The following is a 72,089-nucleotide window of genomic DNA, read 5'->3' as shown; positions in this document are numbered from 1 at the left end:
GATCTTTGGACTGGGTAAGAGTGGTCTGCTTAATTCAGACACTCTGTTCATCACCACCCCCTTTTCTGAATCGTTTTTGGCCACTATAGGTGTGGCAGGGTATACTCAGACATGAGTCCCTTGCTCACTGCTCCATCAGGATTCAAGCAAGCCGGGCCGACGAGGCTGAAATGCCAGAAACCGGTCCCCGGTAGCTTGTATCCTTTCTGGTGAAGAATTGGCTTGGTAGTTTGGTCTGCCCTGTTCCCATGATGCACTGGGCCAGGGACAGACTAATTTGCATATAGCCATGTTCTGAGCTGGGTTGGGGCAGTGATCTAAATAACAGTGATGGATCAAGCCCTGATCTTTGGACTGAGTAAGAGTGGTCTGCTTAATTCAGACACTCTGTTCATCACCACCCCCTTTTCTGAATCGTTTTTGGCCACTATAGGTGTGGCAGGGTATACTCAGACATGAGTCCCTTGCTCACTGCTCCATCAGGATTCAAGCAAGCCGGGCAGACGAGGCTGAAATGCCAGAAACAGGTCCCCGGTAGCTTGTATCCTTTCTGGTGAAGAATTGGCTTGGTAGTTTGGTCTGCCCTGTTCCCATGATGCACTGGGCCAGGGACAGACTAATTTGCATATAGCCATGTTCTGAGCTGGGATGGGGCAGTGAGCTAAATAACGGTGATGGATCAAGCCCTGATCTTTGGACTGGGTAAGAGTGGTCTGCTTAATTCAGACACTCTGTTCATCACCACCCCCTTTTCTGAATCGTTTTTGGCCACTATAGGTGTGGCAGGGTATACTCAGACATGAGTCCCTTGCTCACTGCTCCATCAGGATTCAAGCAAGCCGGGCCGACGAGGCTGAAATGCCAGAAACCGGTCCCCGGTAGCTTGTATCCTTTCTGGTGAAGAATTGGCTTGGTAGTTTGGTCTGCCCTGTTCCCATGATGCACTGGGCCAGGGACAGACTAATTTGCATATAGCCATGTTCTGAGCTGGGATGGGGCAGTGAGCTAAATAACGGTGATGGATCAAGCCCTGATCTTTGGACTGGGTAAGAGTGGTCTGCTTAATTCAGACACTCTGTTCATCACCACCCCCTTTTCTGAATCGTTTTTGGCCACTATAGGTGTGGCAGGGTATACTCAGACATGAGTCCCTTGCTCACTGCTCCATCAGGATTCAAGCAAGCCGGGCCGACGAGGCTGAAATGCCAGAAACCGGTCCCCGGTAGCTTGTATCCTTTCTGGTGAAGAATTGGCTTGGTAGTTTGGTCTGCCCTGTTCCCATGATGCACTGGGCCAGGGACAGACTAATTTGCATATAGCCATGTTCTGAGCTGGGATGGGGCAGTGAGCTAAATAACGGTGATGGATCAAGCCCTGATCTTTGGACTGGGTAAGAGTGGTCTGCTTAATTCAGACACTCTGTTCATCACCACCCCCTTTTCTGAATCGTTTTTGGCCACTATAGGTGTGGCAGGGTATACTCAGACATGAGTCCCTTGCTCACTGCTCCATCAGGATTCAAGCAAGCCGGGCCGACGAGGCTGAAATGCCAGAAACCGGTCCCCGGTAGCTTGTATCCTTTCTGGTGAAGAATTGGCTTGGTAGTTTGGTCTGCCCTGTTCCCATGATGCACTGGGCCAGGGACAGACTAATTTGCATATAGCCATGTTCTGAGCTGGGATGGGGCAGTGAGCTAAATAACGGTGATGGATCAAGCCCTGATCTTTGGATTGGGTAAGAGTGGTCTGCTTAATTCAGACACTCTGTTCATCACCACCCCCTTTTCTGAATCGTTTTTGGCCACTATAGGTGTGGCAGGGTATACTCAGACATGAGTCCCTTGCTCACTGCTCCATCAGGATTCAAGCAAGCCGGGCCGACGAGGCTGAAATGCCAGAAACCGGTCCCCGGTAGCTTGTATCCTTTCTGGTGAAGAATTGGCTTGGTAGTTTGGTCTGCCCTGTTCCCATGATGCACTGGGCCAGGGACAGACTAATTTGCATATAGCCATGTTCTGAGCTGGGATGGGGCAGTGAGCTAAATAACGGTGATGGATCAAGCCCTGATCTTTGGACTGGGTAAGAGTGGTCTGCTTAATTCAGACACTCTGTTCATCACCACCCCCTTTTCTGAATCGTTTTTGGCCACTATAGGTGTGGCAGGGTATACTCAGACATGAGTCCCTTGCTCACTGCTCCATCAGGATTCAAGCAACCCGGGCCGACGAGGCTGAAATGCCAGAAACCGGTCCCCGGTAGCTTGTATCCTTTCTGGTGAAGAATTGGCTTGGTAGTTTGGTCTGCCCTGTTCCCATGATGCACTGGGCCAGGGACAGACTAATTTGCATATAGCCATGTTCTGAGCTGGGTTGGGGCAGTGATCTAAATAACAGTGATGGATCAAGCCCTGATCTTTGGACTGAGTAAGAGTGGTCTGCTTAATTCAGACACTCTGTTCATCACCACCCCCTTTTCTGAATCGTTTTTGGCCACTATAGGTGTGGCAGGGTATACTCAGACATGAGTCCCTTGCTCACTGCTCCATCAGGATTCAAGCAAGCCGGGCAGACGAGGCTGAAATGCCAGAAACAGGTCCCCGGTAGCTTGTATCCTTTCTGGTGAAGAATTGGCTTGGTAGTTTGGTCTGCCCTGTTCCCATGATGCACTGGGCCAGGGACAGACTCATTTGCATATAGCCATGTTCTGAGCTGGGATGGGGCAGTGAGCTAAATAACGGTGATGGATCAAGCCCTGATCTTTGGACTGGGTAAGAGTGGTCTGCTTAATTCAGACACTCTGTTCATCACCACCCCCTTTTCTGAATCGTTTTTGGCCACTATAGGTGTGGCAGGGTATACTCAGACATGAGTCCCTTGCTCACTGCTCCATCAGGATTCAAGCAAGCCGGGCCGACGAGGCTGAAATGCCAGAAACCGGTCCCCGGTAGCTTGTATCCTTTCTGGTGAAGAATTGGCTTGGTAGTTTGGTCTGCCCTGTTCCCATGATGCACTGGGCCAGGGACAGACTAATTTGCATATAGCCATGTTCTGAGCTGGGATGGGGCAGTGAGCTAAATAACGGTGATGGATCAAGCCCTGATCTTTGGACTGGGTAAGAGTGGTCTGCTTAATTCAGACACTCTGTTCATCACCACCCCCTTTTCTGAATCATAATTCAGCCGAAGAGCCAGGTTTTGAGGATCTTCCTATAGGTGTTCAGAGAGGGATCGCTTTTGATGTTTGCCGGAAGCTCGTTTGAGGTTTTGGCTTCGATGCGCGAGAACGATCTCCCATCTGCTCTGGCTCTGTGGTCTATGGTGTTTCGGTCAGTGCAAGGTTGGATGATCGCAGGATTCTTTTGGGTACTTAAGTTTATTCTGTTGTTGAGGTATTTGGGTATATTAATATGCAGGCACTTGTAGGTGTGGGTGAGGATTTTGAAGGTGACTCTCTTCTCCACGGGGAGCCAGTGTTAGTTGTCACCGGTGTTGGCTGATGTGTTCGTGCTGGGGATGCCAAGGATGAGTCTGATCGTGGTGTTCAGTACCATTTGCAGTTTGTGGAGTAGGGACTTGTTGATGCCGGCATAGAGTCCGTTGCCATCACCAAGTTTACTGGTGATGAGTTATTGAGAGACTTTTTTCCTTTATTCAGGGTGGATTAATTTGAAGGTCTTTCAGAGAATGCAGAAGCAGCGGTGACGGTGTTGACCTGTCGGTTCATGGTGAGCGATGAGTAGAGTATGATGCAGAGGTTCTTTGCGTGTTCTAAAGGGGTAGGTGGGCTTCAAAGGGCTGTGGTTTACAAGGTGTTGTCCCAAGCTGATGGGGTGGTTCCAAGGATGACGACTTCTGTTTCCATTGCGTTGAGTTTTAGGCAGCTGTTGGTCATCCAGACTGCCACTTCTTGCATTCCTCTCTGGACATTGAGTTTAGGGGTGTGAGGGAGAGGATGAGCTGGGTGTCGTCGATGTAGGAAACAATGTTGAGGCTGTGTTGTCGGACGATGTCTGCAAGGGGGCCATGTAGAAATTGAAGAGGGTTGGGCTTAGAGATGACCCCTGTGGTACTCCGCAGGTGATGTAGGTGGGGGTGGAGGTGGAGAGGAAGGGTAGTAGTCTAATCCTTTGGTTTCTTCTGGTGAGGAACAAGCAGATCCAGTCAAGGGCAGTTCCTTGTATGCCGGCCTCACGTAGTATGGTGATTAGTGTGCAATAAGAGACGGTGTCAGAGGCTGCAGACAGGTCGAGGAAGATGAGGGCTGTGGAGTGGCCCTGGTCCAGGTAGGTGCAGATGTCATATATGGCTGCGAGTAGGGCAATCTCGGTGCTGTGAATCCGGATTGGGATGGGTCAAGGATGGCGTATTCTTCGATGAATCGTGTCAGTTCCCTATTGACTGCCTGCGTCAGGTATAATGTATGCAGAGGGGGCGTTCACCCGCAAAAAGCCTTGTAATAGTGACGCAGTGAAATCTATGAGATTTCACTGCGTCACTTTTAGGGTTCTGTTGCGTCAAAATCCTGCGCCTGCCTCACAGCAGGCGTAATACTGACGCAAGCCCTTTCACATGGGGCTTTCCCCATGTGAAAGGAAGCATTGCTGGAGTTGCGTCACTTTTGTGACACACTCCAGCAATGCGTCACTTTTGCACCTACAGATACGTCAGAAATACTGACGTATCTGCAACTCCTTGCGACATGATGCGTCATATTATAAATATGACGCATCAATCATGTCGCAGGGAGAGCGCAGTGAAAAGTGACGCATCGCTGTTTTCACGCAGCGATGCGTCACTTTTCATAAATGAGGCCCATGATATTTAAAGATGCCCCATAGATCAGTTCTTGAACTATTTATTTATTTTTCATCATTAGTTTTTTAGAGAAAAAAAGTAGTAGAAAAATTCATATTAATAAGTAAAATATCATGCAGGAGAAAAACATATATTCATAAAAGGATAACATAGATATTCATGTACCATGGAGTTCAGCCAACAAAATACATGAAAATGAGGAACACACTAAGAACAAAGCAGCATAATTATCACATAAAACATACATGAAAAAAATACAAAAAAATTAGAAACGATTACAAGAAAGACCAAACAAGACATAAAACACAATACATACAATGGGTAATAGGATCACAGTGTGTGCAGTCACAAATATAACAACAAAAACCAACAACAAAGAAAAGTGCTGACGCGCGTTTTGGAAAATATTACTGCTTGACAATTTCCTTCATCAGGGCATATTGTTCCTGCTTTTTATATAAAGAGTGGAGGCCTGAAAATGCCCATCAGTCAAAATGAAGCTGGTAATGGTGCAGAAATAGGGCAGGAAGAGCTGTCTCAGCAATCAAGATGGAGGGGCTGTCAGTTACATTGGAGAACAAACTCCGCTTGGAAGAACCCCAACATGTAAGGAGTTCTGAGAATAAGAGAGATATAAGCGTGGCCAGCAAAAGGCGATTGATAAAAGCAGTAAGGCAAATCCAAGTAGACTGTAACAAGCCCCACCGGAGATAATTCAAAAGCCATGTTGTTTAGACAGAAATAGGGCGGTTTCAAAGTAGAGCCTAGAGTACTCTATGGTTTAACAAGGGTATGAATCCCAAGGACCAATAGGGCCAGGGCGGGAGCACTCTGACCAGGTGCCGTGTATGGCGGCAAGTTTAATTCCCCCGAAGAATGAGGCTAGCTCGGAGAACTGATGAAGGAGCTTAGCATAGAAGTCCGAGAACACACACCGCCAGATCCATCCATCAGCTCCTGCGTAGCAGTCGAGTGACTGGTTGAGGTGCTTTGGGTTTCTCGACGTTGAAGTGGATGCAGTGGTGGTCGGTCCAAGGAGGTTGCGTTGTGTGGCTGAAATGGAAGCTGTTTCCTGCTGCGAAGATGGTGTCGAGGGTGTGCCCTGCTACGTATGTTGGTGTGTTGACCAGTTGGTTGAGTCCGATGTTGGCGAGGTTGTCACAGAGGATGGTGGAGTTGGGGTGGCTGGGGTTGTTGAGGTGGAAGTTGAGGTCTCCAATGAGTATGTAGTTTGTTGACGCGATGGCGTGGGGTACGATGAAGTCAGTGATGGCGGTGGCAAAGTATGTCCAGGGGCAGGGGGGTAGGTAGGTGAGTGTTCCACAGACTGTGGTCTTGGGGCTGTTCTTGATTTGTAAGTGCAGGTGTATGGCAGAGGGAAGGTTCTCAATGGAAGTGGTGAGATGGAGGGTGTTTTTATGGACTATGGCGAGGCCTCCTTGCAGGTGGTTGGGTGGTCCTTCCTCTGGATCTTGTAGCCATCCGGGATGGCGGTGTTGATGTCAGGGGCGGAGCCGGCATTGGTTCAGGTCTCTGTGAGAAATACGACTTCGGGTGATAGAGAGTTGTGTAGGTTCAAGATTTCCATGGCATGCTTGTGTTCGGAGTGCACGTTAAGGTGGCTGCGGTGTTTGCGTCAGATACCAAGGTGTGGTTGTCTCGGGAGAGGGTGGAGTTCAATTGCTCATCGGTGATCTTGCTCCAGTGCCTGCGTGGCAGTCGAGGGACTGGTTTAGGTTCTTTGGGCTTCTTGACGTTGAAGTGGACGCAGTGGTGGTCCGTCCAAGGAGGTTGCGTTGTGTGGCTGAAACAGACGCTGTTTCCTGCAGCAAAGATGGGGTTGAGGGTGTGCCCTGCCCTGTGTGTTGGTGTGTTGAACAGTTGGTTGAGTCCGATGTTGGCGAGGTTGTCACAGAGGATGGTGGAGTAGGGTTTGCTGGGGTTGTTGAGGTGGAAGTTGAGGTCTCCAATGAAGTTTGAAATTTGAAGTTTATTGATTTGTATAGTGCTGAATCACCCAGAGGGGTATCTCTGCGCTTAGGACGGAAGAAATCAGCCAAGGCAAAGAACAAAAAAAGGTGAGTTTTTAGGGAAACTGGGAAATATTCTGACAGTTACGAAGCTGGAGAGGTAGCTTATTCCAAAAGGCTGGGGCAAGGTAAGAGAAAGCTTTGCCTCCGCTGTGCACTATTTTAATTCTAGGGGTGCATAATAAAGGTTCAGAGCCTGATCTAAGCAAACGTGAAAGGGTGTACATCGCTAGTTTGTTAGAAAGATAGGAAGGGCCTCGACCATTAAGGGCTTTGAAGATAGTGCCGCCTATTTTGAATTTTACCCGCTTTCTCACGGGGAGCCAGTGGAGTTTCTTAAGGAAGGGAGCAGTGAGTGTTCTGAATGGGGCTTCAGCTACGAGATGGGCAGCCGTGTTCTGCACCACTTGTAGTTTATTAAGGGAGCATTTGTTTGCCGAGAATAGCAAAGCATTACAATAATCTAGTCTACTTAGTACCAAGGCTTGCATTAAAGTTTTTTTGGTGGAAGAGGGTAGAAGGGGGAAAATCCTTCTAAGTAGACTAAGGATGTAGAAGCAGGAGCCAGCATTAGTATTTGCATGTGCATCAAGGGTTAGGTTTTGATCAATTCTGATGCCTAGGTTCTTGACCACTTCCTTAGGGGCAGGGGCATCACCCAGCTCCTCAGGCCACTAGTTGGGCGAACAGCAACGTAGCTGCTCCTCCAAACACCATGATTTCTGATTTTTCAGCGTTTAGTTGAAAGAAATGAATCCGCATCCAGGTAGCGATAGCCTTCATGCCTTCGGAGAAAATGAGCTGTATAACTGGTCTGTTTTTATCAAATGGGAGGAGGAGCTGGGTATCATCTGCGTATGAAATGGGATTGAATCCTAAGGACATCATGAGTTTAGCCAGGGGGGTAACATAGATATTGAAAAGGGTGGGGCTCAGGCATGAGCCCTGTTGAACCCCCTTGGTCACTTTGGTGGGCGTATATTTATAGGTTCCTAGAATAACAGTCTGTGTTCTATCAGTTAGCAAGTCAGTCATCCACTTCAGGGCCAGCCCCTGAACACCTATGTCTCGAAGTCTCTCCAGTAGGATCGGATGTGAAATGGTATCGAATGCTGCTAACAGGTCAAGCAGCACCAAAAGTGCTGCCTGACCCTTGTCTAGTGCTATTCTGATGTTATCAGTTATCTCGATAAGAGCCGATTCGGTACTGTGTTTGGCCCGAAAACCTGACTGTGAGACGTCTAGGTGGTGAGAGGCTTTAATGAACTCAGACAAGTGTTTGTTAATATGTCTTTCAATGAGCTTGGTCTGCAGAGGGAGCAAGGATATAGGACGGTAGTTAGTCAGCTCGGCAGTCGGAATCCTGAGGTTTTTACATATGGGTACTACTTGTGCGTTTTTCCATTCAGAAGGGAGTCAACCTGAGCTCAGGGTGCTATTGAGGATAGAACAGATGGGTATGGCAAGCTGGTCAGCAAATCTGGAAGACATTTTAGCAGGGATGATGTCCAGGGGAGAGCCTGATTTAATTATGGCGAGAAGGGATATGACTTCTGCTGGACTAAGAGGAGGGAAACAATGTAATTGTGAGGAGGTGTTGTGGTGGTCGGTGTAAACTATTGTGGGAAGGGCAGAAACAGCATTAGCTGAAATGATGTTCTGGTATATGTTTTACATTTTTTGAGTAAGGAAGGAGCATATTATTGCACAGAGACTGTGATGGAGATTTCGCAGTATCACAGGCTCTGGGATTAGTGTAGGATTTAACAATTTGAAAGAGGGTGCTGGCATTGTTTCCAGCTTGCTCCAATTGATGTGTAATATGAAGTTTGCGTATGGTTTTAATATTCTTGTGGTAGGAAGTTAAGGCGGTTTTGTAACTCGTTTTATCATGTTCTCTGTGATAGAGTCGCCATATCCGCTCTAATTTTTTACACCGACTCCTTTTGGCATGTAAGGCAGGTGAATACCAATCGGAGGGAGTGAGATTGGGGGAGTGAGTTTGTGGTTTCAAGGGGGCTGCCTTATCAAGAGTGTTTAAAAAGAAGGAGTTAAAATGAGATAGTTGGCTGTTCTACACTGTGATTGAGAGTGTTGTTGTCCCAGGACAGAAAAGGGGACAGAAAGTGGTCAGGCCTAATTTTATGCCAAGGTCTATATCATCTGTTCGCGTGGATGTGGGAGTCGGGGGGTATAGGGCCTCATCAGACAAAAGTTTACCAGGGAGTGGTCAGACCAGATTAAAGGGTGTGCTTACCCACATAGGATATTCTGGGAGTTGGATAGGATGAAATCCAAGGTGTGGCCAGCTATATGAGTGGGTTCATTATTAATTTTTAAGAGACCTGAAGAGGCCAGGTCTTTTAGGCATACCATAGCGTCATGGTTGCAGGCATCCTCACTATGAATGTTAAGATCCCCTAGGAGCAGGAAATTATGGGTGGCAATTACATGAGGAGTAATAAATTCTAGCAAACGGCTACTAAAATCTTGTAACTGGCCCAGGGGTCTGTACACAAGAGCCCCTTTCCAGCTATAATAATAGTCTGATATCTGCAGGTTTTACACAAAAAAGGTCCTTCAGGTAGGAAGCCAGAATGTGCCATGAACCCACAGGGGTCTGGTCTAATCCTGAGCAGTTTATCTCTCGTATATAAGCACCAAGGATTGACTGTTATTAAAGTATCTGGGGGAAAACCACCAGGGGTACTGACTCCTGGCGACAAACAGGCGCAGACGGGCGCAAAAGGGGCTTGCCGTAGATGCATTTTCGGCGCCCCTGCTGCGTGTGTCCGCTGCACGTCTCGCTAGGCGTTGGTTTATCAAGGATTGGGCCACTAGACCATCACCCTCCCTTCTGGTCTCAGCCGGAAATGCCCCAGGTCGCTCCCGTCAGCACTAACTCCCTCCACTCAACGGGAAAGACCGAGTTGGACCAAGGAGAAGTGCTTTGAAGGCAGCGCAGGGTAAGGGAAGTATTAAGCAGTTATCAATAGCAGTAGTTACCCAGTGTTAAGCGCGTCCACCAATGAGTATGTAGTTTGTTGACGCGATGGCATGGGGTGCGATGAAGTCAGTTATGGTGGTGGCGAAGGATGTCCGGGGGCAGGGGGGTAGATAGATGAGTGTTCCACAGAGTGTGGTCTTAGGGCTGTTCTTGATTTGGAAGTGCGGGTGTTTGGCGGAGGGAAGGTTCTCAATGGAGGTGGTGATGTAGAGGGTGTTTTAGGGACTATGGTGATGCCTCCTTGCGGGTGGTTGGGTGGTCCTTCCTCTGGATCTTGTAGCCGTCCGGGATGGCGGTGTTGATGTCAGGGGCGGAGGCAGCATTGGTCCAGGTCTCTGTGAGGAAGACGACTTCAGGCGATAGAGAGTCGAGTAGGTTCCAGATTTCCATGGCATGCTTGCGTATGGAGCGCACGTTGGTGAGCAAGAAGGAATATTAGCTAAGATTACAGTATATGGATTAGCTGTGGGTGGTAAATTTAAAGTCTGCAGGCTACGTGTATCCTCTGGAAAGTTGCTATTTGCCAGATTTGATCTTAAGTTATTCTGGCCATCCCGTCCATCATCCGCCGAGTTATCCGTCCCTCCTATATCGTTTTTCCTATGTGCATCGATATCTCTTGGGATGCTATTTTTCTAGTTTATTGTTACACTTGGGTAAATACAGGACCCCGGCCCTTTCCTCTTTTTATTTCCTGTCCCTTTGTCCCTGAGGGGATAGTTTCATGTTTCCATTCTCACATTGTGTGGTAGTACTTAGGGACTTCTTTGATTATCTTTTCCCTTGTTCCGAGATGCAAAAGCTTTATCTAGTCCCGCTTCTATTTTATCTAGCCTACTACTTAGACTATTCAAGGACTTGTGACTAACTCAGTTAATTCTTTTAGCATCGTAGACAAGTTTACAGTCTCTGTTAAAGGTACGTTCCCTATGTTTTTTGCTGACGTTATATTTGTGTTCTCCGTTTTAGTCTGGCTTTTGTTTTTCGGGCTCTATGTTTTTCCTTGTCATTTTTTTGTGTGGGTCTTACTTGGACTAGGAATGGTTTGCCGCAGGCATGTACCATCCGGCTAAGAGTCCGGTATTTATCTACTTATCAATTTACAGGATTTTTTTGAAAGGGTGAATGTTGGACACATCTGTTTTTTGTTTGCTCAAGTAGTGTTTTACCCATAGTTCCAGTAACTTCAGTCCTTGATGCTGGCATACTAGTTGTATCCATTAATTTGGGCCCGGATGGATTTGTAGGGTCCATATTTAACGTTTCTTCAACAGAAATTATCTGGCGTTCTATATCTCCAACTGCCCCTGTCAGACAGTTGAGTAAAGTCATATTTGCTTTTTGGTGCTTGCTCTGTGATTTTGCTACCTGGCTTGATATTAGCTTCCTTTTCCCCATATTCAATAATCAGCTACCTAATGATATACTTATGTACTAAGGGATTTCTTTTTCGCTATCTAGTTCGCTAAGTTCCTCTCTATGAGTAAAATGCAATGTGCTTTCAGGTATAATTTACTGGTCCCACAGGCAAAGTGTAGCGTATTACACCTAATGTTTCTATTCAAAAAATACAAATGTGCTAAAAAGAACAGTACCAAACAATACTACTAGACACAAAAAAACACATATTAAAATGCTATAAGAAACCTTGCCCATAAAAAACGCAACGGATATATATACAGTTTTTAGCAAAAAGACGTTTGGTAAAATAGTATCACTAAAGTGCATCGCACAGTACAGTACCCTGGTTAGTGCAAAGCTGAACCTGCGAAGTCCCCTAAGTCCCAGTTCAAAATAGAAAGTTTAATCTCACGCAGTCCATTAATTCATATTATGTAATGATTTTGCTTCTGGAATTAGGAGCAGAAGCAAATAATGAGGGCTATGGAGAAAGGGGCTCACAGTACCTGTCAGTCAACTCCAACTCCTAGTACAGGCAATGGACCAGGACCCAGGGCGAAAGAGGGGTGACCCTGCCTTGCCTGTTCCTGGCAGTGACGGGCAAGGACGGGCCCGCCCTGGGCCTGGGCTTGGCCCAGGCACGTCCATGGCACGCCCCACGCCGCAAGGGTGAGGTTGCGCCTCCCCCTCACCTGTGGCAGTGGTGACGCGATGGAGATGGCGGGAGGGCATTGGGTTGCACCCTGGGACTGGAAGTCCCACCAGGGTGAGACTAGGCAAGGCTGGTGAACTTGTGATGAAAAGTTAACAGGACCCGCTGCAACAAGGCATCAAATTTGCAGCACCCAGATCTATGGGACTCCTGCAGAGGTATTTCGGGCAGTGATGCTGGTAAAATGTGGCCCATACTCAGAAGCGCGTACCGCGCCATGAGGGGTGAGGCTGTGCTTTGTAGCGTGCTGATACCAGCACCCCCTCACCTGTGGCAGCAGTGATGCGATGGAGAAGGCGGGAGAGCGTCGTGTTGCACCCTGGGACTGGAAGTCCTACCAGGGTGAGTCTAGGCAAGGCTAGTGAACTTGTGATCAAAAGTTAACATGACTTGCTGCAACAGCCATCAAATCTGCAGCCTCCTGATCTTTGGAACTCCTGCAGAGGTATTCCGGGCAGTGATGCTTGTAAAAAGTGTCCCGCACTCTGAAGCGCAAGATAGTACAAATGGCTTCAGAATTTGGAATAGACGCAGAAAAGTCAAAAATATTACAGAAACCATATTTGTCAGAATTTACTGAAAAGAATTTGGAGAGTTTGAATACATCAGGAAGGAGATTACAGATAAAAGAATTGATGTATATTTTGAAGAAATGGGGAGATGCAGACAAATGGAGAGGTAGACGGACTAGAAAGAGGAATGAGGCAGCTACGAAGGAAACATTTGCATTTCCATGAAAAGAACCAGATCTAGACAGGATATATTGTCTTTTACAAATGATTTCCCCAGCTTAAGAGAGAGACCAGTTGAATGGTATAAGCAGGTAGAAAGGTTTGTGAAAGTCTCAAAGGTTTTATTACAAGATTTGGGATGCCTGTTTGACATAGTGGTGCCAACTGATTTGTGGACAGAATGTAAGATTACTGTTGATTGGCCAGATGAAGAGTATTCCAGAGTTGGACAGGTGCACCTTCAGAAGAAGTGATGAAAAAGTATCATCAGGTGATTACTTTTTTTAAATGTCAAATTCCTCCAGAGGAAACAGATTCAGTTAAGATAGATAGAACAACTCAAGAGCCAAAAGATTCAGTGCATGCGTATTATGAAAGATTATTGCAGGTGTTCAAGCAGTATAGTGGATTTGGGAATACTGGTGATAAGGACATGGAACATTTCATGTATAGGTTTGTGTATAGATTAAGATCGCAAATTAGTCAGATGACTCAGCAGCATATGCTTTGCTGGCAGAGCAAGCCTATAGACAATATCTTGAAGTATGCAATTATTGTAGTGATGATATTTTTGCAAAGCAACAGAAGCTGAAAGAGAAGTGGATGTGGGCACAAGTGAAGTTGTAAGAAGGTGTAAGAACATCAAGAGGTGAATTCTGGTTCTCAAACTAATAACAAGTCGAATGATCAGAATCAGAATAGTCAAGTATTGAACGGAAATAAGGGAAAAGGACGAAAGAGTAGTGAGGAAGCAAGAAAGAAATATCCTTGTCAAGCGTGAGGAAAGCATGGACATTGGAAGAATGAGTGTAGAAATGTTCAACAGAGTAATGGGGTAAATCAACATTTAAATCCACAGATGCAGAATGAGGTGGTTGTGAACCAGCAGCAACAACAACAGATAGTTACTCCTCAATTGCAGGTACCACAAGCTCCTATGCAAACACACAGGTGCAGAAATAAAATGTGAACATCAGATTTCATGGAGAAAGTGGTAAGAATACACAAACAGTTCAACAATATTGGATGCAAAGTAATGAGAGTGATTCAGACGAGTCTCAATGACGGTGCCTGAGGTGGGAGAAAGAATGTGTACATGGCTCATCCTTGGCAGTAGATCAATGAGGTCCATTTGTTGATGGAAAAGTGGAAGGTAATGACATCACTTTCCTAGTGGATACTGGTTCTACCCGTTCTACTATGAGAGCAGCAGAAATTCCAAACCTACCCCTCTCCGGAGAAACTATCCAACATGTAGGAGTCTCAAATAGGCAGATAAAGGCCACCGTCACTAAGCCAATAGAAGTGAATATTGAAAATTTCAGAGACAATCATCGGTTTATGGTATGTGATTCAAATCCAGTAAATCTGTATGGGAGGCATTTATTGTGGAAGATTAACTACACTATCTATTGTACGCCTTATGGTATTGGTTTCCAAACAACTGATAAAGATGTTATTTTTTAAATGATTCTAGCGAAACAAGGAACAGAAGTGGATGAGATGTTTTCACTTCTTACTCAAAACAGTTTACCTGATGAGCTGAAAACCACAGTGAAATCACATGTGTGGGATTTTTCAGGAAAATAAATTGGTCTGATGGCAAATGTAGACCAATTAAAATTATAGATAAGAACTATCGCCCTGATTTGCAGTACAAGTAGAATGCATGATAGGTGAGCCCGTACGAGTAAGTCCTTTGGGCGAAGACCTGTCTATACATAGCATTAGGAAGTAGACGCCTTGAACAATAAACAATAAGTTAGGACTGAGCAACACAAGACTGTTATAACATTTATTGGACGCTTGGTTATATCAGTTAGTGGTGCTTTCAGCATACGTACATACAAGAGCAGCAGAGAATCCTTAAAGGCTGTAGGTGGACAACAGCCAAGCTAAAACAGAGCGTTTATCATTTGATTGACAATACATGAGCCAGATGTACAAAGTTATGCTACCAAGTTGTCAGTTGGCACAAGGTTGACATTGTTGCGTGATTGGCGACAGCTTTGTATAAATGCATGATTAAGACCTTTTATTGACAGCCTAGTCCTTATGACACCTTTTCGTGTGATATATCTTGAAGGACATGATGTATACATTTAGTTTTTTGTCACACATTATTTCTTTTGACATTTTAGACTGGTAAGAAAAGAAGTCTTGGCCTTTTTTTTGTTTTTTTGTTTTACGGACAAAGCACATACAGAGGTTGAAAGATATTAAAGAAGCAGAGAAGTCATATAAGAGGAAATACTTGCGGTCTGCCATTGATTGTACATTTTTCTCCCTCTTTATCTACAGAGCGGGTCTCTTTTCCTGAGCCGTGGCCAGGTGAGGTGAGGTCCGTTCCTCGTGAATCTTTGGTGAGCATTAATGTTACAGATATTTCTCAAAGCAATAATTGCACGCACTAATGAACTTTGAAGATATATGTGTCACGCACTATAAGCTTCTTACGTTTTGAATGGCACTGTTTCTCACACACATATTTCTCCACAGGTGCCATCAGCATCCAGTGATTTGGGGAGGATTAGTACGCCTGGAGTTCAGGTTTATTGGTTGTATTTATTCCAACCTCTTTAAATGTTAGTAATTTAATTTGTTCTGTGTCACTAGTAGTTTTTTCACATACACAATAGCAAACGTTTATGCAGTGGTCCTGAAGAAAGCCTTGGACGAGTGTGTGTCCACTTGGCTGAAACATGTGGACCCTTTCTCAGCAGTTATTTTGTCAAAACTGCTCTTGCACTGTTTTTATTTTGAATATCAGGGGATATCTATTAAAATAACTTCTCCTGATATTTATTTTAAATCACACTTTTCACAGTTTTGATCTTGCACTGCACCCGACACTCTTATTTAAATTCTGGTCATCATACTGGAGAGTTAGTATAGAATTTAACAAAGCTCAGTTGAAAACATCAGCCAGCTCCCTTCTGGTAAACAGAAGGTTCTAGCCCTTGGTTTACCTCCCATGGTAACCAGGAGGAGATCCCAAATGATGAAGCATGTCACTTAGGTGAGTGATGGGAATCCGTCCTACTTTAAGGATTTTCCTTTAGGTGGTTTGTAATAATTTTTTTGTTTAATAGGGGTTTTCTGCGTACATAATTTTTCCTCCTCTTTAACTATTTTGTCTGTGAGATCATTGCGGTATTGTAAGGTTACCTGGACCTGCTAGACCCATGGACTTCCATTAGTGTTTGTTAGGCTATACAAGGGGAATTGGTACACGCTTGGTCTTTAAATTTTCCCTTAGACCCTCATCTCCCATTAGTTTGTTTCCCATTGTCAGTGTTAACCCAGAGACATGAATTGTCACGACAACGGTGAATCATTTTTGGCCTCTCTAGATTCTTTAAAGGTATATGTGCCACATTCAGTAGAGATCCTTTTACCCATGACTCGTACTCAGCATTTGAACACTAGTCAGCTGACTAGGTATGAAAGAGTGATTCTGGGTGCAAAAAATGTAAGTGGGATAAGATGCACCTGTCACGTCCTTTACCTTTAGTTCCTCGTAGAGACGTAGTTGAACTTTGCAGGGACGCAAGTGACCAACTTCCCAAATGACTAACTTATATCTTGTGCTTATAACTTACTACAAGGTAAAACTTAGAAATTAGGGAGGAGGGCCGGGGTACTGGACGCGGTTGGGTCCTTGCTGTCGACCAGCGAAGCAACAAGTGAAATTCTATAAGACGATTCAGTAGTAGTCTTTCCTGCACCCAGTATTTCTTTTGTTGTTTTATTTGGGGGTTTTGAATTGTCCAGTAGGTTCTTAGTTGAGCATCATCTGTGTTGTAAATAGGCTGCATTATACAAAAAATATTACTTCTATTCTCTTATCATAATTTATATAATTCTTTACACAGTATTTATGTCTACCTTATGACTTACATTATTAAGTGCATTTGGTATTTTTTCTTTGTTGTCTTGTCTTTTCCTTTAAAAGAGAAAATGGACAGAGAATGTGCCGCAGATCCCTAAAGGCATTGCTCAAATAGATAATCCTAAACAACTCTTTTGTTTGGGTAATCTAAACAACTAATAAACTAACATTCATCAAATATAGTCATGTGCTGTCTCTTGAATAGATCCGTAAAGAAAGTTCTAAAATTGTTCTTCTTAAATGAAGAAGTTCCAAAAATTGTTCAAAGCTTTAACCTTAAATGCAAAGGGTGCCTATTGAATTTTAAGTGAACTTATCTCCTTCTTCTGTTTTCATTACAGGTGGTTTGGTCTCCTCGTTGTGGATGAAACTGAATCAGAAGCTGGAATCTGAAGTTGCAGAAGAGTGCCCTTTAGATTACAGGTAAGTCCTTTCGGGAGAAATCCAAGCCGCTCCTTGTCCGTGAAACAAGTGGAAGGCAAAGCGCCTTCTAGAACAATGAGTGCGACTCTTAAAGCCGGTCACACCCAAGCGCTGACACGTACTGTCACGTCCTGTGCGGGAGGCGCGTTTAATCCTCCTGAATGCGCTGCTTCTCTGAAGACGTTCAGAGTGCAGCAGCAGTAGCGGTAATTGTAAAAGGCGTATCGCCGCTTCTCAGTTTGTCCCACAGCAATACCATTACCTGAAGGAACTATCAGTCAGCCTTTTGAATATGCAAACATTATAACACCACAGAAGCTTCTTGTAAAACTTATTGCAGAATGATTTTAAGCAAGTTACAATGTGAAGCACATTACATGAAACACAAGTTGCATCGTGAAGCATATTACATGAAACACATTACCAGCAAACACATTAAGTTTACATTAATCACACTGACAATGGAGTGCTGAAAAGGGGTGGGTTTTTTGGCTATGAAAATATAGATTTAAAAGCCAGGAGTTTTGAATGCACTAAGTGACTTAAGTACCAGTAACACTTCATGACAGTACTCCCCTTTCAAGATCCCTCCTAAAACTCTTGGGATTGGTCTTGGTTTAGCTGGATATCGAGTTTGAAAAGCCCTTATCAATCTAGGAGCATTTTTTAAATTAGTTAATAGTTCCCAGGATCATTCTTCTGGACCATAATCTCTTCAATCGACTAAGTAAAAAAGCTTTCCTCAGATTCTTTTAGAATCTAGAATTGTTTTTACTTCGAATTCCGGGTGACCATCGATTTCAATCGGAGCAGGAGGCCGAGTTATTCGAGTATTTGGGTTATAAGGTTTCAGTAAAGATACATAAAAAACCGGATGAAAACGGTAATGAAGAGGGAGAGTAAGTCTAACACAAACCGGATTAATGATCTTTTCTATAGGAAAGTGTCCTATATATCTAGGAATACATTTCTTATGTCCCTTAATTCTTAAATTTCTTGTGCATAACCATACTTTATCCCCAACAACATATGAGGGTTGAATAGATCTATTTTTGTCTGCAGTTTCTTTTTTACTTTCTTTAGTTTTAGCTAAATTCAATTGCGCTTCAGAATGAACAGACATTATCATTGAGATCAAATCATGGATTGAAGGGACAATGTTTACTGAATCCAAATTTCTTGGAATGTTTTTAGAATGAAAATAATAATTGCAGAAAAATGGGGACATCTTGATGGAAGAATGTTCCAAATTATTATATGCAAATTCTAATGCACTTAAAAGGTCTGACCAATCATCATTTATATTTGGTAACATACATCTTAAGAATTGCTCTATTGTTTGATTGGTCAGTTCTGTTAAACCATCTGTTTGTGGATGGTAACTTGATGATAATCAAACTTCCATGTTCAATAATGTACTCAAATTTTGCCAAACATGAGATATGAATTGAGAACCCCTATCGGTGATTATAACCGAAGGAATCCCATGCAAAAGTATAATCCTAGTCATTAAAATTTGTGCTAAATCTTTAGCAGTTGGAAGTTTCTTCAAAGGTGTAAAGTGTGCCATACGCTTCAATTGACCCACCACAGTTAAAATGGTTGAATAACCTTGTTTTGTTGGTGGGAACTCGACTAAAAAGTCCAAAGAAATAGTATGCCATGATTGAGGTGGAACAGGTAAAGGTCTAAGTAAACCACAAGGTGCGTGGTGTCCAGATTTATTTTTAACACAAATGTTATAGGTTTCAACAAAAGCTTGTATATCTTTGAAAATGGAAGGCCACCAAAACTTTCTTTTAATGTCTTCATACGTTTTGTAATGCCTGAATGAGCTGAGAAGGGGGTGTCATGATGTAGTTTCAAAGTAGATTCTTGAATTTCAGGGGAGGGTACAATAATGTGATCAGTTATGAACAGAAGTTTGTCTCTTTCTTGCAAAAATGGACATTATTCTTTCCATGTTTCTATAATTTTTGTCTTCAATTCTTTTTTAATATCAGTGATTACCATCACAAATAGAAAGACTAACTTGAAAACATTTTAGAGGCAATACAGTCTTTGGACTTTCGTAATTTGCTATCTCCTGTTCACCTATCCGTGATAAAGCATCTGCCTTTTGATTTTCTTTTCCGGGTCGGAAAGTGATTATAAAATTATAATCACTAAATAATAAATTCCATCTCAATTGTCTGGCAGATAAAGCTTTGATTGACTTCAAGGCTTGTGGGTTTCTATGATCTGTGTATATGGTAATTGGATGACAAGCTCCTAACAAGTAGTGGCGCCTTTCCTCAAATACTGCTTTGATCGCCAATAGTTCTTTGTCAGCAATTGCATCATTTTGTTCTGCTGAGGACAGTTTTCTGGAATAGTAAGCTATTGGGTGCATTTGTCCTGTATCTTTACTTTGTTGTGATAGTATGCTACCAAAGACAAATTGAGAAGCATCCGCTTCAACTATGAAGGGCTGGTTAGGGTCGGGATGACGTAAAATAGGAGCAGTAGTGAGTTTGGTCTTTAAGTCTTGAAAAGCTCTGTCTGCAGCTTTGGTCCAGTCAAATTTAACTCCCTTACGAAGGAGGCTTGTGATAGGAGTAATTATTTGTGAAAACTTCCGAATAAACCTACAATAGAAGTTTGCAAAACCTAAAAATCCTTGAATCTGTTTTAGTGAAGTTGGACTAGGCCAGGAACTTACTGCTTCTATCTTTTTTGTGTCCATTTCTACACCAGAGGGGCTGATCACATATCCTAGACAATCCACCTTAGAGATATGAAATAAACTTTTTCCAATTTCACATATAGAGAATTTACAAGCAATTTTTGAAGAATGGCACATACCTGTTTTACAAGTTTCTCTTTTGAGTTTGAATATATAAGGATGTCGTCAATATAAACAGCACAGCAAACGTCAATACATTTGTGTAAAACCTCATTTATAAAAAATTGGAAAGCAGAAGGTGCATTACAGAGTCCGAAGGGCATAACTTGGTATTCAAAAAGACCGAATTTGGTGTGAAACTCAGTTTTCCATTCATCACCCTCACGGACTCTCACAAGCTGGTAAGCACTGCGCAAATCCAATTTAGTATAAATTGTAGCCTGTTTTACCTGATTTAATAATGTAGGAATGAGTGGCAAAGGATACCTACCTATTTGTTAATTGTTACATTGTTTAAGGCTCTGTAATCTACACATGAACGTAATCCTCCCCCCTTTTTCGGAATGAAAAAAAGGGATGATCAGACTGGAGATTTTGAATGTCGAATAAAACCGTTTGCTAAGTACTCATCCAAATATTCCCTTAGATGTTTGTTTTCTTTTTCCGTAAGTCCATAGATTCTACTGCACGGTAAAGTGGAACTTGGAACTAAATCAATTCTACAATCAAAATCCCTATGAGGGGGAAAAGTGTTTGCTCTTTTTTGTGTCAAAAACATCATCAAATCAGAGTAATACAAAAGAACACCTTCTAACAAAAAAATACCCTGGGATTCGTCTATAAAATCAAAACCTTGGATAATGTTCTCTTCCACGAGTTCTTGAAAACAGTTGTTTCTACATTGAGAGGAGTTGAATGTGATTGTCTTCTTTACCCAGTCAAAATTCGGGTTATGTTTTATTAGCCAGGGAATTCCCAGAATCAACCTAAATTGTGGTGCAATATGACGTCAAAACGTATTGTTTCTTTGCGAATGGAGGAGCAACTCATTTCTAAAAGTTCAATCTGTTGTCGAATGGGACCTGACGTGAGTTATTTACTGTCCACTGCCCCAACTATTTCCGGATGGCTTTTATCTCTTGTTTTTAAAGTACGTTTGTTAAAAAATTGAGTATCTAAAACATTTCCCGTAGCTCTGGAGTCAATGAGAGCATCAATATCCCAAGAGTTTTGTGAATCTGCTAAGACTTTTAGATTTACTTTTATACATAGATGTCGACACCCAAGGGGTGGCACAGTGGAGGCCAAACTAGAATAAACACTCGACAAATTAACCTTGTCTTTTATCGAGTGTTCTGGTTGTCCGATTGACGCTGTGTAAGAGCTAATTCTGAGGTCCTTTCTTTATTTTTATTAGGACGCGACAGACATTCCTTAACAAAATGGCCTGTTTTTCCACAAAAGAGGCACTGGTTTAACTTACGCCTCTTTTCCTTTTCCTCTTTTGAAAGGGGTCCTCGGATTGTACCTATCTGTATAGGTTCTACAGGATCCAATTTGGAAGCTACTTCTTTTTGATTATCGACTTTCACTTTGAACAATATCATTTTATGATCTGTTTTTCCTCTTTCTCCCCCTCTTTCAGATAATCTACGATTTAGTTTAACCACTAGGTCAATGAATTTGTTTATATCGTTTTGGGGTTCCAACATTTGCATTACCATGTCTTTCAATTCCTCTTTTAACCCTATATAAAAGAAAGATATTATTTTGTCGTAAGGCCATTCGGCTTCCAAAACTAGATGATTGAAAATGGAACTATAATGAAGTAAGTCAGAAGAGCCTTGTTTTAAATTTAACAACTCGTTAACTGCTTATTGCACAAATACATGTTTAGCAAACATATTTTTCATTGCCCGTTCAAAATCCCTAAATTGCTGTGTCTCCTCCTAAAGAAGACAAAATAAAAACCACCTTGGAAGAATCATCAGGGAACGCTGTAGTTTTAGTCAAAAAAATGCAAATGACATTAGTTCATGAATATGGTGAATTTATTACAGTCACCATAAAATCTTTCAAGTTGCGCTACAGGAACAGGCTCAGGAGTTATTACTTGAAGTTGCGTCGGGGTGGCAGGAGAGGAAGAGGAGGTTGTAATAGAAAAGGTTGGTTGAAAGGTTGCAGGTTTTAGTACTGGTTTTGGGATTGAATCTTGTAGAATAGAAAAATCTCTTACTTAAGGCTGCATTTTCTAATTTTATGACTTTTAACATGGTTGCTATGTCCTGCAAAGGTATTTTTGAAGTTTGATCCATTGCGTACAGGTGAAATTTTCTTCGTGGGCTTTGCATTCTGTCAAGGATCTAGGACTTCCCTTACCTTTAGAGACGTAGTTGAACTTCGCAGGGACGTAAGGGACCACCTTCCCAAATGACTAACTTATATCTTGTGCTTATAACTTACTACAAAGTAAAAATTAGGAATTAGGGAGGAGGGCCGGGGTACTGGACGTGGTTGGGTTCTTTCTGTCGACCTGCGAAGCAACAAGTGAACTTCTTGGATTCCTTATTGTTTAACTAATGCTTTCTAGCATAGCTTTCAAGAAATCTATGTTTTCCCCTACCTGCGATTCAGTAGTAGTCTTTCCTGCGCCCAGTATTTCTTTTGTTGGTTTATTTGGGGGTTTTGAGTTGTCAGGTAGGTCAGGTATAGGATAACACATGTAAAGAAGCCTATAGTTATCAGATTACTCCGGTTTCACAATGCACACTCCCTAAATGTTTGTAAAAAAGCTGCATGGGTCACTTTCTGCTCCTTATGCATGGTAGGCCAGTATGGAACTGGGTGTTTGAGCACTTCAGTGATTCCTACATAGCTACCAGATCTATGGCTCTGGACTAAAACCGAAGTACTTCTGACAAGATTTATGCAGGAGTATGAAAGACTGCATAGTTTTTAACTTACGGTCATCAGCTGCACCATACATCTCAGACTACAAGTTGAAGTACAGACTTAGCCGAGACATGATAGCAATCAGACATTGAAACTTGACAGAGTACTCTTTCAGTTTAAAGCACACACCTCACTATCTATGGCATACTTGAAGTGTACATTTGCAAAGACTTATATAAACAATGATAGAGGGTAATATATTTAATAAACATATTTTAAACCTCACTTTTCTTTATCAATTTCATTAGAGAGTCAGAGCTCACCATGACAGGCCTACGCCAACATGAAAGGCCGACTCCTGTCATGCCATTCTTGTAAGTCTCAGCATCTTTCTAAACACCTTAGTAAGTGTATGTATACCTTTTAGAGGTAAGACAACATATTAAAGAAGCCTGTAGATAAACCACATGCTTGCTAAATGTCTGTTAAAAACCCTGCATGAACTACTTTCTACTCATCACAGAGGGCCGACAGGTACGACTGTATGTGTTCAAATGATTTCCTGCACCTTGCCTACCTAAGACTTCTGGACTTTTGGTTCTCAATGCTGAAGTAAGCCTCACACGATTTGTGAAAGGGGATGATGGCCTGTATGGTTTTTGAGTTAGGCTGATCAGCTGCACTACAGATATCGGACTACATGTTCAAATGCAGAAATACCTGGGACATTGTACTGGTCAGACATTCAAACTTGACAGAGTATGCTTTCAGTTTAAAGCATACCTAGGGCCTACAGCCAGATTACCTATTAGTAAACTTATTTGGACTAGAATAGAGGTTAATACAACTGGAAACATGCTTTATACCACTGTATTCTCCCCTATTTTCATAAGAGAGTGATAACTCTTAATACCAGGCCTAAGCCAAAATGTAAGACTGACTCCTGTCATGCCACTCTTGTGAAAGTCAGCATGTTTCTAGAGACCTCAGTGATTGTGTCAGTGTTTTTCTAGATGTAAAATAATATATGCAAACACGACTTTACGTACCAGACTACTCCTGTTTCACACTGCATGCTTTCTAAATATGTGTAGAAAAACCTGCATGAATCACTTTCTGCCTAATACTCAGGACACTCCGATATAAACGTGTGTCTTCAACTAATTTCATTACACAGGCCTGACTCATAGAATGAAAAAGCGTGTCTCCTTAGAGGAGACATACTAGTGTTACCATGATTCTACACACACCTATAAATGTCTCGATACCTTTTAGGGGTGAGGTAACACATGCAAAGTATGATATATATGCAACACTTCTTCTATTTCACACCTTATACTGTTCAAATATGTTTGTAAAAGAAACTTCAAGGGTCTTTTTTTACTTACGATACAGATCAGTCAGAGATGAAATTGGTTTCTACCTAACTGATATTTGCTTGTGAAATGCAATCCTAGTGTGCCATTCACAATATTTCTCTAGGGGTATGACAGACCAAATATATTTATAATTCTCATGAATACCTGCATCACATGTGTCAAATACCACAGGAAACTACAAATAAATCTGACACTTGGTACAAGTTAAGCTTTCTAATTTCTCAGAATACGCTTCTACTTTCAAACACACATATCAGTACCTATTTGAAATCTTAATTTCAATATAATTATGTATAGAGCATAATACAGTTTCCTACATTTGGTAATATGTTTAAAACCTCAATTTTTCTAATGCTTCCAACTTTTAGAAATACTGCATCTCAAAGTAAAACATGTCATTACAATCACTGAACCACTCCCACACCATACATAACACGCCTCACACATTTATAACTTACCGCTGAAATCCTGTTGTACAATGTAAAAATATCAGAAACTATAAATGTGATGCACCACTCTCAATAAGTAAAAACTAGTAATGGCAAATGTTCCCTCTCATTTTTCACAGAAATGAATGTAAGTATCTAATCAGAATATTCCCTTCATTTTTTCAAAATCTAAACCCACTTTCTATTCGATACTCATATTATCCCTTTATTACTCTCATCTTAAAGCCCAATCTGGTTCTGTAATTTACTGAAGTTGTGACTCCACTACAGCGCCCTAGTGTAACGTCGATATGAAGTCACTAACCCATATGGGAGTACAAAAACCCATTTCCAATACTACTAGTATATTTCTTCAAGAAAATACTACTTCATAACATACTACTGATTTGGGAAAACTTAATTGACAAGCATATAAAATATATTTTAAACCCTTCTCCCATGGTGATTCAGCGTAGTTTCCATAATAACAGTTCCCGCAACATTCAACTGTACCAGTAGGTCAGGAGTTCAACATATTTTTAAATGCAGCATTCCAATTCCAAATTCACAGGTGTGGTTGACATTTGCAAAATATAGTATGCTGAACAATTCAAACTTTTAAAAAATTTCGCCATAACCAATCGGAAAGACCTTTTTTCCAAAGAAACATGCAACCTATTTCTAGGTAAGCTCATGAACAGCCAATGACTTGCTTTTTGTTAAACAACTTTTTGTCAACCATTTAAGATACCTCTCATCAAACCAAGTGACGTATTCAGCTACAGACATCTTTTGATATCTGGCACATATCCCTTCAGAAGACTTATAGTATGGATTGTAGGGAACATCTGTATTTTCTGGGGCACAAGGTATACTGAACACAGAAAGAAATGGGTTTGCAAAATGTGGAATATTAAATGGTTTGCACAGAGAAGATTAAAGTGGCACCAATTGCTGCCTTTGGTTAAAACCTTTTTGACTTTCTAACCCCCTCATCTCATGATTGTGCACTGTAGTGGAGTGCTGTGGCTTACTGGTTAGAGGTGGCAGACCAGGAAGCAGAGGACGGCCCGGGACCAGGGTTCAATTCCCGACACGGCAGGGTCGTGGACCAGGGTCAGCGGACTCGATAATTCTCGTCCCGGTTCCTACTCTAACCAGGGATCACACTTGGCAACTCTGGGCATTAGCTTGCCTCATCTCCACAACGGCCCTCCACATACGCCGGGGATGCCTGGTTTCACCTTGGAGATACCCAGTAGGGACCATCTCATAGGGAAAGCCAGGACGGGTTCCCCAGTGGTCTACAGCGCAGAGATACTCCTTCGGGAGTTGATTCTAGCGCTTTAGAAACCCACAATTAATTAATTAATTAATTAGTGGCAATGACCTAGGCACACTGACTGGGGTAGGATTGGAAGTACTAATAAAGGATAGTTAGCACAACTAATGTCACTTTTCCCTCACACTGTCGATGTGCAACCTAATATATGCCAAAGACAGAAATTGAAGTGATCACATCAGTTCTGACCACAGATTGACAATATCAGGAAGCGTGTTAATAAACCTGTTTCCTACATACCACAGAGACCACAGCGTGGGCTGTATCTACAACAACCACCTACGTTTTGAGATATATGACTTGTACAGAAATGATGGAATTCACTTCACAGTTTTCTCAACATCAAGCTGTGCATCCACACTTACATGTAACTGCAACAAACTTTTAATGAACACAAAGACTCCTATTAGACCCGTCTTGTGAAAAGTATATCTTTTTTAACAAATATACTCTTGATAAACATTTGCAGGATTCACAAATCCATCATGAATACGGAAAACAAAAGCACAAATTCAATGAACAGCAACACGTTTCAATTTTTTAAATATATTTTTTAATTTATATATTTTAAAATGCTTTCTAACTCTGACAATTTGAATGTGATTATATACTTCACTCTTAGTAACTCTCAAATTGACTTCACAACTGTAAGAGTACCTCTATAATCATGTAATATTAATTCCTTTATTTAAGACAGATCTGCAGCTCCACCATGATGTTACACTGGGGAGGCGCGCTGAGCGCAATGATGGGGTAACTAATTCTACAACGTGTAAATAAATATATATATATATATATATATATATATATATATATATATATATATATATATATATATATATATTATATATCCTAAGACTAAAACGAATCTGCAGCAATGAGGAAGATTTTGTAAGGTGCCAAGATGAGATGCGGGGAAGGCTAGTAGCACAGCTACAGCAACAAAATCATGAGAGAGGCAATTGAGAAAGCAAGTAAACACCCTAGGCACACCCTCTTCCATAATGAAAACACAAAAACAGTACCCGCGTCATTCACTTTAGCTAACAATAGTGACACCACAAGAATAATAACTACTTTCTGTAAGCAAGAGAGGAAAATCAGAGCCATTATCCAGAAACATTGGCCAATAGTGTTAACTGACAGCATTTTCCGTAATCAGTTGGCTTTAACTCCGACCATTACGTTTAGAAAAGGGAGATCTATGGGTATAGATCTTGACAAAAACTCCCCTGAAACACGTAATGTAACAACATGGCTACAACCTACTAGAGGGTTTAGAAGGTGTTCAACATGCAGAGCATGCAAGTTTGGTTGTAATAAAACTAGTTATTGTGCTCCTCTTGATGCTTCTCCAGTTTCCATCAAGGGTAGCTATAACTGTAAAATAGAGTATGCTGTATATGTTCTAACGTGCACCTGTGGCCTTAACTACATTGGTATTACGAAGCTACAGGTGCACGTCAGAATACTGCAGCATATCAGAGCTATCCTACACAGTGATCCAGCTTACCCTGTGGTGTGACATTTTAAGATATGTCATGGCAATGATATCAATTGGAAGGAATTTGAAAGGGGGGGTCTAAGGGAATTTTTACCGACCAAACATTGCTATCATCCCTTAACACTATGAATACCAACAACTGGGATAGCAATGGGTCAAAACAAACTATCAAAAAAACTAACTGTATATGTTAAGGGTACCACCGCTAAATCTACTGGAGGTATAACGTGGTGAAATAATTATTCCCATCAGTTTACCAACCTGTACCGCCCTACATCATTTGGGATCCTTCACCATGAAGGAAAGTGGTTTTACCCACAGTAGATTAGGCAGATTGTAGCCTATTCCTATCTGTTGTCTCAAAAATCAGTAGGGTGTATTACTGGCATCAAGAGGTAAACTGAATAGCAGTGCAAAATGTGAAAAGAATAATAAGTGCTAAATGTAAAAATGTTGGGTAGTGGGAATGGAAGAGCAATTTTATTAGGTCCTACCCACTCCCAGAGATTAAAAAACAGTGCATAGTAGTGTCAACAAATAACTACTAGAGTTGGTTTGTGGTCGACATGTTTCTGCATTAGATACGGAGCCAGTTAGTCTCCTACTGCTTCATCAGGACCGTGATTTCTGCTACTGCATAAAGTGAATAGTGATAAGAAAAATTATAAACAATATCACCTGAGATTCGCCTGTTGTGATGAATCGGGATCACCCAATGTCAGTAGACGAATATGTAAAAAGAATATATACAGAACATTTTAGATAGTGATCATACATTATGTTCTTAAAGTGTTCAATCGATATATCTAATGTATAACTGCTCTTGTGTCCCATCGATATGCATAGGATGAACCGAGAGCAGCCATGTGCCAGTAGGAACCGATTCCTACTGGCACATGGCTGCTCTCGGTTCATCCTTTAAGAACATAATATAAATTCTTCTAGTTGAGTCTCAACACATGTACAATAAGCAGCGTCTAGTCCTTCCCTAATGTTTACTCCCCTTTTCTTCCCTTTAATAGAGCGGTGCCCCGTTTTACCTGAGCTGTAGCCAGGTGAGGTGGAGTGTACATTCCCTAATGATTAGGTGAGTGGTAATTACAAACTATTTGCTCGTGCCATAATAAAAATATGGCTTCTATAAGGTTACTTTGAGAGAATCTTTCTGACCAAGAAAACAGTTGGCAAATGTTAAATGATACATATGTGGCAGATGTATGATCACTATCTAAAATGTTCTGTATATATTCTTTTTACATATTCGTCTACTGACATTGGGTGATCCCGAATCATCACAACAGGCGAATCTCAGGTGATATTGTTTATAATTTTTCTTATCACTATTCACTTTATGCAGTAGCAGAAATCACGGTCCTGATGAAGCAGTAGGAGACTAACTGGCTCCGTATCTAATGCAGAAACATGTCAACCACAAACCAACTCTAGTAGTTATTTGTTGACACTACTATGCACTGTTTTTTAATCTCTGGGAGTGGGTAGGACCTAATAAAATTGCTCTTCCATTCCCACTACCCAATTTTAAACATTTTTACATTTAGCACTTATTATTCTTTTCACATTTTGCACTGCTATTCAGTTTACCTCTTGATGCCAGTAATACACCCTACAGATTTTTGAGACAACAGATAGGACTAGGCTCCAATCTGCCTAATCTACTGTGGGTAAAATCACTTTCCTGACTTCCTTTCCATCGCTGATGACACCGATTTTCGATAACCCAGACTTCACACCGGGACTAGACGCAAAGGCTTTTGCGGCATGGCGAGCGACCCCCTGCAGGGATGTGGGCCACATGTTTGACCTCAAGGGTATACTTTCATTCCACCAGGTGAAGCAGGACTATGGTGTCGCCGAGGCGGACCGCTTGCGATACCTGCAGGTACGGCACTGGGTCCTTCACCCTTCCATCTTGCCAGGCGCCCAACGACATCTCACACACTATGAGAAGTGGCTGTTGACCCGCACATCAGACAAGAAATTAATCTCAGATCTCTACCAACATTTGCTCCTCACCAACACCTACACATACAACGCGGGTAGGATCAGGTGGGAAAGGGACTTGGGGCGCCAACTCACACTGAAGGAATGGGAGGGTGTCTACTACAGGGCCAGACACTCAGCCCACCACGCAGGTCTCACTGAGACGATGACCAAAATTGCCACATATTGGTATCACACCCCCGAGAGGCTGCACCAGTGGGACTCCCGGGTGAGCGATAGCTGCTGGCGGGGATGTGGGGAATTGGGGACCCTGGAGCATTTGCTGTGGGGCTGCGACAAGCTCCGTCCGTACTGGACCCCCATTCTGGACCTAATTGACTCCCACCTAGATACACAGCTGCCCCGTTTCCCTGCCTACATCATACTTGGCCTCCCTAACGCCCTTATGTACCCCCTGAAATCCTGGAGGGGAAGACTGATCGCACTGGCATTGGGGGCGGCGGTACAGAACCTTGTGGCTCATTGGAGGGCGGCCCAGGCTCCACTGCAGCTGGGTTGGCTACATAGGCTCTGGGCGATCCTGGGCATGGAGAAGCTCTCACTAACCGCGGCGGGGAGGGGGGCGGATTTTGCAGCTTTATGGCAACCCTTCCTCTCCCTGCTGACCGGGGAATTCCGGGAGGTGAGTTGCCCCCGGTATCTGCGACTGCTACGCCTCGCGGATACCCCACTACCGGAGCCTAAGACACGCACACACAAACGCAAGGGCCCGGCGAGTGTGGCTCCACTTGGCTCATAGATAAGGCAGCGCTGGCGTGTCACCCCGTGCTTGACTATTGGACAAGGAGAGAGGGGCGTGGGAGGGCGGGGGGTCCGGGGATAGTTTTGTTTCATTTTGAAGACTCCTGTTCCTTTGCATTCTTATTAGCTCCACTTGCACCTCTTGAGCACCTCTTTTGACGCGGCCGGCCCGGATGGGTTGTAGGCGGCTTGCTGTGTTAACTATGACTGTCTGGTATCACCATGTTGGGCGTAAACAATGCCTCCGGCCTAGACTGCCTCCCCTCGGCGTCGGCGCTGATGCTTTTTGTGAGGTGCAGTGTGGTTATTTTCTGCCCAATAAACAGATTTAATACTAAAATCACTTTCCTTCATGGTGAAGGATCCCAAATGATGTAGGGCGGTACAGGTTGGTAAACTGATGGGAATAATTATTTCACCACGTTATACCTCCAGTAGATTTAGCGGTGGTACCCTGAACATACACAGTTAGTTTTTTTGATAGTTTGTTTTGACCCATTGCTATCCCAGTTGTTGGTATTCATAATGATATCAATTGTCTGACCTATTACGTGATCAGTGCTATACCAAAATCCAAAAGAGTAGGTAATAGGGGGTTCATTTTGCCATAGAAAGTATGATAAGTGCTTCAGAAAGACAAATTAGGGCACATTTTGAGTGACTTCTCAAATCCTCTTCTATTTCATAAAAAAATTCTGACATGCAGTCTCCCAAGATGGCCACCAGAGACAAAAGAGCCCAAATGTAGCCCAAATAGCACCCAGATGTAGCCCAAGTATGGCCCAATGACAGAATGTCCCAGAGTGTTCTAAAGAACAACTAGAGCGCTAACAGTCTTACTTATGACAAAAGTATGGCACACGAGAAGCCATCTTGATTGGAATGAAGTGGTAACTCTCAAAACATTTAATTTAAAAAGGAAAAAATGAGGGGGTTCAGTTTGCCATAGAAAGTATGATTAGTGCTTCAGAAAGAAAAATTAGGGCACATTTTGTGTGACTTCTCAAATCCTCTTCTATTTCATTAAAAAATTCTGACATGCAGTCTCCCAAGATTACCACCAGAGACAACAGAGCCCAAATGTAGCCCAAATAGCACCCAGATGTAGCCCAAGTATAGCCCAGTGACAGAATGTCCCAGAGTGTTCTAAAGAACAACTAGAGCGCTAACAGTCTTACTTATGACAAAAGTATGGCACACCAGAAGCCATCTTGATTGGAATGAAGTGGTAAGTCTGAAAACATTTAATTTAAAAAGGAACAAAATGAGGGGGTTCATTTTGCCATAGAAAGTATGATTAGTGCTTCAGAAAGAAAAATTAGGGCACATTTTGAGTGACTTCTCAAATCCTCTTCTATTTCATTAAAAAAATTCTGACATGCAGACTGAAACATGCACTTTGAACACCAGCAGCAGACTTCCCTGGCGAGCAGTAGCTTTACTACAGTGATATAATGAGCAACTAGAGTGCTAACATTCAGAATTTATGGCTAATGTGTGACACATCTGAATGCCTTCTTGATGGAACCAAAGTAAACAAGCATTGAAAATGCAATAGATCTCGCCCTCGTTTAAGTTAAAGCCATTCTGTTTGTAATGAGGTGCCTTTTTAGCTTTGCTTTTAATAGTGTTTTTCAAACTTTCATGTAAATAACATGCATATGTATGCATATATGTATATGTATGCATGCATTTATATTTGTATTTATATAGATATGCAGATTATATATGTTTATATATGTATGTATATATATATATATATATATATATATAAATATATATATATATATACACATACATTACCTACTGGCGATAGCCAGTAGGTATATATAGTTAGGATTGTTTTCCATAGGGAAATAGCAACATTCTATTGGGAATAACTTTGGCTCCGGTTGAGGAATCTTCCATAAATTTTCCTTAACTTTGCCTCACGGCGCTCCGGTCCTTCCCTGAAAGTTTGGGGGGGATTTGTCAAGCGGGGGCCGAGATAAAAGGGGGGTCCCAAAACAAATAGTTTTCCACCAAACTTGGCAAAATTGTAGGGACTGGTAGCCCGATGTGCCTTTGCTATGTCTCAAGATATGTGCTCCAGTGGTTTTTACGAAAATTAACTTTGAAAAATATATATTGGGCTACATTGGGCTATATATATGTTAGAGCCCAAATGTAGCCCAATGTAGCCCAATGTAGCCCAAAGATGGCCACCAGAGACAAAAAAAACAAATGTAGCCCAAATATCAGCCAGATGTAGCCCAACTATAGCCCAATGACAGAATGTCCCAGAGTGTTCTAAAGAACAATTAGGCTGAATGGTTTTCCACCAAACTTGGCAAAATTGTAGGGACTGGTAGCCCGATGTGCCTTTGCTATGTCTCAAGATATGTGCTCCAGTGGTTTTTACGAAAATTAACTTTGAAAAATATATATTGGGCTACATTGGGCTATATATATGTTAGAGCCCAAATGTAGCCCAATGTAGCCCAATGTAGCCCAATGTAGCCCAAAGATGGCCACCAGAGACAAAAAAAAACAAATGTAGCCCAAATATCAGCCAGATGTAGCCCAACTATAGCCCAATGACAGAATGTCCCAGAGTGTTCTAAAGAACAACTAGAGCGCTAACAGTCTTACTTATGACAAAAGTATGGCACACCTGAAGTCATCTTGATTGGAATAAAGTGTTAACACTTAAAACATTTAATTTGCAAAGGATCAAAATGAGGGGGTTCATTTTGCCATAGAAATTATGATTAGTGCTGAAGAAAGAAAACTTAGGGCACATTTTGAGTGACTTCTCAAATCCTCTTATATTTCATAAAAAAAATTCTGATATGCAGTCTCCCAAGATGGCCACCAGAGACAAAAGAGCCTGTGCTTAAAAACTCTGTTAGCAAAGCAAGCATTTGAGATTTAAAAAACATTTTAATATATAAAAACGTTATCCGCTAATAGAATTAGCATTTAATAAACCTTGCGAATTCAATGAAAAAACCATAGGTTTCAGGCCTTATATAGTTAGGAATTAGCATTTAAAAAACCTTTGAAATTCACTGAAAAAACCATAGGTTTCAGGCCTTATATAGTTAGGAATTAGCATTTAAAAAACCTTTGAAATTCACTGAAAAAGCCATAGGTTTCAGGAGTTATATAGTTAGGAATTAGCTTTTAAAAAACCTTTGAAATTCACTCAAAAAACTATACGTTTTAGTGGTGTTATAGTTAGCTGGACATTTTACTCATACAAAACCATTGAAATTGCTCCTATATAGTTCGTTGTACTAACTATATTTCGCGCTCCCTCAATCCACTGCTGATGATGTCACATATTAGATCATTCATGACATGGTCAGTGACATCAATGATGACATCTCAAATGACATCACTGATGACATCACTGATGACATCATCCACGTGACAATCACATACACCTTTTCATACACTATTACAATTTTTCATCACTCTTTGTAAAATACAGAGTATCATATTTAAATCCATTGTCACAGCAATACAAGTATCTAAAAATCCACTCAGTGATTCATAGATGTATACACACATCTAATCACTTTAGTGATTAGATGTGTGTATGGGTGACGCTTTGGAAATCCTGCCCACATAATAGCCAGGTCTTCAGATTCGGCGAGAGCCTACCTCGCTAACGCCGCTCCTCACGGACCCTGGTGCTGCTGGTCTCAGTCCCCCTCCCGCCGCCGCAACAGCCATCTGGAAGCGGCCGCCGAGCAGAGGGGGGCACTGGACTACGCTTCCCGCCCTGCTTTGCGGCAGAAGACGCCGCTGACATCGCGCCAGGCGGCGCATAAAGAGCGCGTCACCCCGGTGGAGCGGGTGACGCTTTGGAAATCCTGCCCACATAATAGCCAGGTCTTCAGATTCGGCGAGAGCCTACCTCGCTAACGCCGCTCCCCACGGACCCTGGTGCTGCTGGTCTCAGTCCCCCTCCCGCCGCCGCAACTGCCATCTGGAAGCGGCTGCCGAGCGGAGGGGGGCACAGGACTACGCTTCCCGCCCTGCTTTGCGGCGGAAGACGCCGCTGACATCGCGCCAGGCGGCGCATAAAGAGCGCGTCACCCCGGTGGAGCGGGAGACGCTTTGGAAATCCTGCCCACATAATAGCCAGGTCTTCAGATTCGGCGAGAGCCTACCTCGCTAACGCTGCTCCCCACGGACCCTGGTGCTGCTGGTCTCAGTCCCCCTCCCGCCGCCGCAACTGCCATCTGGAAGCGGCCGCCGAGCGGAGGGGGGCACAGGACTACGCTTCCCGCCCTGCTTTGCGGCGGAAGACGCCGCTGACATCGTGCCAGGCGGCGCATAAAGAGCGCGTCACTCCAGCGTCGCGGGAGCGCCCGGGGCTAAGCCCGGGCAATGGGCGGGCCCTCTACGGCCCTCATCGGCAGGAATAGCCAGGGACAGGGCCTGGAACGCTGCCCAAAACATCATCTGTGAGTGTTTCCCATACACACCTATCACTGCAATTAAAGGAAAATCATCCTGTGCAACAGTATTGTACGGTATAACTTGGGGGTAACCGGTGCTACAACCTCCTAATATGTCGAAGTCTAAAATGACCCAAGTTCTTAATACTCTCGACAATTACATGGTCCAGGTTGTTGCAAAAATAAACAGTGATAGGAGATCCTCACTGGGGTTGAGCCTTTCCCCTGTACTGCCATCACCTGATAATATGCCTCCAGACATACCTGACCTTGATACTAGCAATGAGGTTTTTCAGCAACCTGAGAATAACCCATTAACCCAGCTATTAGTAGCTATAGCTGACTCAGACGCTGAGAGTATACCTGATGAAGACATAGTATTGCTAGAAGAGGAGCCCCCAGCACCGGTACCAGCCCCAAAAGCTGCTAAGGGGGGGGAAAAGAGTCTTCCTAAACGGGGCGGGCTTCGCTCAAGCAAAAAACGCCCAGATGTATCCCCACCGAAAAGTACTGGAGAAGATGTAAGGAGAATCTCTGGGGGGAAGTTACTTATGGACGAAGATCAATTTAAGAAACTATTAAACGCTCTAGATAGCAAAATCAAGACCATAACCAAACCTCTCTTATGCAAAATAGATCACCTCACTGAAGAGGTGAACAGGTTGGGGGGACTTTTGCAAAAATCAGTAGAGGAAGCAGCAAAAAATCCTAAGCAGGAAACGCTTAGAGTTGAGTAAAAAAAAACACAGACTGCCCCCAGGACAGAACCCTTGGAAAATACTCCCCTTATTTATTTATTTATTTGTATTCTTGTAGCGCGCGATCCTGTCACCCAAAGGGCATCCTGGCGCTTGAACTTCGGACGGTCACACTTTTCATAGCTAAAACATTTTTGGAAAAAGATGCGTTTTTAACGCTTTCCTGAACGGAAGGTAATCCCTCTGGCTTCTCAAGGAGAGTGGCAGGGAGTTCCAAAGTTTGGCCGCTGCGACACTAAACGAGCGGCCGCCCATCCTGACTCTCTGAAACCTTGGGACCACCTACAATTGTGCCGACGAGGAGCGAAGAGACCGCGAGGCGGAATACCAGGCAAACATATTCTGTAATAACACTGGACCCTGTTGGTTTACCGCCTTGAACTCCAGACACGCCGCCTTATACAGTACACGCAGGTGCACCGGAAGCCAATGAAGGTCTCTCAAAGCTAGAGTAGACGAGCTAAGATTAGGGCGAGAAAGGGCCAGCTTGGCGGCCATGTTCTGCACCCGTTGTAGCTTCCCCAACAGATTTTTTGGAGCCTCCAGAAGTGGCCCATTACAGTAATCTAAGCGACTTAGTATCGTCCCACGAACCACTTCTGGCCTGGCCTGAGTGGGGAGAAGGGGTAGAACTTTGCGCAGCATACGCAACAGCATCATGCACGTCGAGATGGTCTTGTTGACGTGCAAATCAAGCTGTAGGTTTGGGCCGAAAATCACCCCCAAATTGCAAGCTGACTCTGCCGCCACCACTGGCTCGGAGAAGGTCACCGGCCAAAAATGTTCTGGAAGTACTCGCGGAATCCGGTCCGTGGAGCAGTGAAGTACCTCCGTCTTAGTGCTGTTAAATTGGAGGGAGTTAGCCCGCAGCCAGTCCGCTGTGGCTGCCATGCAATGATGAAAGGTCTCCAGTGGGACCGCATTATTTCCTTCCAGAGAGAAAACCAGCTGGGTGTCATCGGCGTAGTTGAAAGCCGAGACACCAAAAGATTTTATTAGCTGGACCAGAGGGCGGAGGTACAGGTTAAAAAGTATAGGGCTGATGGCCGAGCCCTGTGGGACCCCCTGCCCAACATTCCGTGGTTCTGATCGGAATGGCGGTAGCGAAACCACCTGCTGCCGATTACTGAGATATGATACCAGCCAATCTCTTGCTCCCTCTGTGACCCCGCACTCCTCAAGCCTCCCGATAAGGGTCCGATGGCACACCGTGTCGAACGCGGCCGACATGTCGAGCAGCACTAAAAAGGCTGCCCGACCACTGTCGACTCGCGAACGAAGGTTGTGCAATACGGTCACCAGTGCGGATTCCGTCCCGTGCCCAGGACGGAAGACAAACTGTGACTCATCGAACCATCCAATTTCCTCCAGGAAGCCCGAGAGAGAGCAGGTCACCCACCTTTCCAAGATCTTAATAGGAAAAGGGAGCAAGGAAATTGGTCTGTAGTTGGACAGACAGGCGGGATCCAGCGTTGGTTTTTTGAGCAGAGGGGACACTACTGCTAACTTCCAGCACTCCGGGACAGTAGCCGTATCCAAGGATTGGAGGCAGATGGAATATAGAGGCTGAAAAAGTTCCGCCTGGAATGCCTTCCAAAATTTAGGGGGCAGTGGGTCGAGTGGAGAGCCTGATGTCACCAGATGTGCCACACTAAAAAATTCCTCAAAGGAAGGGCTAGGGAAGGATCTTAGTTGGGGTCGACTGGAAAAATTATCCGGAGCTACCCAACTAAGGACTAAGTCACTCGGCTGGGGTCGACTGGGTGGCTCTTCCGGAGCTCCCGGACCAGCAATAAGAACAACTGGCCGGGGTCGACTGGACGGGCTAACCGGAGCTCCCGAGCCGAGGTTGCCCAAACTAATAGACCAATCACTCGGCTGAGGTCGACTGGATGACCCGCCCGGAGCTCCCAGACCGGTACCAAAATCGTCCGGCCGGGGTCGACTGGACGGGCTAGCCGGAGCTCCCAAGCCGAGGTTGCCCAAGCTAATAGACCAATCACTCGGCTGAGGTCGACTGGATGACCCGCCCGGAGCTCCCAGACCGGGACCAAAATCGTCCGGCCGGGGTCGACTGGACGGGCTAACCGGAGCTCCCAGACCGAGAGCAGGAGGCAAAGGATTCTTTAGGCCATCCAGAATCTTAGCGGTCTTTTCCTCAAAGGCACCAGCTAGGGAGTCACACAGGGCCTGTGACGCAACAACCGTGTTGGCCACGCACACCGGATGAGATAGGTCCCTGACGATTTTAAACAGGGCCTGGGATTTGTTGGACGCCTGGTTCAGAGTGGATTCCAGGAAGGCCGCTTTAGCCAGCTTTATCTGTCCCTTATAGCCCTGCAGTGCCAGCCTGAACGAGGCCCTTGCTGGACTCGAATAGTGCTTCCTCCAGGCCCGCTCAGCACGTTTACAGGTTGATTTCAATTGGCGCAATTCCTCCGTATACCAGGGGCACGCCCGGTTCAGTCTACCCCGAGACTTACGCAGGGGCGCGACCTTGTCTAGCGTGTTAGTTATGGATCGGCACAGGGTAAGATAAACTTCCTCCACCGAGTCACTCAGACGGAAATTTTCTGATAGTAGAGAGAGTGACGAGGATGAGTGTAGTAGCCGAGACCAATGTCTACCCATTTTTGCCAGTCCGGCACCACACTCCCCCGAAAGATGAGCTCCTATCTGGAGAGAGAAAGCAACCAGTGAGTGGTCGGTCCAGTATTGACATAAAATGTCATTGACCACTGCTAGTTGTGCATTAGCAAAGACCAGGTCCAGGATGTGACCCCCCCTATGGGTCGCTGAACGAACCAGTTGCTGCAGCTGAATATCTTCAAGGGCTTGGCAGAGTGTCGTAAGTGCACCGTCCAGCGGGCCACCCTGCCATAAATTAAAATCCCCAAGGACCAGCAGCTTAGAGTGGGTATTGGACAGGTCGTAAATCAGGTCAATAAAATCTGATAGGGAGGGAACAGGGCCCGGTGGGCGATAGCACAGCACGCCTGTAAGCAGTGTTCTCTCAGAGTCTTTTATAGAGAACCCCATTAGCTCAAAGCCCGAGACCTCCCTGATTTTAAATTGGAGGAACCCCAACGTTTCCCTATAAATAACCCCTATTCCACCCCCTCTATTCTTCGGTCGAGGAGTGTGAATGATTTTAAAGCCTGGGGGGCAGGCCAAACCCAATTCAACCAGGCAGTCCTCCCGAGTCCAGGTTTCAGTTAAAAACAGAACCTCCAGCCCTGAGGACTCAATGAGGAAAGCGATCTCAGTATGGTGCTTACAAAGCGACCAAACATTAAGCAGACCGCATGACAAGGAGCGAGGCAAAGATGAGACAGTGGCTATCTGGATCGAGGATGCCAGGCTCGGTCTCAGGTCCAACAGAGCAGCCCGAGAGTAGACTAAGCGGGGGGAGTACAAGTGGCCAGAGGTAGCGGCCCTATGCGCGCCCGTTACACGAACGGGCGCAAACGGGTTTACCTCTGGCGCACCTCTGACGCACCTACGTCTCGCCCGCTGCGCGTACCCGCTGCGCGCCTGTGTCCCCATTCTTTTATATATTGGACCGAGCGGAAGTCCGCCTCCTGTGTCCCTTGACCTCCTCAAGATGGCGCCTGAAGTGCTCCCACGCTTCACCCCCACCCAAGATGGCGGTCGGACCCGGTACTCTATCTATATCCCGCCAAATGCGGGTGTAACCGAGTTAAGGTGCAAGTAAGCCTAACCAGATTCCCCGGCCTACGGAGCCGACACCAGGTAAGCAGCGCGATATAAACGAGCTCTAGCAGCTGTAAGCGCGATGACCAGCAGCGCAAGTAATTTTAAAACAAAGCACAGTTAAAATATTGCAGCATCAAAAAGCGCGCAGGCCAAAAGTTCCCATGCCATCTAACGATATAGGGGGGGGGGGGATCCCAGGGGACTGGGTACTAATATCGGTGATTCTGAAAGGCCAAGGCAATGGGACAGGCTGGTAGACTCTAACATAGAGAAGGGTCCAGTAGAATTAATTGTAGAGGCATCCCCCCTAGTACTGGTCCTGGCGAATGTCCCACTCCTAGAATCTGGGCAAGTAGAGAACTCATCTTCCCTAATAAATAAATCATTGCACTGGCTAGCAAGGAACATGGCCTTTTCTCCGGGGGGCATGGACCAGTTGGCACAAGAAGTTGTGAAGGCTAGAAGAGTAGAATGGATCGGGGGTGGTAATAAAAAATTTAGAGGGGATTGTGTGGTGCTACAGTTCTCTGATCCTGAAGTGCTGCCAAACATTTTAGCAAACATATATCCTCTCCAGCGCAGATCTACAGAGATAGTTCCTCTAACGCTAGATTTTGTCTATGCAAAGAAAGGGAATACTTAAAATCCCACAGTACTTAGAACAAAATGGAATCCTGTGGTAAGGAAAGGCAAACCCCTTGGTATAAGAAGTAATTGGGGCATGCCGACGGAAAATAGATACTCTGCCCTTTCTGATCTCAACGAGTGTGACTGACTGAATGGGCGGATGAGTGCAGTCAAGGGAAACATAGTTGGGATTCAAGAGGGGGAAACTGGTATTGCTAAGAAGCTTATTGTTACTAACTCTAGTAATGGGAGGATATTCTGTTGTACGGGGGTTCATTCTTGTATTATGGGGCACTTGGCTCCCACTCCCCGCATCATTGAAAACAGCAGGGCAACTAGCCCCCTCCTACTCTGGCCCAACCCCTGCATGCCCAATATGTATCACCATCGAACGTGAGGGCTAGCCCGTTGAAGGAAGGTCTTAAAATCCTATCCTGGAATCTGGCGGGAATCTTTAACAAACTAGATTCCCCAGAATGGTGTGTATTTATTGACCTCCACGATGTAATTATGTTCCAGGAGACCTGGGCAGTGATCCCTGCCCTTCGTCAGGGTTTTTTTTAAATTTCTTTGTCCCTGCGAAAAAGCATCCAAAAGGGCGGCCCTCAGGGGGACTAATCACATGGGTACGCCAATCACTACAATGTACCATTAGAGCGAGACCCGTTAATAATTGTGACTTACTGCCAATTGTGATAACCTGGGCTGACGGCCATGAGATGGCCCTCTACAGCATATACGCCAGGGGAACAATAGGGGGTAAAGCTTCAGAGGTGGTAGTAACACTTGATAACGATCTGGAGCATTTATCAACGCATATCACCATCCTAGTGGGGGGAGACTTGAACACTACATTCGAACCGCTAGGCCAGGAGGATAATGAAATGTCCCTAGAGGAAGATACTAAATGGGGAGTTCTCCAATTGGATTTACCCGCGGTAAAGAAATGGTCTGAAGTGGCAGTACAAGTAAAGAGTTTGTGTTTGGCCAGGGGGTTGAGGGCAGCAAATGGCCGCACCCCGTCAGACCTTTAGGGTGCTCACACCTTTGACAACACAAGGGCAAGTAGTCGGATAGATTACATCCTTGTAGATGTCAGAGATTGGCATAAGATGATAGATATGAGAGTGACACCTAGATTGGAGAGTGACCACAACCCGTTGTGCTTGCTCTTCAAATTGGACCAAGGAGTAATATTGCCAAATCCTGAAAGGGGTGTCATGCCACTAGATATTATTTCAACCAACAACCAACACCATGTCAAATGGGCAACTCTGTTGGACAAGCCAGGGAAAATGCAGGATTTATTGGAGGTTGTTGCAAATGAGGTTATTGTCAGTGTTGTCATGAGAGATGTAATTTGAGGTCATGAGTGATGTCATCTGTGATGTCAATGAACATGGCATCAGTGATATAAAATGTGTGAGATCATAAGCAGTGCATTGCGGGGGTGTAAGTCAGAGTTAGCTCAGGTAACTATAACTGCTGAATTTCTCTGGTTTTGTACAAGTGAAATGTGAGCTTTACTATGACGTTCCTGTAACCTTTGTTTTTTCAGTGAATTTCCAAGGTTCTTTAAATTCTACTTCCTAACTATAATGTCCCTGTAATCTTTGTTTTTTCCAGTGAATATCTAAGTTTTTTTAATTATGTTTGGCAACTATAACATCCCTGTAACCATTGCTTTATCAGGGAATTTATAAGGGTATTCACATTTGTTTCTATAATTGCATATTATACACTAGAGATATATAAGGAACCACTTGATTTGAAACGTTATCCTTCCTTCTCCATCTCATTTGTTTTAGTGTATTAATAACTATTTTTTATTCTTTTAAACATTGCTTCAGTTGCTGCAGATACGTTATAAAGACCAGGCATTTTTTAGATACTGTAAAACACTTATATTCACATATTTTACAGAATGATTGACAGTAGGGGTTTACTGATATGATGTTTAAACTTCTCTTTACCATGTTCTTATAAGAAAGCCACTTTTGCATGGTATTTTCTGTGTTGTGGCAACACCGGAGGTCATGATGACTTCGCTAACCATGACAAATGCATATTTTTTTATAAAATGAAAAACACATATGTAGACATATTGTAGTGTATGTTGGACGTAAGGTGTTTACTAGCATAAGATTAAAACTTGTGTATTTGAATATAGTTATTTTTTTTGATTTCCAGTGTTTGCCTAGACACGGAAGGAGCATGAATGTTAGTAACTGCAACTACTGCATGTTTTAAAAAAAGTCAAAAACATAAATAAGCACGTATAGTAAAGTATGTTTGACACTAGGTGCTTTTAAGATAATCTTGAAATGGAGGTGGCTGTGCTAAGATTTTATTTCATTTTCTCTCTAGATGTTTTGTTTCCCACAGGGATTCTCTCACTTAAACAGTGACTTAAAATTCTTTTGTTTCACTTTTCGCAAAAATAACTGGACAGTGTCACTGACTGAATTTTGTCTTATGTTTACATAATTACAGCAAGGAAAGACTTGTTCATTCAAGACCTAGAGATGGTGTGAGAGCTGACAGCAGCACAAAGGTTGATCCTTAAAGTATCCTAGCAGCAGATGGCACAGGTATTTAAGTAGCTTCAGTAAATGGTAGGCTTGTAAATGCATACCTCAGGCTTTTTGCACAAGCCCATGGACCCTTAACATGAAAATAGGGCATGGCTGTGGCCCAGAGTAAATATCAATTTTCTTTTTTCTGAGTTCTCACTCTTCTGCCATGTGGGCAGCTTACTAGCAAACACTGGGAGAAGCTGCAGTGCTACTCCAACTGGAAATCTGCTGGAGAATATCTTGGCCATAGATCAGTCCAACAAATTGAAGTAGCACTCCTAGGATACTTTGAGAAACTGACACAAAACATGGAAATGTATTTGAGACCTGGACTCTGCCAGTGGTGTATGCTTCAAAATTCATAGGTTTCAAATTAGATACTTTCCTAAACTGGACCAAATAGAAGGGTAAGTGTAGTTAGAAAATTGACAAAAAGGTTGAGGTTTTAGTTTGTTGTTTCTTTCAAAAGTGAAAGAACATTCAATGGGAAGAAGAATATTGGTCAGAAAAGCAAATCTTATATGAAATGCTTCCTTCCTTGATGGATTTGCATTTCTCAAGTGATGATATTGCCCCTTGAATAGTAAAAGTATGTCTGTTCTATTGGGAAGTCCATTGCCCATTTCATAGCACATGACTTGCCTGAACGTTTCTAAAGTACAGTCATTATATCACCAGGCCAAGGCAGTGCTTCTGGGGGAGACTTCTATGAGACTTTTAAAATAGTTACTTATCGATTCGATTAGCTTTATTCGGTTTCAGAAAAGAAAATCATAAAAGCAACAACAATACAAAAAAATACACCAAAACATTAATACTTTTCATTTCATAAAAGAATTAAACGAATTTAAAAATAAATTAAATTAATAAGATGAATCAGCTAATCAATTTACAAAATGCCGCATAAACAAGTTAAAAAACAGGAGAAAATTGACCACACAATACGAGACCCATTATTGCCGTCTGGAAATTACTCCATATTCTCTGACATTATGATGGCACAAATAATGTTCTGGGGTAAAAGTCACTTAGAGACCAAACTGATATGGGACCATCCCCTATTTGTGGCTGCCAGGATTGCAGGTATGGTACGACATATTTATTTCTAAACTTCACGAGTACCAAATCGCCCGCAGTGTTTTTTACGAGAGGTCCTAACCAGCCCACCCTTCGGACATTTAATATGGTCCCGTCTAAATTGGATGGCAGAGGTCTATTTTTGGTGAGCCAATACACTACCTTATTCCTTAGGTCCTGCTGTCTCTCGAGTTTTCCTTTTGGGAGTTCAGGTATTCCTGAGAGGACACACACAATAGGAGCTGCCTCAGGTGGCAAGTGTAAATGATTAGTTTTGTGAGGAGGAGTGTCATGACTAGACACTATTCTTTTATGATCTAACTTGTCTTTATTCTGCCCAGCCCTAAGGTGAAACAATTGTGATGGCCTAGCGGCTTTAACGATTTTTGGGGTATTTATAGCTTTCATGTGTGGGGCAAGTGGTGGTATACTGGCGAGCGTGCTTTGTGTGGTGGAAATTGGCATATCTCTAGGGGCTGGATGCTGTGTTAGTACAAGTCCTCCCATAGGTTTAGAATTGACTTTTATAGCTTCCTCGACACCCCTAAGCCTGTCCTCTAGGCTAGTTATTTTATCAATCAACGGAGTTATGATTGACTTCATCATGGTTTCAAGCTCCAACAATGGGAAGGCCTGTGTAGGTGTTTTCGAAGTCGCAGTGCTGGAAGTTTTACATGAAGGTGGATTATGATGTGATTTTTGTAATTTGGCCTGGCTGCCCGTGTGTATAGCCTCATCTCTCTTCCTTTTTGCAGAGAGCACCTGGTTGGGGGTGACCAGTGGGAAGTTAGCTGTTGGTTGTATTAAGTGGGGCGTTACCTGTGGAGTGTGAGTTAATTGAAAAGTACAGCTAGACCCATGATTAGGCGTAGAAAATGAGGCAATTGGAGCGTTTTCTGGCACCAAAGGGATGTAAGAGGATTTGCACAATAGATTAAGTTCATCCAGTAATGATATTGCCGGGGCTATATTAGCAGACTGGGGCGGAGAACCCAGAGCGAAAGAGCTGTCTAGAACCGGGTATCGTTCTATTCTATCTAAATCATTTGCAATGGGCAGTATAACACGCTTAAAGTACGTATCCAGTTTTCCCTTAAGCAGATCACCCTGGGAGGTAAGATTTATAAGGTCCGCTTTGCAAGACATAGCGTTGGAGCTATCACCATTAAGGAAGTTTTGTAACCCTGGAAGGTGCCCCTTAGGTGGACCGGAGATAGTCAGTGGGTAACACTACCTTTGAATCAGGAACTAAGGGGGGTCACCCGACCCGGCCTCCTCTGGCCTCTGACGGCCGCAGACGGCCCCGCCCTTGTCCCGGGCTTCTCCCGGCATCACCCGCGCGCGTCCCGCGACGTGGAGGGAGCAACTCCAATTAAGTAGCGCCTCCGGGCGCGATGTGGGCGGGAACCAGGAAGTCCTCGCAAAGCTCGCTGGCAGCTGTAGTCCCCCGGCCGCGGTGATCTGGAATGCGGCGGCGGGGTGACCTACAGCGTTAACCCCCCAGGAGCGTCCTGCCAAAGCGTGAGTGTCCGCACCTTGGACCACTGGGAAAATGCCCCCCGCTCCACCGAGGAGCAACTCCAATTAAGTAGCGCCTCCGGGCGCGATGTGGGCGGGAACCAGGAAGTCCTCGCAAAGCTCTCTGGGAGCTGTAGTCCCCCGGCCGCGGTGATCTGGAATGCGGCGGCGGGGTGACCTACAGCGTTAGCCCCCCAGGAGCGTCCTGCCAAAGCGTGAGTGTCCGCACCTTGGACCACTGGGAAAATGCCTCTGCAATAGATCAGCATCAAGTTATTACCTTCTTTATCTGAATAACAGTCTTGACACAAGCAAAAATCCAGGTTCATCGACTATTGCATAGTTGTTTCCAAAAAAAAACAAGGTCACCTGCGAGCAGAAGGCATTAGAAGCAACTAGAATGCAGTTGATGATTTCAGCCATTTGAGCAACTTCTGTCTGAATAATAACCACCACTGTGAAGAGGACAGACCTGTTTTAGAATCTCCTCTGTCTGGTTCGGTCAGCCAAAAGTTCCCTCTTGATATAACAAATATATACTAAGCAATGGTGGGTTGACCTGGCAAACTACCTGACAGAGCTTGATTGTAAATGACCCATCACTTCACTTCACTGCAATGAGAGGCAAGCGTATTGTATTTGGTTATGCCGAAGATAACACCTCCTAAGACTAGTTTCAGTGGGTTACATCATGCCTCCTGGAACATCCTTCTGTTAGAATGGGCCCATCCACCTTGGCTAATGTTACATATATTGGTAGCTTCTTCAATTGCGTCCCTACTTAGCGTGTCACCTGAGGATATGTCTTAACCACCTCGTATATTGCCTCTTTTATGCTATTCAAGATATAAGATTGATGCTATCAAGACAGATGACCAAATTGTTGTGAACGTATCTAGGACCCTAATTAAATATTCCCGATTCATGCCCTTATGTGGTTATAACAAATCATATCCTTATAAAGGCATATGAATCATATCCATATTTAGTGATAGCCAATGCTGTCCAAATACGGCAAGGCTACTCCCATTGACTCCTAGAAAGTACAATGCGTTCTTTAAACAAACCAAGCCTCCAGCAGCCCGGGGATTCCCCCTGCTTCTGTTTTGATTTGTCCAAGAACTTCTGGAGTCCTGAAAGAACTGCAAGTTCTTAGTGACGTCTTACGTCCAACATTACGTCAAACTTGGCACCTTCCAGGTATAAATATACCAGCAGCTGCCCTAACAAACACACAGTGGTTTGGAGCAGATCGGCTATCTACTTACCCGAAGCCCAGCTGTAACGAGAGCCGAAGGAAGCCGACCCTCCCATTGACGCACTGAGAGAGACGCTGTCTTTTCTCCTGCCGAGAAATCCAGCTCCAGTGTTTCCAGTCACCCTTGCGGGTTGCTGGGCGATCGAGAATGAGAAAGAAATACAAGACCTCCTTCATTCTATAGCCAAGGTACGGAGCTGATTAGATCCTTCGAGAATTCTTGATTCAGATTCTTGGCAAAAACTATCTTAACTTAAAATTGACTTACTCCTTCCCACGTACTAGGCTTAGGTTAGGTACACCGGGGTAGGCGTATTTTACAAACACCAGTTGAGTACGTTTAGTCAACTTTTATCATTGTATGTATTTTATCCGTTTTAAGTATCTTATGGCTTAGAAACCATATAAATGCTTTTACAGTATTATTTCATAACACTACTTTTACTGTACGCACTTTACTTTATGACAAGTATTGCAATTGTGGCAATTCACTTCTCTTGCATGAGAAAGAGGACTGCTCAATAAATAACAACTTTTATTGAAAACGCCTGTCTCTCTATTTCTCTGCACTCCTGGTGAAACTAAGCATGCACGATTTACTGAGTGAAATAGCTGTCTATAGTTTTCCGCGACTCTGGAGATATACTCCTTATTCTGGGGGGAGCAAAGTTGTCATGTTTATGCGGTTGTCAGAAACGAATCCCTTTGTTGTCTATTCAGGGAAGTTAATACCTCCTTGTTTACTCGAGAAAGTTTCTAGTGACCTCTGAGCTAGCTGGCATTCATAATTAAGTCTAACATATTCAATAGAGACCTTATCGACCTCAGTCCTACTTCTAAACTATCGTTTATGTTATTCCAATGCGCAGAGCCTATTGGGAATATAGGAACTACACTACAAAATCTCTACTGACTCTTCTGCAGGAAACATTACCTTGCTCAGCCGAACTTGAGGCAGCCAACAAGTCTATGCAGGAACACCTTTAGCTCTCCATGCAGGGTAACCTCACCCTTTTGAAGCACATGGCCTCTCCAGTCAAAGAAGCAGAGAAAGCAGATGAGATGGAACATCTGTCTGAACACCATGGACAATACTGCATGATCTCATATGACCCATCTCTGACAGCACCACATCACTGAGTCGTGGGCCGAAGACTTACGTCTACTAACTAATGCAATTTTTACTGTTTTTTTCTTTATAAAGTTCCTATTATGTGGTAGCAAATCACCATGTTTGGCATAACACATTAATAAATGTAAAATACAGTGCCATGAATGAAACTCGGGTTAGGAAATCTAGATAAATCTCTACTTTGTTTCCTCATTAGAATTTTTCATACATGAATCATACTGGCCGGGGGAAGCGGGCTTCTATGATAGCCAAAACATGACCCCCTGAAGAGAGAGTACATCTTTGCCCATCCTACTCCAACAAAAAGCCTGCAGTTTTGCAGACCGTGGTATCCTGTAGCTGGTGTGGGTTGTAAATTAACCAAAGAACCAGAGCATCAGCTTTTTGAAGGACATGAGGGTAAATACCCTGCAATATCAGAACCATTCAAGGACATGTTGCAGAAGTCTGCATGACACTAATGCCACATGCCTGGCTTTCATCAGACGTACCTGTCTGCGCTAATTAAACATAGATTTCCCCTGAGTTCGGGATAAAATTGGTTAAATAAAGAATTTAATGTGATTTCAGCAAATCAGATTGAAAGATGAAGACGTAAGTCCTGAGTAAATATTTGACAATACAATATCAGATAGGAAACAAAAGTTAAATAGTTGATTAAACACTTATGTTTTGTCTGATACTATTTTAATGCAACTGCTTTATTTGCACACAGCACTCTGATTTACATTTGCTTGTGCAATAACTTCATGTAATCTAAAGTATTGTCGAACTGGTAAACTCCAATTTCTCCATCATTTAGAATGTTTCTCTTCTTTGATCCTTGGAGGTTCTCCTTGTGTCCTTCCTTTTCTTCAGCATCCATACACTGTTTTTTTATCTTCTGCTTCCGACATATTACCTGTTTCTCATAAACAGGGTTAACCAATTGTACTCCATTACGTAGCTTGCATCAGGACTAACTTTCTTCTCAAAGTCAACCAAAAACAAACCGGGCAATGTTCTAATTTGCGACAATGCTACGTTGACATTCCTTCTTTAAATACAGTACTTTCAATATTAAAAAAAGCTGCATCTACACTGAAACCTTGTGATATGTGGATGGTTACAGAATACATTAAATATAGTGTGAACTGCTTTTGCTGCATATATACGTTTTTTACTACCAAAAAACATACAACGCATTAACCAATCTGCTTGATACCATAAACCTCATCAAATTTTATGGCTAAGTATTTCACCTTATCTCTGTTTGGTTAATTAATGAAATGTATAGATTTTCCAATTGCACCATTTACAAACGCAAAACTATTCAACACTTTTTGCAGATACGTAAGCGCTTCTCTAAACGTGCAGTTTTTGATATATACTTCTCCAAAGTAACTAAGTTTGATTGTAGTTGATCTGTCAGCAGTACTAGTCAGTGTGGTCAAGATCATTCCATACCCAACAGTTGTCAGGCATGGCAAGGCTCACAGCAAAGTTCAGTAGACCTGAGACTCCCCCCACTCAGATGGAACAAGGGACACTAGGTAGTGACCCTCCCAGTTGTCAGTTACTACAACCTGGTGGAATTTATAGGGTAGAATCAGCTCTAGGGCCACCAGCTGACTCCTTACCGTAGTCAGACTGGATCCTGTGTCCCTCAAACCCTCAAATATTTGCCAATTGATGGTGTCCCACTACCTATACTTTGTAAAATTAGGTGACTTTCAGACTTTAGGCACCATATTAACATTACCCAGGGACACCCAGGGACACTAGGGTAACCTCACCGACTCCCCCCACTGACTGTACTTTTGCAGCTTGTAAACGTAAAAGATTTGTATAAGTTGATCTCATCAAATTACATGATGTGGCACATCCTACACAGTAGGCCACAAGGGCTCCTAGGTAGTTACCTGCATCTTCACACTACCATAGATGACATCAAATTACATGTGTTAACCAATACTGAGGCCTATGCTCTCTGCAGAGGATATCTGACTCTTGAGGTTTGCTACTTCCAGTTGCATACAATAACTCTAGGCAAAATCACAGGTTTTCACACAACAAGGCAACAACAGAGTTGTTTATTATGATCCATAATTGGAATTAACTACCAATTCAGAATAAACCCACAGCGTCCCAGTTTTTTCACAGACTGCCTTTGGGTATTTTTCTGACACTGAGGACTTTGCTCAGATTTGTTATGCCCAACATCACAAGGAACATCTGCATTTATAATTTGACTTGAAAAGACATATTTTGCTCCTCCTTGGATTTACATGCCGTTGCTTTTTTTTCCCTTTGGATTAATTTTGTTACAGAATTATTTTCTAGAATTCTTCCCAGAATGCTCAGCTGCTGCACTGGTAACTGGTTTATTGAAGCCTCATTCTTCACCACACAAAGTGCAAAGAGACCTGTCCCTTGTGAACATTTGAGTGGCCCTAGTACTTGATGGAATTGTTTTGGATAAGGTATCATATGATACATTTGGACTAACAGAGACTTTCCAGATCCTGTATGTATTTCACATTTGCCTGAATTACATTTTTAATCCTGGCAGCATCTCTGATGATTGGAACATTCACACAATCAAATGTATGCTTGATGAGCTAGAACACAGTGTATTTGAACAAGACGATATATATATAGTGGAACATCTAATTATCATGCAATTTTTTGTTTTCACCACTATGCACACCATTACTTGCACAGAGCTAGACTCCACATGCAATATTTAATTACACATAATGGGTACATTGACCTACACCACCTGTGGGTAGTTCTAAATGATTCACACCAATGTTTGCCTATTTTTCTTGCAATAACACAGTCTTATTATTATACGTTTCTCCCTTGACCGCGAAGAAGAATATGCTAACCAACATGAAATTAATTTGTTCGACCCTCTTTATTTCTCAGTTGTCAACACAAGGGTACACCTTCTAGGAAGACAATATTGGCTTAAAATATGTTTAGGGAGCCAAAGGCTGGCAACGTCAAGGCAATGAGGCTTTGTTTAGAGCATTTCTAATAACAAAGCAAATGATTTTTCTTGACAAAACTGTACAACAAATGTCCTGCCTCTGCCTGGCCAAGATAAAAGTCATGAACACACCAGTCATTCCCACATTTGCAAGTTTTGAGAATCAGCAGCAATGTGCATATTACACAGAGAATAAACTAAACAACATGCTCAAAAATAGTAAGTACATTCTTCACATTCAAGTCCAGAGGAATGGCTAGTTGTCCTTTTAGATGCTAAAGGGTGTCATGCACGTTTTTGAACAACACAAACTGGTTTAGGATAAACAGACCAGACCCATGTTATGCAGAGACACAACACACAGGTGTAGCATTAACATATAACATGGGTAATTATGCCTAGAATGGATCAAACATTCCACATTAGATGAGGTGAAAGAACACCTGTCTCTCCTTTCTGATGAGATGGATTTACAGGATGTTTTGTTAGGTCCTAGAAAGCCATGTCAATCATTTTTTTGTATGCACTATATAATGAATTATTAAAGGTTTACAGCAGGTAAGGTATTACTACTTCATGCACATTAATTTTTTCTGAGTAACTTTGCATCGCCTGCAATTTACAAAATACAGAGTGACATGTCCCTCTTACCACATGGACTGAGTCAGCTCCGATTCATCATGTTATTAAGCTGGAATTTACAGATTCTTGACCAGATTATGAGTTTGACTGTCTGCCTGCCAGGAAACTGTGCACACCTATTCCACACCACTGCTAGCTGCATATTAGAAGTTGGGCAGTCTAAAACACACCACCAGCATGAAGATCCTATCAACGGTCCAGCAGCGGACTCGGTGGTGTAAATTATCAGTGGCGAGGTGGCGGATGCCACCAGGTTAGCTTTCCGACTGCTGAGCATATTACGAGTGCAAATTGCCACTGGTGGTCTCCCAGTGGTGCACAGCCGGTGGCAGTTCACGCATAGGCGGTCAATTGCCGAGGTACGAGAACAAAAAGAAAATACTAATTTCAACACAAAACATTGGATGGATTCAAATACCACACACCTGAAATCCTGTGACAGGTGGGCACACCTTCAATTCACACTATATAAAACACACGACAACCCTGAACAGAGTCCTTTGCTTTTCCAATCAGAACAGGCAGATATACACTGAATACACATCACTGTTTACCACATATACATTTTTTCAATACTTTCACTTATCATTCTCCACCACCCATTTGCCATTTTCTCGAACCTACCTCATCAGCCTGTTTTTGTATATTTCAATTAAACCGGCTTCCCATTTTTTCCTTCACCAAGGGACCTAAGAAACCTACTTTCCCTGAATCCAAATTAAGATTCATGGTGCAAGAAATCAAGAGCTCAAGTACAGCATACTCCTCACAGCACGAAAGAGGCAATGTGGAAGAGTATAGTCAACAGAGTGAATGCTGTTGGGCACACCCTGTGCATACAGAATGACATGAGAAAGAGGTGGAATTAACTCATGAGTAGGGGTGGGCAGAGAACTCCTCTCCGCCAGCGGAAGGGAGAAAGCCAGCCACCCCTGGCCCCGTTCCTGCTTTTGAACCCAGACAGGTTGGGTGATCCTGCCCTGGTGCCGATTGACCCCTGTCCTCAGCTCCTGAACCCTTGGATGCCTTGCAGGACCAGCGGGCTCCCGCACCCCGGGGCCGGCTGGGCAGTGCTCAAGCCCCAGGACTGGTCCCAACTTTTGAACCCTAGCCAGGCCGGGGAGAGCCTCCCCTGACCCCGGTGGATTCTGCACCCAGTGGCCCTCCAGACGGAGCTCAAGCCCCGGGCCTGGTCCCTGCTTCCGAACTCCAGCCATGCCTAAGAGAGCCTCCCCGGGCCGCGGTGAACCCCCTTCCCCAGCGCCCAGACCCTCAGTTGGCTTGCAGGATGGGGGCTCCCACAACCCAGGGCCTGCCAGACAAGCTCAAGCCCCGGGCCAGGTCCCTGCTTCTGAACCCTAGCCAGGCCAGGAAGAGCCTCCGTGGCCCCGGTGGGCCCTCATACCCAGCGATTGGACCCTCAGCTGGCTTGCAGGACTGGGGGCTCCCATATCCTGGGGCCCACCAGACAGAGCTCAAGCCCTGGGTCTGGTACCAACTTCTGAACCCTAGCCAGGCCAGGAAGGTCCTGCCTGGGTCCCCGTGGACCACCGTGACCAGTGCTCAGACCCTCGACTGGCTTGTAGGACGGGGGCTCCTGCAACCTGGAGCCCACCTGATAGAGCTCAAGCCCCGGGCCCTGCTTCCAAACCCTAGCCAGGCCCAGTGAGATCCTCTCCAGACCCTGGTGGACCCCCCTGGGTGGCACGGGGCATCCTCAAATCTCTGCCATCCCAGACTGGGCCCAGGCATCCCCTGCTCAGGGCTTCACCAAGGTCTCCTCGGCCTCCAGTTTCGGCTTTGCCCCCTTTTGCGCAGGGCTGGCCTCCTGCCGCTCCTTGTCTCACCCTGCCCTGGCTACTGACTGTCACCCCCCACATCCAGACCCTTGGGCATCAGGGCACTGACTCGGTGGGTGTGCCTACCCCGGAGCCCGGTGGGCATGAACCAATGAGGGGTAAGCCCAGGCCACGTCCTCTCCCCACCAGCCTGCCCGGGTGGTCGAATTTTTCTTGCCTATTAAGCCCACACATAATGGGGGCTTACAGAACTCTGGGGAAGGACAAAAGTTAGAGTTAGCCCGGTTGGCCGGCTGGCTGGCCATGTAGTCACCCAGCCTGCAGGGCAATCTGGTCACCCGGCCTGCAGGGCCATCTGGTTGCTCAGCCTGCATGGCCATTTGTTCACCCAGCCTGCAGGGGTACACAGACAAAATATCGAAAATAAAATATCGGAAAGACAAAATATCGAAGTTTAAATATCGAGATACAAAAATATCGAAGGTAAGTAATATCGACAGTCTAAATATCGATATTGGCATGATATCAGTAATATCGAAGTTGTAAATATCGATGTTAATAATATCGAAATTAATAACTTTGATGTTACTAATATCAAGTTTTAAATAAATTTAGTGTATATTATATTGTATTTATTATGTTTTATTATTTATTTTTAATGTTATTTTATTAAATATTGTCTTTTACTACTGTAGCGGGTTGTGGGTTTATAGAGGAATAGGGTGGGAAGTAATTTAATTATGTTAAATTAATTATTAATTAGTAGGAATTATTAATTAATTAATTGAGAATTAATTTTTAATTATTTTTAATTAATTTATTAATAGATAAATATGTTCTGTAGCGGGTTATGGGTTTATAGGGGAATAGGGTGGGAAGTAATTTAATAATAATTAATTAATTGATATATGTTTGTACATATTTTAATTAATAATTAATTGGTCATTAATTTCTATTAATTAGTTAATTAATTATTATAATTTTTACATATTTATAATTATTAATTAGTTGGTAATTAATTATTATTAATTATTTAATTACATTAATTATAGTAATTTTTTTATATATAATTTATTGTTATTCTTAATTAATTGTGCAAAATAATATTAATTATTAAATTAAATTAATTACAGCAAATGTGCTAATATATTTACTTTTTTGTTATTGTTAATTAATAATTAATTGGTAATTAAATAATATTAATTAATTTTGGGTACAGGGGTATTTTTAGGGTTCAGGGTCAGTTTTCAGTTCATGGGTACAGGGGTATTTTTAGGGTTCAGGGTCAGTTTTCAGTTCATGGGTAAAGGGGTATTTTTAGGGTTCAGGGTCAGTTTTCAGTTCATGGGTAAAGGGGTATTTTTAGGGTTCAGGGTCAGTTTTCAGTTTTTGGGTAAAGGGGTATTTTTAGGGTTCAGGGTCAGTTTTCAGTTTTTGGGTAAAGGGGTATTTTTAGGGTTCTGGGTCAGTTTTCAGTTCATGGGTAAAGGGGTATTTTTAGGGTTCAGGGTCAGTTTTCAGTTTTTGGGTAAAGGTGTATTTTTAGGGTTTAGGGTCAGTTTTCAGTTTTTGGGTAAAGGGGTATTTTTAGGGTTCAGGGTCAGTTTTCAGTTCATGGGTAAAGGGGTATTTTTAGGGTTCAGGGTCAGTTTTCAGTTTTTGGGTAAAGGTGTATTTTTAGGGTTTAGGGTCAGTTTTCAGTTTTTGGGTAAAGGGGTATTTTTAGGGTTCAGGGTCAGTTTTCCGTTTTTGGGTAAAGGGGTATTTTTAGGGTTATGGGTCAGTTTTCAGTTCATGGGTAAAGGGGTATTTTTAGGGTTCAGGGTCAGTTTTCAGTTTTTGGGTAAAGGGGTATTTTTAGGGTTCTGGGTCAGTTTTCAGTTCATGGGTAAAGGGGTATTTTTAGGTTTCAGGGTCAGTTTTCAGTTCATGGGTGAAGGGGTATTTTTAGGGTTCAGGGTCAGTTTTGGGTTTTTGGGTAAAGGGGTATTTTTAGGGTTCAGGGTCAGTTTTGGGTTTTTGGGGTACAGTCGTACAGGGTAAAAATAAAATTAATTTAAATTAAATCAATTAAATGAAATTAAAAAATATAAAATTACATTACATTATTAAGTTTTTAATTTATTTTAAATGTATATGTATTAGTTTTAAATTTTTAATTATGTTTTAATATTTTTATTTAATATTTGTAACATTATATGTATTTTATAATTATTTTTACATTATTATTAATACATTTAAAAAAACGATATTTTTAAATACGATATTTTTGTACTACGATATTATTTTTTCGATATTTTTGTACTTACCTTGTTAGGGATAGGATTCCTATATTTTTGACTTCGATATTTTTGTCCCGATATTTTTGTATTTCGATATTTTTGATTTCGATATTTTGTCAGACATTCGCCTGCAGGGCCATCTGGTCGTCATGCTAGGCGACCAGGATGCCCAGAACATCCCAGTGCCCAGATGGCCTGGGACAACTGGACCCAGTAGCCCATGCACTCGAACAATGGCGAGGGTGGCCAGGCACTCCGAGGCCACTGCTCGGGTGGCTCCTTACCCAGGGCTGCTTACCTCCCTGCTCAACTTGCATGGGAGCAATGGGAAAGGGGAGGCCCCAGCTCGCCCACGTCATCTGATCACCCAGCTGACAAGCAAGGGATGGTGGCCCCCAACCCCGTACCCTGATGGGGCAGGGATAGGAGAGGGAGGCCCCTGTGCCAGATGGCATGTGGTGGAGGCAGCCTACTGCAGGCCCACTCACCCATCTGCACATCCCTCCCACCATCCCAGTGGCAGAGGGCTCACCCCTGGGTGTGGTGGAGGAAGGCATCTGCGGGCGCCTCGCACAAGGAAAGAAAGACAAAATATTGGCTCAGAGCATGACTTTCAATAGATCGCTCTGCTACTTACGGAACCCTGACCTGAAAACAGGTTGTCTATGAATGATTTAGCACCAGGTGCCCCACGCAAATGCGGTGCACTAAGGGCGATGAAGGCTGCCCCCTTCCATCTGTACTCTGGTCCCCAAGTGAGCGGCTCTACGCACCGCCCCCCCAAAGGAGGCCAGCTAGCCCAGGTTAACCGAGGCTGCACTGCACTGCTGTATCGTTACGGTTTAGGGGGGATTATGACTTAGAGGCGTTCAGTCATAATCCCACCAAGGGTAGCTTCACCCCATTGGCTCCTCAGCCAAGCACATACACAAAATGTCTGAACCTGCGGTTCCTCTCATACTGAGCAGGATTACTATTGCAACAACACATCATCAGTAAGGTAAAAATAGACAGTCTACACCAAGCTCACATGCTCCTATAAGTGGGTGAGCAATCCAATGCTTGGTGAATTCTGCTTCACAATGATAGGAAGAGCCGACATCGAAGAATCAAAAAGCGACGTAGCAATGAGCTTAGCCCATTATTCCCGTGGTAACTTTTCTGACACCTCCTGCTTGTCAGAAGGTCCAGGATAGTCTATTGATTTAATCAGTATTTCTGGTTAACGTGACAATCCTGCATAGTCTGTAGCTCAAGAAATAGGCAAAACAGTGGCGGATACAGTCCCCTCTCTCTCCCAGGGTACCTATGTGAGAAGTACATGCAACATTATTAATGCTCTCAGTTTGCAAATTTACATGTAACTGACTTGTAAAGGCAAAGTCACGTCTCAGGACATTATTAGCATCCAGAAGGATTAAATCTGTGAGTTCATGACTGAAGAGCCTGAGCCGTCCACAACTGATTCACAAAATCACAATCACAGCCCTTTAACTTGGTTATAGGCAACACCATATAAAAGTGGGAAAACAGCACTAAAGTGAGGCGTCACAACATTGTATAAGTGGGTACCGCATTACACATGTTGCTGATCCTATGCATATATTTTCTGATCAATTCAATGCATAAATATAGTTCTGTTCAATACATGAAATGGGATAGGAGCGTTTAAAGTATCCGAGTCCCATTAATATGGTGTTTGTGCTTTATAAACTGTCAAATAGACACTCAGCAAGTGTTAATATGCAATTTGGACCCAATTAGACATGCACATTTGTGGGCCAGATGTACAGCCTAATTTTGCATGCGCAAACAGGTTTGTGACCCGCTTGCTCATGCAAAATGTCACAGGGCCATATGCAATTCCTAAATAGCGAGTCACAATTTATTTGCAACTAGCATTTTAGGAATTGCAAGTCGGTATTAGTTAGGGTTGTTACCTTCCTAATAGCAACCCCAAAGCCATTTATGAATGTTTTGCAACCTCAATTGCGGTTGCAAAACACTCACAAATTACCCCCCTCTTTAAGAGAGTGGTAATGCAGGCGCAAAAGCAGGAGAAAATATTTTTTAGGGGCAGGCAGTGGTCCAAGGGACCGCTGCCAGCACTTAAAAACTAAAACTAAAATGTTTCATTTAATTTTTTAAATGCATCCCATTTTCCTTTAAGGAAAACGGGCTGCATTAAAAAAAAATCTGCTTTATTGAAAAGCAGTCCCAGACATGGTGATCTTCTGAGCACAGCAAGCCACCATCCCTGAGAGGGTCAGCCATTCCCAATGGTGTCACAAATTATGAGTGGGTCATTAATATTCATGAGCCTTGCTTTGTGCGACCCCATTGGGAATCGCAATCAGTGTCTTTCACACTGTGGTACATTGTAAATGGCGCTTCGCAATTTTGCGACACACAATCGAGCGCAAATTGCGAGGCGCAATTTACAAGGTTCGCACATCTGGCCCTCCATTCCTTACATATTTGATGGTAAAGCCTTGACATGTTCCCATGTGAACGGTGAGCCACAGCTATTGTGCACATGGGATGTAGCAGCATGTGAAACTTTGGGTGTGGCCACAGTCCTCTGGCTGACATGTACCCAAATGGTGGTGTGAGTGACATCATGTTTTGGAAAGTAGTCTTTTGTACTGTATATAATATTGACAGTTCTGATTTACAAAGTGTTTGACTACTGGGAATGGTAGGTGCAGTGGAGGTTACCTTCTACAAATGTTAAAATATGTGTGACATACACATATCTTGACATAAATCCCTGTGTCTGGTGTGACACTAGTTATGGCACCAACAACACTCGTCATGAACACAATCAATACAAGAAGTCTCAGTTTTACACTCCTTCAACATTTTCACATACTTACAACATTGCTTCCCCAGACCTCACTTATCTGGGCTCCACATGTGTGATTCTAACGACCAGATAGTCGGGTGCCATGTCAATTTCTATTCACACGGTTACATCCACCTTCACTGTGGTCCTACCCACAGCGGAACTGTTGGGGACATCAGAAGGAAGGTTTTATATAGCAGTTTGGGAACTGCTTTTTCTATGAAGTAGGTGTACACCATATGTAGACATGATGTTACATGCTTGTAGTCAGGCATTTAATTGGGCAGGGTCATGCCAGTACTTAGCCCAGCTAGCACTAAAATGCAGGTGCTGAGACAGCTCCCTATTGGCTATTAGAAACTCATTTGAGTCCTTTCATTGTCTCATCAAGTGATGAATGAATCTTCTTTTAAAGTAAATATTAATGAAGCCATAGTTGGTGTTTATTTTACATAGGCTACTAAGAAGCATCTAAAAATCAGTTGTCATTATTTGTTGTGGGAGTAATGTTAGACGTATCATATATCATGTTGCTATGAGATATTCAGCAGCGATCTGCACCTCTTCTACTTCAGTTGCTAAAGACATGAAGGCCCCAGCCTTCTATGCAGAGGAGCTGGAAACCCTTGTGAAAGAGGTCCTCCCCCATTATGGCCAACTCTGTGGCTAACCAGACGAGCAGGTAAGTCCCTCACATACCTAATTCACTCCGTTGGACTGCAATGCTTACTAATCCACAGGTTCAGATGTGTACCTTTTTTGAAATAAGAGTATGATATTTTAGGACCATAAATTCTACATTCATGTAATGGATAGAGAAATTATGCTTTCTCTGTACTTCACAATATCATTGTAACGTTTGTTTGTTCAACGTCTCTTCATGGATAGCTTCCATTTTTCTTTGATTTTGCAAAGTTGTTGGTGCATAGGGTATGTCATTCACTCTTGTGTTTATAGGTGTCCTTATTTGTACTGCATGCACATACACCAGCCCAATATCATATGTACAAAAACATATCAAGCAGTGATTTTCACATTGTTTCTTCATCCTGCTTTATGTACAGTGTTTGGAATTTAGACAACAATCTATAACTGAGAGATACGTGGGTAGCAAACAAGTCAAACAACCTGAAAGTGTTGTGTAAATCCTATAAACCAATATAGGATCTGCACGTTTAGACTACATAGACTGTAGGATTGGTGTCTTGACTGATTCCAGACACCCCCGTCGGGTATGTTTGTGTGTTTACCAGCTAGCTGACAGTGACACTAGAAACCCCTCCTACTAAAGAGAGAAAAGTTCTTGGCAACTATCAAACATGACAACTCTTTCCCGTCAGGAATCATGGATACTTTTCGCTCAGTCACTCATGCTCACTGTGTCTCTGAGAGATACACAGTATAATCAGTGGGGACGTTTTTCAATAAACATTTATTGAACAGGCATCATTCTAATGTAAAATAGGTGTGCTGAAACACCCATAAGACAGAAACAGCTATAAATTATCCTATGCACCAATAGAGAAAAAGGATGGAAGAATCCTACCATACTGCTAGAACAATGAATACAGGCAAGTATCAAAATGCATGACAGTAATAATGCGTACTCCTAAGATGCGACCCTAACTAAATGTATCTAAGTGTACCTAGCATGTGTGTAGGTATAGAGCCAAGAATCCCTCTAGGATGAAGTCAACCCCATGACCTGAAGTGAGAGACTATGGGCCCAACTCCTGGTCTCGAGTTTGATGCCCTGCATGGGATGTCAGACCACTGCGAGCTGCAGTGTCTGCGTGCAGGAACCTCATCGTCTCTTGTCAGTGTGTCAGCATGAAAGTCCTTTTCTCCTCTTTTGCCTCAGCAAAGATATGGTAGGTATATACCCAATGTGGTACCCCCAGGGGACATACATTGCTGTGTCATGCCAGACTAGGATGACGGAAAGAATGACCCTTATACATAATATTGTGCAGGAGATGGTAGACATGCTGGGATTCCTAGAATCCTCATGCATGATGAATGAGGCTAGTTTTCAGAGAAACCCCATGTGATTTAGGCAGGTAAAAGGTCAGTACCGAGATCCGTTACGTAGTGTATTATCAGGGGAATATAGGTGAAAGGTCTACAATAAACCACAATGGTTCAGCACTCCCCACAGCAAGCAATAATAATCAAGTAAAAATTTGAAGAATCCGTTCAGTAGAGCTTAAAACATTTCTTTTAATCTTTTCTTCATACAAAAAACGTAGCCAACGCCTTTCATCCAGAGTACTTCTTCAGAGCAAAAAGTGATGAATCTATGTCGATAGTTGGTTTCGACGAAGAATATATATGTCAACGGAATTTGCTGTCAAAGTAAAATTACAGGGATCGCCACCTTGCTACATTGTTCTTAGTCAATCCTTCGGGTATTTAGCTTCTTTTATTAACAAGGCTAAATTCTTTAAAAGGTGCCAAGTTTCGCATTCAATCCCTGTTGTTTGTTGAATCCCTTGTAAGTCACAATGTCACCTCCACCACATCGCCAGTTTCAGAAAAAAGTGGAAGGTGAAGGGTCTGGTTGCTACCTGAGCCTATATCGAGCATCTGTATGAAACATAACACCCACTCATCATTTGACTGCATGACACATGAAAACATACTACATGTACATCTAAAACACGCAGATAACTTAATAAATAAATATGCTTAAAAAATGTAACATTCTAGTATATGCTTTAGATGTCTCTTACAATATGGTTGTATATGTGATCTGGACCACTATGAGCACCTGAAATCCATAAAGTACTGAAAAAGAGTCTATTGTTTAGAATTACAGATGTTGGTTGTTTGGAAAAAGGCCAGATTTTTCCCAGCACACGATGAGGCAAATGTTTATGTGTCCTGTCTGGGAGACACAACATCACTGGTGCTTGCCAACGCAAATGGCGATCCTTGCAACACCTCACAGATCAGGTCAATTGAGCACAGATGATCTTCTGCAATGCCAACAGCTGATGCCGGGGAACCCTGTATAGTATCCATGACTTGAGTGCCGGTAGAGGAGACGGTCTCTGTTCCAACAGGAGCTGAACATCCTGTGGTGGCTCTAAGAATGTCGATATCAACCTGGGAATATGCTGAGGACACAGCAATACATGGGCCTTTAACAGGCCTAATAAAGCATCCATTTCTTGTGGCGCAACCGGTAGAAATGTTAGACAGAGATCCGAGTTCTTGTCTGCAGAATAGGCATCGGAGGACAGGCAGAAAACAGTCAATCCAGACTGGTCGAAATGATAGGAACCAAGACTTGCTTAGTTCCTGACGGTGAGGTGTGGCCAAATGGTGTACCACGTGATCACGGTATTGGCACTCCAAGAACGTTTTTTCCATCTAATTGGTGACTGGGACGTCCAATGCATAGCAGAAAAATTACAATCAGGATTCCTGTTATTAGAAACAGTATCAGCGAAACTCCTCCAAAAAAGCTTCCAAACAAGGAGTGTATGAAGTTGGGAATAAATCCGAAGATTGTCTGAAAGGTGCTTAATAGTCCAGAAAATATGGTCTTAAATATGTGTACTATCCCCGTAATATCAGACATGTTAAAGATACTTTGTACAATTTCTGTTAAATAGAAAGGGCAGTTTGTTTGTACAAGTACCTGTGTCTCAGCTGAGGACCTTGCGACCTGAAGATCAGAAGTCTCTTGTGCTTAAGGGCACGGTTTTCTGTAAAAGCATGGCTTGCTTTCTGCTCAGAGAATCAAACTGTATAAAGGAAACATTCAATGAAGGCCATAATGAAGCCTTTGATATGGATCACTCTTCAAATGTTATAAGTCTTTCTGTCTTAACTTCTGTGTGGTAGTGAGAAGAGAGTGCCGGCTAACCAGAAAGAAGCCCACGAGGCATACTATTCAGTATCGGCCACATAGTGTGGTTTGATCAGATCAATGGAGATCATTCTTTTTTCTTTTTTGGCAGGCAAGTGGTGAAAGAAGCACTATTCTTGTTCCTTTGACAGCCAGTACATGAAATAGCTGTCTGTATGATAGCCCATATTCTTTTTTGTCCACAATATTTTCTATGACAAAATCCCCGACTTTTGGGAACCAGGCAGGTCTTGCCATGACTGATTTGACTTCCCCAGCGGGGTTGTGTTTTACTTGCACCTCGCTTTGTAGTGCCCAGAATTAATTGAGATCCTGTAAAACAACCAAATGTGTATTGATGTCAAATGGTTTCTCATCCGCCACTGTGCTTTCACAATCAAGATCAGGAACCCACGTTCTCATCCGAAATAGGACTTCGTAAGGAATGACACCTCCTAGGGAACGTATTGGCATATTGTTAAAGGGTCTTTGGACCCATATAAGTGATTGACCCATCTGATACCCGAACCAAATAAAGATTGATTTAAGTCTTGGTTTTTCCTCTCCAAAGACCACATTTCCTATGGGATAGTATGAAGTGGAGTGGCGTACCGCAATGCTACACCCAAACCACCCAACCTCTCAAGGCTTCCTTGTGAGCCCTCTAGCTAAATGTGGGCCCACAGTCAGAATGTAATGTGGCAACTCAATATATGTCCCTATGAAGATTCACAAATCTTTTGCAACAGTTCGAGTGTCAGCCGAGTGCTGAGGCCAAACCCAAAGAAATCTAGAGCATGAATCCACTGCCACCAAGATGTAAGCACCATCTAATTGTTGGGGGCTGCAGTAGTCTAAAAAAACACAAGCGAGTGGTCTGTCTGATATCAGTAATGATGTCTGTGCTGGATGTTTTATTATTATTATTATTATACAGCTTATAGAGCACCTGATTACTCCAACAGAGTTTCCCAGCGCTGGCACACCAGATTAGTACCCAAATGCTGGGCCAGAAACCACCCACCCACTTCAGTCAGACCCCCCTATGGAACAACTACTTAGGGCCTATTTCGGGCCATCAGGGGGAGATCGGAATAGCCAAGTCTTTAGTTTTTTTCCGAAAACACGGTCTCCAATGGGCACATCCTTAGGACAACAAGAAGGTAATTCCAGGATTTCGCTGCAAGGAAGCCGAAGGAACTCCCCCCCGCCCATACCTTCCGAACCTTAGGCACAATCAACTTTGCCATGCCCAATGACCTTAGGCAATGTGCAGGTCTATAGGCGGTAAGAAGGGTGTGCAAAAACCAGGACCTTTCTTATTGAAGATCCTGTGAAACACAAGGCCTTAAAGATGACTCTGACCTGTATAGGGAGCCAATGTACTTTCCTCAGATCCTCTCATACCAAGGCCCATCTAGGAGGCCCGAGGCCTGAGTCTCGACGCCCGTGTCATGGGCGAACAGTTCATCTGCTGCCAGATGTCGCAATTTAGGACAAAATATTTTTTCTGTTAAGTTAGCCCTGGACACCAATAGCACTGTTTCAATAAAGAAACATTGCAGCTAATCTGCGATCCATGTTTGGTATTACTCTATCCCCCACTCTTGATTTGAGTATACAGGATGTTATTTGCATCTAACTTCTATGAGTACTTGAGTGGAAAATCTTTCGGTAAGGCTGTATTGTTTTTGCGTGAAGCAATGACAGCTGTCATTATCTGTCTATTCTCGTTTCGGTTTGCATCTACGGCCGCAGTTTGTACTGCCCCCTTTGCAGCTTCATCAGCCAATGAATTCCCTTTAACATGAAAACCATCATGTTGATGACTCAGCATGTGTATCATGTGAGCTTTTGGTAGTTTGTTTGTCAAACTCAGCTACCTGTTCCCATAGCATGTTTTGCTTGATTGTGCAACCTTTTGAGTCTTTAGACAAATTCTGACCCCAGTAGTGACGTTACTCATTGAATGACTGGACACAATGAAAATAATTGCACACGATCAGTGTGAGAAATTCTCAATCCGTATTTATTAGTGGCAGTAACAGTGATTTTGTTCTGCTAGCTGTGCTGTGCAGTCTCTTAGACGCTGTGTCTTTATACTGCTAGGATGGAACTTGCCTTCCTGCATACGACCCATCACAATTGCACATGTGCTGCTGTATTGCTATTTACTCCCTATGGCAGGTGGAGCATATCCTTTTGTGTATATAAATGTATTCATATGCATTATTTTATTTGGGAGAGGATATTCTTGTTCGTATTGCAGAAATTCTTGTGTTTTAATTGCAGAGTCATATCTGTATTCTACATCTGTGATAGTGAGAGAATTAGCCAATTGTATCCACCTTAGTTGTAAGGCTTTAGCATTAGGAACACTAGCCTTTGTAACAGCTTCTAAAGCTGGAACTGAAGTTATGACAATTATTTGTTTCCCCTGAGCCAGTGCTCGTTCTCTTGCCACAGCGGTCTGTACTGCTGTAAAAACTTTTTCAGTTAAAACACATTTCTGAGTTTGTGTACAGGTGTGATTGTCTCACCTTTATTGAAAGTGATATAGGTATATCCTGTAACCTGGGGATGACCCGTATCACCAGGTTGCGGTCATTTACGCGAGTATGCAACAGTTTGATGCTATTATGTCAGCTTGGAGGGAACGAAGAATATCTCTGTGTTCCTGTGTCCAGTGCCTAAAAATCAGGTCTTATTAAGTCGTAGAAAGCGTTACATTTTTCTGCGTAATCTAAAAGGTATGTTGTGCCAACATTTAAGAATCCTAAAAAGGATTGTAGATTTTTCGACAATTTAGAAGGCTGGAGCAGCCCACACTTTTCTAAAAGGTTAGCTGCCAGGCTTTTTCCTTCACTTGAAAGCTCATATCCCAAAAATGTATCCCATTTGCACACACATGTTTGAAAATTTCAGTGTGTGTTTACACATACCCCCATTTTAGGACATTGTTATTACTAGAGAGGACTACATTCCCCAGAAGACTAGGTTTTATTGCTTCTGAATATAATTCAAATAGCACAATAAATTCCCATTTCAAAGCATTTTGGTCACTGTTCCCTCTTGTTATTACAGTCATAGAACCCATGTGAGTCCAGAGATGCAAGAATCAAAATATATAGTCAATTACACTTGTACTGTTTGAGAGTGTGAAAGTCATAGATCCTTCTTGATCTGACAGAGACTTCCCATTGCAAGCCCTTAACCCAGATGTCAATGGGATGCCCAACAACTGTAGGGACAAGGGTGAGCATTTCTTTGATTGGGAGATGCCTACTCCTGGGATATTAATAACCAACCAACCACAGAACAATGTGCTTGAACTGTACACTGTTGTGTTTGGTATACAAACATTGAGCTCTGATCAGAACTTATAAGAAAAATAAAGGAGGACATGTAAAAAAACAAATACCATGTGTCGCTATAGTATCGTGACCAAATATAGAAATCGTATTAAAAACCTATTGATTACTATGAATACATAATCCCTACTATAAGGCTGGCACTTATGTGGTTCAAACTCTGACACTGAACAGATCAGAGTTTAAAAGATATATAACAAGAGAATTATGATGTGCCATTGACGCACATCATGTCTCATAGTGCCTAGTTCTTTACATTCATTCAGTCCAAACATGAACACACTGGCATTACATGCCCTTGGCTCCAGCGGAGTTATTCTCCCATTTCGTTCTTTGTCTACCCCAGTAATTGATCGTCTTAAAATTGATTATTATTAAAAACAATATCTTAAATGGCAAACAACTACCTTTTAGAAATAATCAGCCTTTTTGTCTATAACAAAACATGCGGATGCACAAAACCAGGAAACGAGACAGAACTCTGGTAAGGTCAGCGTTCTAGTCTTAACTATTCACATTCACCGTACCGCGTCACACGACCTATGCATGATGACGGGTGCAGTACCAGGAAGTGCTGGCATCGGGAAAATCATTACGATAAAAATGCCGCAAACACGGAGACCATTGCCAGCCTGATCCTGAGGACCACTATTAGGTTATACGGCGGACGCGACCTCCACATAAAGTAAGACCAGACCATTTAGCAGTGCAACTGTCCACTGCACTACCGCTGCATTTTTGCCATTTTTGCTTTGCTTTGAAAGAACATAGACTGGCTCAAGCACAAGACTGATTGTCATTACTTACCTTCCCCTTTTTTGTTTTTAAACTTTAGTATGTGACTAAAGAGAGGCCCGCTACCCCCCAGGATCAGATATGCAAGACTACAAATCGCTTAAAATAAATATTTGCCAACAGCCTTTATCTACTTAATGCTGATACACGGCTCGCTGTATAATGTAAAAGTACTTTATATCACAGCGCACGTTATCCATCTGATCAAGACTCCTCACACCTTTTATTACCAGGAGTCCTACAGATTAGTCACTATAACTATTTGTCCTGATACACAGGGCACAAAAGCGCCTTTCTCACAATGCTGAAAAGCTACATTATATGTTGTCTTGTATTACTATTTGTCCTGATACACAGGGCACAAAAGCGCCTTTCTCACAATGCTGAAAAGTGTCACTACACTAAATGTTGTCTTGTATGGATGGCATGTGAATGTAAGTTGATACATGTTTGTCTCACACCTTATGCCGCATAAAGCACATAAACTTTTCCATCAACATTATGCAGAACTCATTGATTGAATACTTGTATTTACTGCATTGTACAATATTGTTCCTTTTTTACAGGTGCGCAGAAATTCATAAGGACTCACAAACGGTTAGTCCTCTTTGCATAAACAGCACTCCTTAGCGCGAGTGTTAAAAATGCTTTACACGTGGTAATAATTTTTGGCACTCACTTTTTTCACGTCATCCACATTTCTCTTGAGAGGTCCTGAAGAAAGCCCCATAATTTGTTCAGCGGGCTGAAACATGTTGACCACGATAGGGTAATAACAAGCTACACATAAAATCTGTAATCTATTACCCACTCTCCTGTTTTTAAATATACCCCAAATCACCAGGAATAAAGTAACAGGTAGATATCTGGAGGTATTTTTAGATTAACACTCACTTCATCACACTCACACACACCTCAACCAGCTCCACTGTAATCAGGTGTCGCAGCACAGCCGGGTAGCATTCGGCTACCTGGCTGGGTCCCGATGATGAAGCATGATACCAACTAGGTTGGTGTGTGAGGGTCTTCTTATCAAACCAATGAGGTGCCAGACACTCTAGAGTCAGCCAGCCATTTTGGTCGTCCTTTTTGGTAATTAATTACTACAGGGACATGGACGGTCGTCCACAAGTCCTAGCTCTCTGCACTTCGGTTTTTTGATACTCCTGAGATATGTCAAAAGCTGTCCTCCTGATCAGATATGGACGAAACACAATTATGCAGTGGTCCCATTGTCACATTAAAATCTCCGGCTACTATTGTAAAAGCTTCATGAGGCAGAGAACTGAGTTGGCCATTCAGAAGTGTTGGAGTAGGGGATTCCTCATTTATTCCCAAGGGCCTATTATACACGTTAAAAAAGTAAAAACAAGTATTATCTTTGCACAGATGGAGTCCAAAGAGATCCGGTGTGGACCTACGAAGTAAAGTAAGTTTTCAGTTTAACAAGTGTCTCAACCAAATTAGTAAGTCGCCTGTAGGAAATCCTCTATCTTGAGCTAAAGCAGGGCAGGAAAAACTTGAATAGCCACATATGAAAAAAAGGTTCTCGATGCCATGTTTTCTAAAAAACACATATGTTGTACTCATCAATATAAAGTCCCCAATCTGGATCCATATGTTTTGTCTTTAACCCAGCTAGATTCCATGAAAGAATATTCCATGGAGCTTTAGCAGGGTTCGGGGGGACGCTCAGAGGGGCCTCCTGAGTAGCTTTGGGACATTTGGACGCTGGTCCTACAAATTGACTGCCCGTTGCTGGAATACTTGAGGCTAGCAAGATTTCAGATGTTGTTACGGCCAATACACAATCAATCCTTTTTTTTCATCGGAGAAGGTATATCGCCTTTGTTGCCAATGCTTTTGTGATGGTCCAGGGAAGCAAGCTTTCCAGATCCATGGCTACCATCTACTGAACATAAGACCCTGCTTCCTGGCCCTGTGGTGGTGATTTTGAATTATTCCTGGAGAATCTCGCACTAGAATCCATGTGCTCAGCATGCCCCATAAATGCGCACAAAAATGAGCAACTTTGGTTTTGGGAAAAATCTATGGTAAAGTTTGCAAATCTCTGGCAGTTTTGAACTGAACTGAGGAGCCATGGGGAGAAATGGAGTAGGCTTCCATTGCTAAGAGTCCATCCACAAAGGCCTAACTTTTTATGATCAGTCTATTGTTGTCATGGCAACACAAGTTATTAGATATGAGCTGGGCAAAAATCACATCTGAGCGCACAAGGGAGAGGCACTTGTGTTTGTGTCAGATTTAGTGGGAGATCTAATTCATTAGGGAGTGTGTTGTCTCCCTCTGAAAAGGTGCGAGTTTAGGGACCCCTTTCATGTATATAGTTCCTCCTTGCAGGTTTGATAGCATTGTATCGTAGCACCCTTTTAAAGGGAGTGATGGTACATTAGGGAAACGGTCCAGGTTTGAAGAATTGTATGGATGTCAATTTGCCATTTTGTGAGCTGGGCTCAGCTGATCGTGCTAGTGGCAATGCAGAATGTATAAATGAGGGTTACCGAACACTTGATAAGTGATGGATATTGGAGCAGGAGCATTATTTCCATCACTTGATCTTCAGTACTGTACACTGCCTCTTCTGGTGGAGATATTTGCTGATGTATGTTCACATACACTTTTTTGGGAATAGATGGGCTGTGGCATATTTGCAAAAGGGAGGATTCTAAGGGACATTTTCTCCCCGCCTATTGGCACATATAGTGATATTTGTATACTTGACATCATTCGGGTGGTGTTCTCCCAAATGTTTAACCTTTCGCCTCCTCTTTCTGATGATTCTTTTTGTGGACCATAGGACTCTGTGCACTTTACAAATTCCAACCATTGCTAAGGTGCATGAGCTTCTCGCCTAAACATGGCCATATTGGTGTAAACATGATTGGCATAATTAGTTTACTTGTAAATCCCTTGTAAAGTGGCATACCATATACCCCGGACCTGCAATCTAAATGCTACTAGTGGGCCTCCAGCACTGAGTGTGCCACCCACATAAGTAGCATTCCAAACCTGTCTTAGGCCTGCTATTGCAGTGCCTGTGTGTGCAGTTTACTGCCACTTCGATTTGGCATTTAAAACTTCTTGCCAAGCCTTGAACTCCCCCTTTATTACAAATAGGACACCCCTAATGTAGGCCCTTGGTAGCCCTAAGGGTAGGGCACTATGTAAGTAAAAGGTAGGTCATGTACTTTTATATTTTGCATGCCCTGGTAGTGACAAACAGCTAAATTTGTTTTTCACTACGGTGAGGAATGCTGCTTATATGTTAACATTGTGTATTCAGTAATATGCTTTTAAATTGTAATTCCTCATTAGAAAGGATCAGATGTTCCATGTTTTATATCTTTGGAATGGTACTGATAACCCTCCTTACTGGTGAAGTTGGATTTAACATACTGCTTTAGGATTACCACTTTTAAAAGGTTGTGTTATATGTAACTAAGGGAACCCAATTTGATAGGTCAGGGACCTTGGGTATGTGTATGTTATACAAACAGTGGTCCTTCACAGAAAAAAGATTAGGAAAAAGGGTCAGTATAGCAATACAATGAGATCTATATTTAGTTGTCCGCCTGGACCAGAATTGTTTATTATATTATATTTGCAAAAAGACCATCAAGTGTCACGCAAACACTATGACATTTAAAAGGAAACAAAAAAGGGGGGCTCAGGTATTTTCAAATGCTTGAAAAGGAGTAAACAATTCACAAGCAAATGTGCAGTCAAACACCATAGCACAATTAATTAGATAATTCATCTGCCAGTGTCAAGATGTCAAAATGTCGATGACGTTTGAGCCCTTTCAAGCCGGGATCATCATCAGGACATAGACATGTATGCCTGAGACTAATGCCTGTTGATCTATGGGAAGAAGGGGAAAAAGAAATCACCATGTGGCAATGTGATTAGTCGTCACTTATCTTATTTAAACAATTTGAATATGTATGACCGTTATTGGCTCTCACCATGTATATACAATTGGTTGTCACTTGTCTTATCAAAGCACTTCGCATGTGGATGACTGTCCTTGGTCTCCATCCATATCTCTTGATTTTAACTTGCAATTCCTGGTTTTTAATCCCCTTATCTTATTTTTTCTATTTGTTTCCCTTTTTCCCTTTAAAGCAGTTCAGTTTGCCTCAGTCATTCGCTAAGTGCTTTTTTTGACATGGTTTACATTTCTGACTCCTCCCTTGTGGACAGGAGACTGCTTCTTCACCATGTAGAAGATAGATTTTTAAAGGATTGGCGCTACACAGAGCAAACAATGCTTTCAGCTAGTAGTATTAAAAGAGAAATACTGGGAGCCATGCTAACTGTGCCAGACCATTGTCATCCTTGTCCATCACGTTCAGTCTCAACTTTGCTGCTGTCTAAGAATGAACGACAACCATTCTGCTGATGAAAGCAGCGTGTAAAAGACACCGCTTGATTAGGTAATCTAAAACTGCAGTCACATCATCTGCATGAATGCTTGAATGTCTGAAAATACTATACTCGCTTTTTATCCATAATTGTTTATTTTTAGTATGTCTTTCTTAACATTTTTGGACAATACACCACAACACAAAGACATCGGCTGGTGACTGCAGATTTCTCCAATAATCTTGTGTAAGGATACATTGCAATATATTTAGTTTTCAAGAAAAGGAATCAAATCAGCATAGGAGAATGACAAGGAATGGTAAAAGGGGCACCGAATCAGTAGAAACAATCACATGATATTCATCAACCACGGGGGGAGAGAGAGGATGCAGTTTGTGGCCCAGATAAAAGGCCCACACAGGAGAGTAAAAAGGGTCCAATGCAACCCACACCAGCCTGGGACCCTCGATCAATTCCTGCAGTCTGAGCAAGGTATATATTTTCCACCGCAAGTAATAAATTATCCACATGCCCCCACATCTCAAATCACAATCTGGAGGAAGCAGTGGAGTGCTCAGATCCCATGAAAGAGCAGGAGTAGCTTGAGTTAGAGTACATTGACTCCGCACTGTTATCCCCACATGCGATCAATCATCAAATCAAGATATTTCGCCGTATTCTCATCTGTACGGACACTGTAGAGATGAACGGCCTCTGCAATGGCCCATTCCAATTGGTGAGATCTTCATTTTTCGTGTGTTTGGGCTGCCACCAAGTCAATTGATTAGCTATCCAGTGCATGGCGAGTACTAGGGCTAAGAGTGCAAATTTATAACCCGTCTTGTGTCCCTCCCTAGGGAGAGGTAGGAGACCCAACAGGCAGTGTTTAATGGTGAGAGCCAATCAGACACCTGTTACCCGGTTTACCTTGGAACTAGCCTCCCTCCAATAAGCCTCCACAGTCTACAGTCCCATGCAACATGGGTAAATTCAGCCCAGGAAAACCAACGTCTCACACAATCTACCACTCTAGTAGGATAAAGGCGGGCACTGTAAGCTCTAAGGACATAATAATATTGTGTACCTTTGAATCTTGCATTACTTACAGTCTCATGCACCAGTGTCCTTGCTCTACACCATTCTGCATAAGCCACAAGGCCTCCAGATGCACGTCCCAATTATGATTCAACTACTATATCAGTTGACCTATCTACTTTCATGGCCGCATACAGAATGGATACCAGCCCCTTCTGTGAACCTGCCTCCAACAGGACACCTAGGCCTCTATTATGAGTCCGACCACCCTATTACGAGTTAGGCAGTTAGGCCTCCATGGGTCTGCTGAGTCTGCCAGAGAGCCGCCGTTCCCTGGAGATGGCGATGCAGTCAGAGTTTTCAATATGCTTGGTGGGACTTTTGCAGTCTTGCCCCCCCCCCTTAGTTCATGCACAACAGTTCTTGCATGGCATGGACTTTAAAGTCCATGCTATGCAGGAACTTTCTAAGGTGTTCCCATTGTGGTGCCTTATTCAAAGGCACTGCCGCCTTTGAAAGAGGCATTGCCTTGGGATCGCGATTTCGTCTGCCTGCCAGATTACAAAAAACATGTAGGCGGGCAGTGGCGAGGCTTGATGGTTTGGAGGCACAGCAGTGGTCAGTCGCCTGCCCTTGCACTGCAAAAAGTCGTAATCGGGACCCTAGTGTCTGGGATTCCATTGGCTCATCTGGATATCCGGTATACACCACCCAGGCCATATGCGACTGGGCAGCGTCTTGTAAGACTTGTCCCGGGCCTATCCGAACAGTTCACCCGCCTCCAAAAATGTGATGAAGGCGCCAATATGATATAAATCACCCACAGTTCAGCAGTTCCCTTCAATCCAGGGCTGTACATTCATAGTGACTTTTAGGCATAAAAAGGGCCTTAGCCACGAAAGTGGAAATATAGTAGCTTATGGTGCACACTTCAGCACGTATGTCACCGCCCTCTCCCAAATAAACGCCACATGTATGACTATAAATGTTGTGCCCACTGGGCTCTGCT

The sequence above is a fragment of the Lissotriton helveticus genome, chromosome 6 (genome assembly GCF_964261635.1).
Source record: "Lissotriton helveticus chromosome 6, aLisHel1.1, whole genome shotgun sequence".
In the NCBI taxonomy this organism is placed as follows: Eukaryota; Metazoa; Chordata; class Amphibia; order Caudata; family Salamandridae; genus Lissotriton; species Lissotriton helveticus.
The sequence above is the reverse complement of the archived record's forward strand: the minus strand, read 5'-3'. Positions refer to the sequence as shown.